We start from the raw sequence: 71,255 nt of genomic DNA, 5'->3' as shown, positions 1-71,255 counted from the left end.
ACTCCATGACATCAGCAAACAGGAAATAAAGGGAGACTGAAGCCATAGGTCTGGGCTGTAGCCTTCGAGGCTGTCCTTCTTCCAACTACTTCCTCCAGCTAATAGGCTTTACCTTGTAAAGGTAAAGTTTCCAGAACCCCCCAAGAGTGCCACCAGCTAGGGACCAAGTATTCAAGCAGATAAACCAGTGAGGTGTGTGTGTGTGTGTGTGTGTGTGGGACGTTTCATATCCAAACCATAATACCAGCTGTTCACAGACTTTGCACCAGATCCGTTCAGATTCACCAAAGACTGTAGTTTTATCTTAGAGTGTGGGGTGATGGTCAGTCTCAGTTGGGGGTTTTAGATTTGCCTTGAGGTCTTCAGTCCTCTGATTGAATCCCAAAGGACTCTAGTAGGCTCCCCTGGGCCAACCTCATTTTGTTTTGTCGTATTGTTTTGTTTGATTTTTGAGATGTGATCCTACTGTGCAACCATGGTTAGCCTCAAACATGCAATCCTCCACTCCTGAGTGCTAGGATTAAAAGGCACGCACCAGTACACCCAGCTCCCAATTTCATTTTTAGGATGCCCAACCAATACCAGCTTCTTCTTGTCCCCAGGTCTCTCTACACCCACTGGGTCCTGCCAGGCTGGCTACTTCTGCACAGGCGGCTCTGAGTCCCCAGCTCCTGAGGATGAGGTGACAGGAGGCCCTTGCCCCCCAGGATTCTTTTGCTGTGAGTGTCCTCTTGGGCCCCATTTTGGCCCTAGCTAGGACCCTATCCCTTGGCTGCTGATAAGCCTGATTATTGGGTTTGTCTGGATGTGAGGAGGAAGCCAGAGGAAGAGGGGCTCTCAACAGGGGTTGGGCCAGGGTGGAGAAGCCATGGAGAGGTATGTTTAATGGACACATGAGTCCGTGCTGTGTGACTTGAGTGGTTTGGTGTGAAGTGCTAAGAACAATGACAGTGGCCAGCTTGCACTTGGACCCTCCCTGGTCAGATCTCAGCGGTATGAGTACTAGTGCGTGTTCTGTAGCCCATAGGGGAATGCCCTGGGTGTATCTATGTGCTGCTGAGGGGTCAGAGAGCTGGGCCGGTAGAGACTGGGCAGTGGCAGGTCCTGCAGCTCTGTGGGTCACAGGTCATCCCATGCTCAGACGTCCTGTGAGGAGTCTTTGCTCCTGGACCCATATTTTCCCTGTGCCCTCAGCTGCAGCCTCACACAAGCCTATACCCTGTCCTGCGGGCACCTTCTCCAGCCTCCCAGAGCAGACTGCATCCTCCACATGCCAGACCTGTCCATCAGGCTTCTACTGCAAGGAGGCAGGTCTCCAGGCCCCCAGTGGGTGGTGCCCAGCAGGTAAGGGGGGAGGGGAAATGACAAGTGGGAAAAGAAAAGTCAGGGAGAGCCCAAGGCAACTCTCTGGGTATGGGTCCAGGGGCTTCTGGCAGCAGAAGACACCACCAGGGCCAAGAGTCTCAGATAGAGGGAGGGGCCCTGCTTCATCAGCCGTCCTCACTTCTTCCAGGCTATTACTGTGACTCCAGCTCCGGACCTGTCCAGGACTTCAGCTTGTACCCATGTCCTCGAGGATATTACTGCCCTGTAGGCACAGCCAAGGCCATGCACCACAGCTGCCCGGTGGGCACGTACGGTCCTCAGAAAGGTCTAACAAGCATCACCGAGTGCCAGCTGTGCCCCGCTGGGAAATTCTGCTCACGGGCTGGGATCACGGCTCCCACGGGTACAAAGCAGGGTTTTGGGGGGTGGGGTGGGCACAAGAGGCCGTGGGAGGAAGTGGACCTGAGTGGGGACAAGTGGTAAGAATGTGTCTCTTAGATAAACTATTTGGCTCTCACTACTGAGTCAGAGCAGCTAGGGTGTGTGGGGCAGAGAAGAGTCTATAGCACGATGTCCCATCCTCATCCCAGGGGTCAGGTCGCTGCCTGGTTCTGGAAAGATTCTCTGACATCACTGAGACTGGGAAGTTCTCATCACAGCACCCTTTGCTGAGGCAGAGCAGCGTCTTAGCGGTCCACTTGCAGAGGACTCTCCACTCCCTTTTGCGTTCTTCTTGAGGGACCTTAGACTCTTTGTCACATGCCCCTAGTGTGCTGATTTGGGAGGCAGGCGGCTTCTGTAAAAAATAGATCCATGAGAGAAACATAGGCCTGGCCACTGACCATCTCTGACACCTCTCAAACTGGGACCTGACTCCGAAAAGCTTCCCTGGGACTTCTGAGCTAACTAATTCAGGAAGGCCTGAATCCCCCAAGCCCATGCCACACTGGCCTCAGGTCAGAGACGCCATATCCCATGGCCTTGCTGCAGGGAAAGCTTAGGCTGAGCTTAATCCCATCATGGTCTCCAGCAAGGAGCTTGATGACCATGCTGACCAGACACCCCTTCTCTCAGGAGTTTGTGCGGCTGGGCACTGGTGCAAAGCAGGAGCTTCCAGAAAGGATCCCACGGATGGAGCTGGAGGCCTTCGCTGCCCACCAGGGCACTACTGTCTTGAGGGTACCTCCCACCCCAAGGACACCATAGTTATTCTGGGAGGGTGAGAAGGTTCCTTTATTGTCAGCCCCCTGCTCCCCTCAGATGCTGTTTCCTGATCCTCACACAGGCCATAATAGTTCTGCTTTATAGCCATGACTGAGCTAAAAGGTTGAGCATAGAATTTTGCCACAAGCCCCACCCCTCACCAAACCTACCCCTGCCAGCGTCAAACCCTTGCAGAAGTAAACTTAGGAAACTTAGTCTAAGGATTAACATCCCTGTGACACTATTCCACACAACTTAAGTGTCCCCCTTCCTGCTGCTGAGAAAGAATTCTTGTCCTGGTTTGTGGGGAGGGAAGACCCCAGGACACAGGAGCCTGCGGGGGGACAATGTGGCTACTTCTCTGAGTCCCTGATCCTGCAGGGGCCCCAGTCCCAGCCCCATGCCCACCTGGAACTTGGTCTTCAGAAGGAACCAGAGCCCCGGAAGGATGCCAGCAGTGCTCTGTAGGACAACTCTGCCCTGGGGGCCTCCTACCAACCTGGCCAACACCCTGCTTCCTAGGGTAGGCACAATACTCGTCTCTTCCCAGGTCTAGAGAGGGGTTATCTGTAGATATGCAGGGGTCTGTTCCACCTGGGGACAGCCAGAGAGCAAGAAGAAACCCCTGCAGTGTATCTGAGGAAGGCTATCCACTGCCCAAGCCATGCCAGGACCCAAAGCCTCGCAGACAAGGCCACTGAGGGCTTCAGGGAATAGACTGTGGTCCCAGACCACATTGTTGCCTCCTTTCAGACTCAGTAAGGCCAGTCTGAGGGCAGAGACCATGACGGGGAGATGGACAAGAGAGCAAGAAAGGTGATTAGATTAATTGAAGTGAGAAGACTTGCCCACTGTGGGTGGCACCATTCCCTAAGATCCTGGCCCGTGATACTAGATTGTGTGAAAAGGAGAAATTGAGCTAAGCGCAAGCATTCCTCACTCTCTGCTTCTTGACTGTGTATGCAATGTGGCCTGTTGCCTCAAGCTGCTGCTGCTGTATTTCTCTGCCATGATGGACTGTGACCTTGAACTATGAACCAAAATAAAGTACCCTTTGCTCTGAGAGAGAGAGAGAGAGAGAGAGAGAGAGAGAGAGAGAGAGAGAGAGAGAGAGAGAACAAGAAAGGAAGGTCCCAGTCACTGACCTGATCTGGGTCCTCAAGGGCTACTCAAAGTCAACCCTCTGCTTCAGGCTACATGTTGCTCAGGTGGTACCTTAAACTGAAGCCTTTTTATTTTCTCACATTTGTCCAGTGTCCCCTGCACTGGGGGAACTGCCCCTGCTATCCTCATGGAGAGTCTTTCTGGAAGATCTTGCCTTCCTGGGCACTTCTGTCCTTGGGGAATGGTAGACATCACTCCATGCCCTCCTGGCTCTTATGCTTCCCATGCTGCTGCAACAGAATGTCTCATCTGTCCAAGTGGTCGCTACTGTGTTCCAGGGATGAGGCCGCAGCTGTGTCCCAGAGGTTAGTGAGCATCCAGCAGCCCTGCTAATTGGCCCAAGGGTCTTCAAGCTAGGGGATGGGGCCATGGGCTATTGCTACCCACCCATTCGGCCACTCACTTCCATCAGGCCTTCTTTGAGTCTCAAGGTACCCCCGGGCTTGGCTGTGTGCTCCCATCACAGCACATGCTCCCTGCAGTTGAGCTGCTCTCATATCTTGTGCAGAAACTCATAACAGGGGTTGGAGAGATGGCTTAGAGGTTAAGAGTGCTGGCTGTTCTTCCAGAGGTCCTGAGTTCAATTCCCAGCAACCACATGGTGGCTCTCAACCACCTATATTGAGATCTGGCTCCCTCTTCTGGAATGCAGGCATACATGCAAACAGAACACTGTATACATAATAAATAAACTTTAAAAAAAAGAAGAAACTCATAACAGACCAAACCCCCCTGCTGTCCATGCCTCCCCTCCCCCACCAGGGAATCCCTTCCTCTTCCACCCCCGCCCCCAACTTTCTGGGCCTACCCTTTACCTCTGCTCCATCCACAGGCTTCTTCTGTTCTGAAGGCACTGGTCTGGATTGGCAACCCTGTCCCCCAGGCACCTATGGCTATGAACCAGGGCTGAACAGCCTGGCAGAGTGCCGGGCTTGCGATGGGGGCAGGTTTTGTCCCAGGGCCAATGCCACAGAGGCTGGAGGGCAGTGCTGGGAGGGCTTCTTCTGCACCAGAGGCTCAACACGACCCAACCCAGAGGCTGGCACTGAAGGTATCCCACACTGACTTCCTAGACCCCAATTAGGAAGTTGGGGTGTTCAGAGTCTCCTGTCTTCTGTTGGGTTGACTCAGAGAGACTGAACCTTCTGTTCTTTCCCACGGAGCTGTCTATCTGTCTTAGGAGATGCTTCTAGATTCCCATTGCATGATGGTATGAAACTCTGGCTCAGGGATGAACACGGGTCTTGCTTGTAGCCATGCCACCAACTCCCTAATCCTGGGCAGAGCTACAAAGATCTTCTATGTCATAAACTAAGGCTGGCCAAAGGAAGCTTACCCTGGGAGTTGTTGGTTAGAAGTTCTCAGCCAGACTATACCTTCAGTCACCAGGAACTCTGAATCACATGCTCAGAACAGGACAGGGCATTAAATCGGAGTGACAGTCACTGTGGTGAGCCTTCAGGTGTTTCTCATGTGTAGTCAAGGGACCACCACAGTAGTTAGAATCTCCTGGGGTCATGTCCTTTGAAATCCATGTGACATGTGTCTAGAAAACACAGTGAGACACTCAGTTTTCTGGGTATTCTGTGAAGAAAGGACAAACTCTTCTATCCCTTTAAAGCACTCTCTGCAGACAAGGAGGCTGAGGTCCAGAAAGAAAGAGCTCCATGTCCAGTGGCACACAAGCAGATACAAGGCTGGATAAATAGGCCAATTGGGGCAAATTTCTGTCACTCCAAAGGTCCACCCCCCCCCCCCCCCCCCCCGCAAGAGTCACACCAAATTTCTGACAGTAGCAGCGCTGGGGCATTCTCTCCATGCATAGCTCATCCCCCAGCTCTGAAGGCGAGGTCTGCTAGGAACCAGCTGAGAAGTAGCCAGTTCCTCAGCTCAGTCACCCACTGGCCTCTTGGCACGTGGCCCATGCAAGGGGAGGAAAGACAAGGGAGAAATTGCAGCCATGTAGCTAGAAACTGCCCTGCTCTGCCGGAAGCCCCTGGGAAATGCAGAATATGAACCTACATAGGATACCTACTCAGACCCTACAGCAGGTAAAAGAATGGACAGTTACCCAGTGAGCTCCTCCATCAGTACCGGACACTGTGAAGCCTCCAGACTCCCAGAGTTAAACCTCCCAGGAAGAGCCCTGCCCCACTCACAATGTCCCTTGCAGAGAATGCAGCCATCATTAAGAAAACTCCGCCCTCCCCGAGGTGGCCAGAAGTTTAAGTGGGGCAGGAGGCAGAAGGTGGAGCCTAGGGGAGGGGTGCTTCAGTGTACTAAGAAACAGCAGCTCAATCCCATAGGCTAGCATCCCCACCAGGAACTCAGGGGGGCTACTAGGCTGCCTTCTTATATCCTTCCCAATAGCTGAACCCACATCTTGGTTCCAGAAAATGCTGGTCCTTGTCCCCCGGGACACCACTGCCCTAGAGGTTCAGCCCTGCCTCAGCCCTGCCCACCTGGCACCTTTGGACCGTGGACTAAGCTTGGCTCAGAGGTAGGGAAACCATAACCTGGGCCAAGAGGGCAGGTGTGGGGTGGGCTCTGTTTGATCAGACCACACTGATCCCCAAACCAAAGATTACAGCTGGCACTGGAGATCTGGGTCATGTGGCAAGATGCCTTCCTTCTTTGGTTCATTATCAAAGTCACTATCCAAGGAAGTTTGTCCTGGCTCCGTTAAACACACAGCAGCCTCATTTACCTCTTTACTGAATGTTACCCTGTTTCTTGTCCACAATGTAAGGGCCACAGACCCAGGGAGCCTGGCTTGCACACTGCTGTAGTCACAGAGTGGCCACCACCATGTGTGTACCTGACCTGGCACAGCTATGAGCTGGAGACTGAAACCTTCAAGGAGATTTGGGAGGGTGGGGAGTCCTGGAGGCCATCAGAGATACAGGAGCAGCTGGGCACCCCCTGATGCTTATTGGTCAGAGTACAAAATGGCATGGACGTAAAGAAGAAGGAAGGGGGAGAGGGAGAAAGGGCAATGCTGACTGAATAGTTTGGAGGGTAAGTGAGTAAGTTCTTGGCCACCCAAGAGCTTGCTAGGTAGATAGTTGAGGTCATAGAGATGGGGTGGGCATCTGTCCTGAGACTGTACTGGCAGAGAGCTGTGAACATCTGTTGGGGGGCAGGCTGGCTGTGAGGAGCAGGAATGCAAGGAGGATGGTCTTGGATCTCTCAACAAGCATTCTTAAGACCCTTCCTGAAGAGATTCTAGTTCCCTGTCCTGGCAGAAATCGAGTCATGAGTCTCCTTCACCCTGAGGCTTCTGTGATTGGAAGAAGACACAGAAGAATGTCCATCACTCTACTGAATCTGCTGTCTTTGGATATCTTTGTTGGGTATCAGTGGATCACTTCTAACTTCTCCTGCAGGCTGCTTGCTCTCCGTGTCTGCCTGGCCATTACTGTGCCTCTGCGGGCCTGGCCCACCCTTCTGGGCCCTGCAGTGAAGGCTTCTTCTGCCTCCAGGGAGCCCTTGTCCCCAACAACTCGCTGGAGGATGGGACCAGTGGCCCATGTCCTGCAGGTACTCTCTATGGCTAATGAAAAAACCTGGGAAGGTTGGAATGAGAACTCTCCAGAGTCAAGTGTGAGTTCACCCCCTCTGCCTGTCACCCAGCAGAGGTCAAGGCCTTAGGCAACAACACCGGTGCCTGGCAACTTCAAGCCCTGAGTTATGACTAAGGTTGCTCTGATCTGTGCTGTTTACTTCCCCATGCAGGACACTTTTGCCCATCAGGCACTGTCTCACCAAAGCCATGCCCAGCTGGTACCCACAACGCCCTGGTTGCCCAAGGCCGCTGTCAACCCTGCCCGCAGGGGTGAGTTTTGAGACAGTCCCCTGGCCCTTCTAGTCTCTGCACATACAATGTACATTCCTGCTTCAGGAGGTGGCCAAGCTGGGGCTGGGACTTATCCCTTGGACTTGAGGCTTCTGTACCTGGAAGAAGTCACAGACGAGTCCAGGGCTCTCCCTCCCCACCAGTCTCTGCGTCTTTTGATAACTTTGTTGAGCATCGATGAGTTATTCCACACTTCCAATCTGAGTCTGTTTATTTGACATCTATTGATGCCATTTTTGCCCCCTTAGCCCCACACCCTTAGCAATGGGCTATGCAGAGATGTGTCCCACACCAAGCCACGCCTCAGGAAGGCCGTAGTGTAGGACTCAGGTGACCTCCAGCTGCCATCAGGATGCAGGGCCTCCTGACCCAGCCCTCTGGCCCTTCCTCTCTTCTCTCTGCAGTTTCTTCTGCCCAGCCAACACCTCTTCTGTGGCAGGGAACGAGTGTCCTGCTGGCCATTACTGCCCAGCCTCCACCACCTTTGCCTCTCAGTTCCCTTGTCCCCGGGGCACGTACAAGCCACAGAGAGGGGGAGTCCATCGGTCAGACTGCAGCCCCTGTGAACCAGGTAAGGGTCAGAGACTCGAGAGGTCTCTCTCTGCTCTCCTGACCACATTAAGCCATGCCCTCCCTTATCCAGTGAGTCTGTGCCTCAGGTCTGGTTCCAACGAGGCCCAAGAGTGTCTTAGGAAATTGGCCCTGAAGGGAAACACCCGAACCCTTCAGCTCCATCTCAGGCCCATCCTGTTGTTCTCTCTAGGGTCCTACTGTCTCCTGCCTGGGTTGGTTACCCCATCAGGGCTCTGTAGTGCTGGGTTCTACTGCAATCATGGAGCATCTGTCCCGAATCCCACTGATGGGATTACAGGAGACCTCTGTCCTGCAGGCCACTTCTGTCCCCAGGGAAGCCCCCATCCTGTTCCATGTGCCCCTGGTAGGTCTCTAATGCGTGAGGTCTGCTCTAGGCCTTTGAGACAAGAGGAGCTGGGGCCCAGCCTTGGGGGTCTCCTGGGGAAGGACACGGAAGACACTCATGAGGAATCAGGATGTAGACTACACAGGACTAGTGTGGAATACATGGTTTGTAAGGATGCCTCATGCGATCCAAGGCGTGGTCCAGCATCTGGATGAAGGTGGCAGAGAGGGGTGAGACAGAGACATGGCTGAGAAAGAGGGAGTGTTATCATCTGAGCCTGAGCGATGGCTCTCAAGTTCATGAGCACTCTCTGTGAGAGTGAGTGAAGGAAGCTGAAAAGCCATCACGAGATAGACCATCGTGGGTCTCTATCTGGGAAACCACCCATTCCAACTCCCAGTGTGCACCTGCAGGCTCCCTCCTGACCATGCCAGGTGCTACTTCTGTGAAGGACTGCCAACCATGCCCAGCTGGCTGGTTCTGCTCCCAGGCTGGCCTGAGCTCCCCAGAGGCCCTGTGTGAAGGGGGCTGGTACTGCCCTCAGGCCTCTGTCTCTGGACACAGTCCAGGTAAGGGCAGACCCTCCTTATTCTCAAAAGGAAGAATGCTATGGAGCTCTAGAGGGAGATGTGTTATGGGTACCCCTGAGCTCAGCTCCCCTGGCTCCTGGACGGTGAAAGACCATTTGTGAGCGAGGCTCCTAACCTCGGAGCCCAGTAGCCCCAGCCCCCTATGGAGGTGAGGATTCCTGGAATGAGGGAAGGAAATGGAGGAGCCTAGAAGTACTTGAAAGAAAATCAGTTAAAGATGGAGAATTCTGTGCTTCAGGGAAGGGGACAAAAGTGCCCCAGGATCACACAAAACAGCTCTAGTGAGACATGAGTGAGGCAGAGATGGTAAAAGATGTGATTCCAAGGTCTGCACAATTCTGTCTCCTAGGGACCGTTCAAAGGAAAGCCCAGACAAATTAAGTTTAATGAAGATTATTTGATGATATTTAATTCATAAATTGGGCAGTCAGCAGAATCAGATATTCTGAAGGATCATGGGCTAGTAGGCCTCCGTCTTCTATTCACTTGAATTGACTGTTATCAGTTACTAGGACTATAATTATGGCAGAATTATTTAGCGTTCCTTTTGTTTTTGTTTTTAATCAGAATGAGTTTTAAAGTTGGGCCTATCTATATTGTTCAGTCTCCCTCTGACCTGCTCTCCTGCTACAAAGAAGAAAGGAATGAGGTCACAGTGGTTCCTGAGACCTGTGTGGTGCAGCCTGAGAACTGTTAGGGTGTGTCCTCCAAATAAGGCCAACACAAAGTGGGAAGATAGGCTGAGAAGGCTAAGAAGCCAAGGCCATTTGCCAAGGCCATATGCCAAGGCCATATTCATCATTGGAAGACACCGGTTCTGCATTCCAAGGTGCAGTCATTAATTAAACAAATTTGAAGGACCATGAAGGAGCCTCCTCCAGGAAGAGGAATTCAGATGCCTACCCAGCCCACACAGCCACACTGATATGGAGGGAGCAAGAACAGCTGTGGCTAGAATGAGGTAGAAACCCGCAAGAGGAACAGCCCTCTCCCTTTGCTTTTCTAGATACCATTTGCCCTCTGGGGCACTCTTGCCCCCCTGGCAGTCTAGAGCCTCGAGCCTGCCCCCCTGGGCAGTATCAAGATGAACCTGGACAGAGCTTCTGCAAGATGTGCCCTGCTGGGAAGTAAGAGCTCCCCCCCAAAATTTTCTTTTCTGTCTGTTTACATCTGACTTACCACACACTCCGTGAGGATAGAGGGACTAATCTATATCATAGAGTGACCACTAACCACAAGACTGCAGCCCCACAACCAAACACCCCAAAGCCATGCATGGCCTTGGAAAGCTGCAGGTCCATGGACAAAGCTCAAGAAACAAGCCCGCCGTCCATCTGGTGTTTGTTACCTCTGTCTTCAGATGGGCTGATGGTGACTTTATGTCTTCCCACATCCTCTGTGTCCCAGCAGCTTCCTCCTGGGAGAACCCCAGTTCTGAGAAAGCCTGATGATGTAGATGACACCAACTCTTTAATGCCTGACACCAATTGTGTTCTACAGGTTCTGTCCCTCAGGGATTTTGGAGCCAGGAACTAGAACTGTGACGCCAGTGGACTGTCCTGCTGGCTACTACTGTCCTTTGGGTACCCAGCACCCCACCCAGCACCCGTGTCCCGGGGGAACCTTCCGAGAGAGGCCTGGAGCACAAAGCGCCAAGGACTGCAGACCCTGCCCTGCAGGCCAGTTCTGCGCTGACTCGGGTGATCCATCTCACTCTTGGAGCTAGCCATGTTATTAACCAATGCACTTGTTTCGGTTGCCCCAGGCCTGCCTACAGGGGGCGTCCCATGTTCTCTATTCCCTAGAGCAAGCACTTCTTGAGACCCAGATAAGCTAGCGGTAGGCAGGAAAGCAAGGAGATCTTAGACTGAGAAGGAACTGAAAGGAAAAAGAGGCCACATCATGACCAAAGTGAGGCCTGTACTGAACTCAGTCTAACACTTTCGGGAGGGGGGTGTGGACAGGGCAAGGCTACCCCAGTGTTCTGAGAAAGGTGACTTTGGCCTCACTCTATTGGGGAAGGCTTGGTGGAGGATTTGCTCTGGACTCAAAGGTGACCCAGGGAATTCACAAGTAGGACTGGGAAAGGCAAGGCACCAAAGTGCAGGGAGCAGAGGTGTGGCCTGTGTAGGAAGCACGGATTAGGACGAGCCTGAAGCCGAGAGGCCACAGTAGTGACCATGTGGAAGGGAAGGTGATGTCTGAGAGGGGCATTTGTCACTTAGATGCCTGTCTCATCTATATAACAAACTTCACGGCACAAGGTACTGTCAGAAGGTAAGTAGCAGGTGGATGCAGCCCCAAAAGAAGGGGACCCCAAAGAACACTGGTGAGTGATGCCAGAATCAGGCTGGGGACATGGAATGCCCATTTTCCCCTACATCTAGCCCCCCTGCCCCCCGCCCTGCTCACTGCAACCCCATTGCCTGGCCTGTACATCCAGGGTCCGATAGCGGTACTCACTCCCCATGCTGGGTACAGTCCCATGGAGGAGAGGAGGAGAGGGCGCACTGAGGGACTGAGCTACAGGGCTGGGAGAGAATGCAGAGCTAAGAGGGCCTGCAGAGCTGGGAGCTAGGAGCTAGGAGAGGTCTCAGAACTCCAAGGGGTTCCAGAGCCAGAAGGAGGTACAGTTCCAGAAAAGGTCCCACATCCAGAAGGGAATACAGAGCCAGGAAGAGAGACAGAGAAATGCCTGCCACGCCTCATGCCTTAGACTCCATGCCATGCATAGGACTCCTTCAAGCGTAGGCTGGGCCCAGGCACCTGTTGTTGTTTGAAACCAGCCATACTGTCTCCACCCCTTTCTATAGGGACTGGGAAACGCTTCCCTGATGGGCCATGCTTAGCAGGATATTACTGCCCCCCTGGCCAGACCTCAGCCACCCCGACGTCCTTCCGGTGCCCTCAAGGCTTCTACTGTCCTGAGGGGTCACTGCAGCCAAAGGCCTGTGGAAATGGAACCTTCCAGCCTCAGGAGGCTCAGGGCTCTTGTGAGGTCTGCCCCATGGGGTTCTACTGTGAGGCCTCCAGCACAGGTAGGTTCCAGGAGCTAGCAGGTGACCTCTGAGCATGCTGATCCCCGGAGACTTGGTGGATCTGTTTTTTACAGGTACAGACCACTTTGTGACTCACAGCCACTGTGAGCTGCTCTAACAACTGAAGTTGGTGTGGGAAGGGCTGTAACTGGCGAGGTTTCAACAGGAATGTATTAGGGACTTAAACTAGGGTAGAATCCCTGTCACTCATAGCTTTGCATCTCTGCAGTGCCCAGCCTAGGTCTAAGCACAGTGGAGACACAGGTAAAGGACAGGGAAGGACAGCCTGAGCCCCAGGACCTAGCTGGTCAAGTCTAACTCAGTTCCCCAAGTGGATGTGGCACACAGACTGAGTCTGTGCCAAGGGTGATAGCCTGGTGTGGAAAAAGGCAGTTAGGCTCAATGGCCAGGGCCTCTCAAGGAAGGCAGATTTCCTGGACCATGTTCTTCTACTCCAGATGATCAACCATGTGGGACCCTCCCTGTCAGCACCTGGATCAAGGGGCTAGGATCCTTGGTCTCTGACCTAGGCAGATCAGCATAGGAGTGTCACCTTGAGTCAAGCTGACTCTGCCATTGACTCCTAGATCTTGTAACCATGGCTCTAGCCTATGCATCCAAGACTATTTCTTTTCCCCAGGCTCTCACTCAGCCACTGCCCGCCCGTGCCCTCAGGGGACATTTGGGCCCAGGCCAGGAGCTACTACAGAGCTGGACTGTGAGCCATGTCCAGCAGGTTTGTGAACTCTCCATCAACTATGGACGGTCAGGTGGCCTGGGAGGAAGTGTGGAAAGAGAAGGGAAGAGGGAGCAGGAGAAGTGTAGCCTCTCATGCAGCTCCCACTCTGGGTACTTAGAGCCTCCTCAGCCCCTGTACCCTGCCTGCCCCCACGTTTACCTTTAGGACTTGGGATAAGAACAACCTTGAGTGCCCATCTGAGATCGGAACTCCTGGAGTGAGACTGGACAGTCTCAAGTCTCCAGCCCCTCCTGGACTTCACCCCCTTGTCTGCTTGCTATCTCATCTTGTGCTTGTCTGAGCCGGACCAGGAAGGATGGGGAAAGGGCTGAAGTGGGGGAGTGCAGATGGAGGGCAAGGTACAGACGGGCACAACCAGAAAGAGCAGGGGCTCTGCTGGAACATGAGGGCGGTGAAGATAAATCTCTCTGTCACATGCTTTTTCTGCACCTTCCAGGGATGTTCTGTGTGTCACAAGGGCTGACTCAGCCATCTGGACTCTGTCACTCTGGCCACTACTGCACAGGGGGTGCTGTGTCCCCAACTCCCATCCAACACAAAGTAGGTAAACACTGGACCTCAGAAGTCCAGGGTGTATGGGCTTGGGACCACCATACGTCTGGGAAGCCTTTTCTTCCCTACATGGCTGCAATTCCTTGAAAGACAGATCCCCCTGACCTTCTGGCTCTCAGGGTACAGAGCCCACAATTACTGACATGATTGTAAGATGTGCATTTCTTTCGTATTTAATCTCAATAAATCAGCAACATCATAGACGCTAAGGTGTCTGGCAGTCATGATGAGAGTGATCATAGCTTGTCTTCCACTAGATAGCATCTTAGATTGATAACATGTGACAATAGGAACAGACATATGCATACAGGAATCTTCACACCTAATGTAAGAAGAGTTGGATAGCGTGATGGGTACAGACTGAGGATGGCTGGGCAGACAGAGGTGGATAGTAATTACTGATTTATCACTGACCTGCCATGTAACTTGTGTGGTCCTGGCCTTCTCTTGGGCAGATCTTCCTTTTAGAATGGAGGTGCCCGCTCTTCTGGGAACTGTACATCAATGCACTGGAAAGGAAATAGATTCTGAGAGTTCAGAATCCTTACAGCAGTCCTGGTGACTCCTCTCCAGAGGCCTCATGGGCTCAATAAGACAGGAAACGGAAAGGAGAGAAAGATGCAGTGGAATGTGCAGCATCCTCATAGCCCTGGCTCTAGTCCTGACACTTAGTTCTAGCTGTGGTGTGGGTAGCAGATGCCCCAGCTCTAACTGGACATCTTCTCTTTCTTCTCTCCTCTACACAGGTGGAGGGCCCAGGGTTCTCTGGGAATGACATCTGCCCCCCTGGCTTCTTTTGCCCCATGGGAACAGGTTTTCCACTTCCATGCCCTCCTGGGTTCTATTCCTCTGCTCGTGGTCTGAACAGCAAGGACCAATGCCAGCCATGTCCTTTAGGACACTACTGTGGTCAGCCTGGACTATCTCAAGTCCTGGAGGCTAGTCTATGCCATGCAGGGTAAGGGAACCCTCCAGAAGAGGAGGAGTGAGTCTGAGCCCTAACCTGAGCCTGCAAAGAAGTCCAAACACAGACTAATCCTTAATCTTCATCCTCTCTCCTTGACTCTACTGAAAAGCACAGACCAAGGGCTGTTTCCCCAAGCATGTGGGCTGGGGATATCCTACCCTTTAGATACTGCTGTATATATACCCCCATGCCCTCCCAGGGATAACCTTGTGAGGTCCAAGGCACCTCCTAACACTTGCAGGCCTGAGTCTTTCCCGACTTGGCCAGCTGCCACTGGCAACATGCACTTGAGATGCCCACAGTGCATTTGCTATTCACTGTTCAACAGGCTAGAGACATCACGGCCCCCAGGAGTTTCATTCAGATGTTCAAGGATGAACGGCCCTATCTGCCTAGGGGCACTGAGGACTGGGAGGAGTATTTGCAGAGAGTGGAGTTTACCTGGAAGATGCTGACCCTTCGAAGAGCCATCTCCCTGAGCTCTTCTTCTGGTTTCCATCATAGGGCATGTTTTGAGTTGAGGAATTCCTATGTATGTGACCTGCTCTGGTCCCAGCAACCCAGCCAAGCCATCAGCCATGGCTGTCACATTGGTTTGACTCCAGAGCAAACCTGAGACTCAGGGCTCCCAAGGCTACCTGGGAATTCCTGTCTCAGCAGGATGGAGGAGATTCCGCCACGGCTTTCTGTGTCCTCAGATACATCTGCCTTGGAGGAAGCACTGTCCCCTCACCCACTGATGGGACCCATGGATACAGATGTCCTCCAGGATTCTACTGTCCTCCAGGGGCCCACCATGAACTACCCTGTAAGCCTGGTACCTTTAGCCCACTGTCTGGGGCTGACACCTGCCTATCCTGCCCACAAGGCACCTACTGTCCCAAGGCAGCTACTGTGGAACCTATCACTTGCCCAAAAGGTAACTCTGGGATTGACTTTGCCTTTCTTCTCCACAGTAGGGCAATTGGATGCCATCTTGGTTATGTCCAAGGCCTCCATACCCAGGGACCAATCAGACCTCAGCTTCCCTGACTAGACCTACCCATACAGTGGGGCTGGTTGTACTTCAGAGGGAGGGTGTGGGGTGAAGCTCATGAAGGGAGCCTAGACAGCCCTCCGCTGCTGGTCTGAGGCCTCAGAGGACACCTCTCACTAAACCAGGGCAGTCTGTACCCCTTCACGAACCTTCCCCACCTTTATAACCCTTGGGGATGTTACCCTCCTCCAATAGAAAGATGTTACAGTGGTTGGTGGTCTCCTGTACCACACTGCTCTGTTGATCCAGGCCCCTCCCCTGGGAACCAGGAATGAGTTGACAAAGAGCTCAAGCCTTTGTCATGGGACATGGGGCATTTGCTTTGTCTCAAGCTGTCTTGGGTACCCTTGAGAGACCCTTGAGCTCTGGGCTGACTCCTCTCAGAAAATGTCTCAGAGAAGGCACTGCTGTATACTTGGCTTAAGACTAGGTTTCCCCTACCCAGTCACCCAATCGCCTGGTTGCCTTGTGAACTCTAGGAAAATCCTAGGTTAATGACACCTGGACCACTGTCTTCAACATCAGCAATTCTTCCTTTTCATTCTGACAAGCCAGAGCTACCTACATCAGGTATTCCTGTCACTAGGATAACCCTAGCCTGAGGCTGATGGTCCTGTGTAGGCATGCACACTTTCAGCCTCCTTCATGCATGTGCATGCGCACATATACACACACACAAACACAACACACACACACACACACACAAAACAAAACCACACACATTCATGCATACACTGAGCCCCCTTCTCTGTTTCTCTCTCTCTGTGTGTCTCTGTCTCCCTCTTCCTCTCTCTCTCTTTCTCTCTCACACACACAAGTTTATACATATACTCAGAGTCATGCTTCTATTACACACTTATGTTCCCATACTCTCAAGCATATGCTCATATCTCCCTGCCATGACACACAGGTCTATGTCTAAAGTCTGGCTCTACAAGTCTCATTTCTTGCCTAGTATCCCCTCATGCCATCCCCTCTGGCTGACATCTGACCCTCAAGGCTGTTCTCACTTCTCTGTCACTGTAATGGGAAGCCACATGTTAGAGGATAGCCAGGTTCCTGGACAGCCCCTGATCACTTTGGCTTTGCCTGTAGGTCACTACTGCCCAGCAGGGACACCCTCAGCTCATCCCTGCCCAGAAGGAACCCTGAACCCACAGGAAAGTGCTGTGTCTCCCAGGGCCTGCCAGCTCTGCCCTGCAGGGAGCTATTGCCCTGGGGAAGGCAACACATGGCCAGAAGGTAGGTATGGACGTGCCAGCAGAGATAGGCAGCCTAAGGGTAGCCCTGCTACACAGGCTTCTCACAGTAGACAGACTGGGCACAGCTTCTGTGACTCCTTGTTTGCTTCATATATATCGATGGATAGATAGATAGATAGATAGATAGATAGATAGATAGATAGATAGATAGATAGATAGATAGACAGACAGGTCTGTTGATCCATGGACAGGCTTCCCAAACCAAAACCAAAACCAAAACCAAAATCAAGGCTTGTGCCTGCCCCAAGCTCTCAGGCCCTAAGGTCCACTCCTCAGCAGGCATGAGTGTAGCCTGGATCATGCTTCCCACTTTCTTTTCCTTCCTCTCTCTCTGTGAGGTCTGTCTGCTGCCAAGAGCAGGCTTTGTAGCTACAGGCAGATATCAATGGGCTCTGTGCCTCATACAAGTGTGACACTGGGCAGATCGCTGATCGATCGGGCTGTCTTCTCCATGGGACAGAGGATGCCAAGAGGACCATCTCTGTGGCTGCTATGGAGAATGGGATTTTCCCCAGCCAGAGTTAGCCCAGTACTCCCCGACACTCACACACTTCTCCTTATGTGGCTGGGGTCCTTTCTTGCACCAATGAGAGAGCCCATTGGAAGGACATCACTGCTGCTCAGTGGTGTATAGTGTTTTTGATATTTTTCTTTTCACTTTGCTTTCCATGGTGCTCTAGGGTTAGAGACAGTAGCAGCTGGTGGTAGGACCAGGTAGAAACATGATAGGGACCTCTCTTAATACAGACAGCGTTCAAACAAGCTCTTAAGTTTCTGTAGCTCTGCTAAAATTCCACATATTTCTCTACCCAAGGACCGTGCTCAGCTGGTTACTACTGTAAGGGGGGTGCTGCCAGCCCTACCCCACAGGGAGACACCACCTCTCCTCTCAATGGACCCTGCCCCCGAGGCCACTACTGCCCACAGGGTTCTGTGTTCCCAGTGCCCTGTCCTTTGGGGACAACAAGGAACCTCATGGGTGAGCATCTTCCCTGTGTCCTCTCCTCTACTCCCAGGGGACCAAAAGGGACTCTCCCCTTTGGTGCTCAGAGCTGAGCATGGGTCTCCCTGTGAACAGCAATGCAGTGGCAAGGAAACTTACTGGCCGGGTGTCTGGGTGCCATGCAATGACCAGATGCAGCTAAGGCTCCCTAACTTTTCTACCCCTTGGGCTACATCCTGCCAATGCGGGCAGTGCCATTGGCTAGCCCAGAATAAGTTGCCCTGGGAAACCCAACCAGTGGCAGTTCCATTCAAGAGTTTGGACCAGGCTCCACTGTGGCTCTATGGCATGGCTGAGCCCACAGAATAACAAAGCCCTGTACCAGGACCTCCTCTCTGCAGGTGGCACCTCTAAAGGGAGCTGCAGGCCCTGCCCAGATGGATACTTCTGTCCTAGCCTAGACCTCGGCTCAGCCAATGGATCCTGCACAGTTGACTCTGACTGCTCCTTAGATACCAGCGCCTCTACCTCTACACCTGTCCCCTGCCCTCAGGTACCTCCCAAGCTCCTATGGGAAGGAGTTCAGTCTCCTGATCCAGGAGGCAGAAGGTATGGCCTTGGTTTGTGGTGAAGCTTAGCCCTCAGACTGTGGGCATCAAGATAGCGCAGTGGGTCACAAGGGATGAACTCCGATACCTTCATCTCTCAAGCTTTAGTTTTTCCCAACTTCTCCTGGCCTCTTCTCCCCTGTGGTCGAAACCCAAGGAAAGGAAGACACCATGCCAACCCATGGAGACGCCTCTACCACTCCTGTCCTAGACTTAGAGATGTCTATTTGTAATCTACCTTCCAGGGTCACTTCTGCCAGCCAGGAGCTGCATGGCCTGTCCTGTGCCACCGTGGACACTACCAGTCCTCCCTGGGCTCAGACACCTGCCTTTCATGTCCACCAGGCTCCTACTGCCCATATCCTGGCACTCAGACACCCAGGCCCTGCCCAGCCCATGCTTACTGCCAAGCTGGTATGTGTAGGGGCCTCATCTTCACACCCTTACAGGTCCTATTCTCCCACAACCTGCCTGCCTTCCTTCCCCCATTCATTCCAGCCCCCAAGCATGCCGACCTGTACCAGGATCTGATGTGAGCGTATCCAGCCTCCTGCTTTCTTGCCCTGGCCAGATTCCTGTTTGTTTTCCCACTCTACTGCTGGCCTTCTCTTCCTCCGATCCCATGCCGTACCTACACCTCTTCCCGAAGGGTCCTGGTGATCACCTGGCACACAATACAAAGGCATCAGAGGCATTCAGAGGAGGCTGACTCTGACACTGTTCAAACACAGTGCCTGTATACCAAGACAACCCAGCCAGAGTCAGCACTCTGTCGGCCAGGGCCATGGCTGTGATCAGAAAGCCATGTGCTTGGGACCTAGCAACTCACCAAAGCACTTGCTGTCCAGTTACCTCCTGCTCCCCACTGAGGAGGAGAAAGGGCAAGAGGATGTTCTCCTCACCTTCACACAGATGTGGAAAAGGTTCAGACTTACCCCCAGCTGTTGCGTTTTAAGCGGGGAAAATGGATTTCTAACATTTGCTAGAGGCATGGCCTTGTACCCCAACTTTTCACTACTGTTTAAAGACCCTGTAACAGTATTGTTCCATTTTTCATTTTTATTTTTATTGCGTGTGTGTGTGTGTGTGTGTGTGTGTGTGTGTGTGTGTGTGTGTGAACATGTGTGCTAGAACAGAGGACAAGTTGGGAGGAATCCATTTTCTCCTTCCACTGCATGGGTCCTAGGGGTAGAAATCAAGGTGTCAGGCTTGGCAGCAAGCTTCTTAGCCATGGAGCCATCTTGCAGCCTCCAGGGTTATTCCACTGTGGCGGTCATTTGGCTTGTCCTCTTCCTAGAGGGAAAACCGAAGAACAGATATACTCACGTCATGAATTAGTTCAGGGGAGGAGGCTATGGGCCCCATTCACTGATGTGGCCCTGGCCCCTATGGGGCGCCTCCTCTCCTACTTCTCTCTCTTTTTTTCCAGGAACTTGGTCCCCAAGCCTGTGTCCCCCAGGGACCTTCACTCCTCAGGATGTGTCAGGTCTCCAGGAAGACAACGACTGCTCCATCTGTCCCCCTGGCCACTACTGCAGGTCAGTCAAACTACGGTGATCCGCAGCTCTTTGCCTGCTCTGTCCAGTCTTCATGGGTGGAGAGCCCTGCTGCCCAGGCTCAAGTGTCTCTCTAGGTGGCCCTGGGCCTGGTATCCCCACTGACACAGATAAAACACAGAAAGCACTCAGGCTCTCTGCAGACGTGACGCTGCGTCTAAGAAACTCCTTCCCCACTTCAAACCCAACAGCTGAGATTCCTCAGGCTCTATGGGGAGGACTGTCCCCCTTCCACTGTTTGAGAAGGCTTTCCTTTGGTTGAGCCTGCCTTCCCCTGTGGCAGAACTAGAGATCGGATGGATATCTCAGAGTCCAGGTCCAAGCCCTCAGGGACTCCGGAGGAACCCCAGTCAGTACAGGAAGCAGATAGAATACTTGCTTGCTCCATCTGTCCCCATTTCCAGGGGCGACTGTTTCAGGGAGACTGAGCTGTCTGGAGGACACGGGCTGATGGCAGCCTGAGTTCTGCTCCTGAGCCACTGTGCCCCACAGTTTAGTGGGATAACATCATGCAGCAGGTCTTTCACTTGCTGGTCATGCAGGAGAAGCTGCCTACCCTGCGCTGGATGTGAGCCCCACCCTCCTCTTCTCTTCTTTCTTTCTTTCTTTCTTTCTTTCTTTCTTTCTTTCTTTCTTTCTTTCTTTCTTTCTTTCTTTCTTTCTTTCTTTCTTTTTTTTTTTTGGTTTTTTCGAAACAGGGTGTCTCTGTGTAGCTTTGCACCTTTCCTGGAACTCGCTTTGTAGACCAGGCTGGCCTCGAACTCACAGAGATCCGCCTGCCTCTGCCTCCCGAGTGCTGGGATTAAAGGCGTGCAACACCACCGCCCGATATCCACCCTCCTTTTCTTAATGATGCTGCGCTGTGTTAGCATTGCCTGCAGTACACTGATCCAATCCGCTGGGGCTCCAAAGCAGGACCACCTCACCGCGATTCCCAGAGAAAGCTTCTAGCTAGGGCGCTCTCCCTCCTGCCTCAGAGCAGACCCTCCATCACTTGCTTCTTACTGTTGTACCCGCCTCTTTGACCACTAGACGTGGACAGGTGTGGGGAAGATGTCCTGCTGGTTACTTCTGTTCAGCTGGAACCTCTGAAATAACGTTAGACCCCAGCAAACCTCAGGCCTCGTGTACCCAGAAACAGCTATGTGCACAGCAGTGTCCACCAGGTAACAGACCCTGCCTCTGGCCTGCAGGTATGAGATGTTCAGGACCCACCGAGTTGTCTATATAACATGCACGTGCATAGAATATGAAAATGTGTCCCGGGCAGTGCACATGGCACCTGGTATGACTACCACACTGGTGGAGGTAACAGGATGTATTTCCATACCTTCCATATTGACCAGCATGACCACTCGGGCCCTCTGGACTCATTCTATCTTGGCTCCCACTGTCTATCAGACACAGTGAAAACTCTGTACTTTAGGATTTTACTGCCCTGAGGGCAGTGGAGAACCCATCCCATGTCCCCCTCACACCCTGGCGGCTACCGCTGGAGCCCAGAAAAAAGAAGACTGTGGGCCCTGCCCCCCAGGACAGTGGTGCAAAGCAGGTGAGGTCTTAGGGCAAGGTGACACGGGTCACAGTCTAGAAGATGTTTGTACCTGGAGAGGGCCTGGGAGGCTACACTTGGGCAGGAAGGTGAGTGTAGACCTCATCCTGCAGAAACCCAAGCCAGGAAACCCTGCCCTGCTGGTCACTACTGCCCGGGAATGAGTGAATCCCACCCAGGAGCCCCTCAGGCATGCCCTGAACATACCTATCTGGCCACAGAAGGAGGCCAGAGCCCAGCTGAGTGCCTCCCCTGCCCCACTGGGTACCACTGCCCATGGCCAGGTAAGAGCCCCTTTTCAGGCTCACACGGACATCTGGAGGATGAGTGGGAACAGGCCACAGGAAGGCCTCAGGGAGACCCTACTTTTCATGGTGTTTTCCCTCCAGGCCTCTCTTCTTTTGAAGACCACCCATGCCCCCCTGGCCACTGGTGTCCAGGTGCACAGGGTGCTTTTCTCTGCCCACCTGGTACCTTCCGTTCAGAGCCAGGGGCGTCATCACCACAAGACTGTGAGCTCTGTCCCTCTGGCTACTACTGCCCTGACACACAGGTGACCGGTCGAGCCAATGTGTTTGCCATCCCCTGCCAGCCAGGGTCAGAGTGCCCAGCAGGTGAGCCCTTAGGACCTTCTAGCCTGGCCCGGCTCTTTTCTTTAGAGTCACCAGCCCTTCATGCTCTTACCTTTGGGGCTCAGGTTGGAGACTGAAAGAGCCCTTTACTGAGCTTAAGCTGCGGTACCCACTCACTCCAGGACCTCCCCCTGACTCCCCATACCCACCCAAACTCCACCAGTATCTCCCCAAGACCAAGATGCTGCAGAGTCCCTGATTTAACTAGGTCGGGGAGGGTCTGACTAGCAGTTTCCTAGACTGGGCAAGTCTAACGCAGGGTGTTTTGTGTCCCATATTCAAGATCCTATGACATCTCTGCTACTTGGGTAGACAGGAAGGAGTCAACATGGTGTGGGTCTGGGGCACAAGGAAGATGTCCTTCAGTGGTTCCTCTGTTGACACTCCATCATCCTCCACACAGGGCACATAGCCCAACCAGCTCCAAAAGCATGGTGGGACCCACTTCTGCTTTGATTTTCTCTGTTCCTGGGCTCCAACCCCATGAGTCTCCCTCTCTGACTACACAGTGATGATTGCCAGAGCCCTCTCCTCTCTCCCCAGTCATCACAAGCCTCAATGTCCTACCCTACAGCTGTCTTTCCACTCAGACCTCTACCAGGGATCCTGGGGACTTCCTGGCTCTCCTCCCAGCCTAGGACCTTCCCAGAATCCCATGAGCTGCCAATAGAAACTCAGTATGTCTCTAAACCTGGCCCATCCAGGGCTCCCCTTGCCTTCATTCCATCCTTGTCTCCTTCAGGTGCTGTAGACATGGTCCCCTGCAGGGCCGGTTCTTACTGTGGGCCCCGGACTGGAGTACCCCCACTTTGCCCCGGGGGCTTTGCCTGCCCTGAGGGTTCTTCTACCTACACTGGTCCTGGGCAGCGGTAAGTCTCTCCTCATCCTTATCAGCCTGGGCCCCCCTCAGGGAGGCCCTCTCTCCTGTGAAGCTGAACCCCCAGGGATCGCCTCCTCCATCCTATAAGTCCGAGCCACTCTTCGGTGACCAGATTGTACAAATCAGTCCCCAGTGTCTCAGTGATTGCAACCAAGTGACAGGGTCCCTGGGCATGTATTTTGTGACCCTTGGAGTTGGGTTCCCAGATAGGGCCCAGCCCTTCTGGGAAGGTATCAGTGAACAAGAGATGCCATCAGGGCACTCTTCTCAGCCTCCAGCAACATCCTATGTGGGGCAGCCACATTTAGTAAATAGAATTATGAGACACTTGGTTACATTTCAATTTTAGATGAAAAACATTTTTTTTTCTTATAAACGCGGCCTGGGAGATAATCTAGGATACATCCACAACAAAAAATATTCTTAGTGTTCATCACCAATCCTGAGAACTTAGCATTGAAAAGCACAGCTCTCCTCACGAGAAGAATAAGAAGGGTGGGTTATTGGGGTGGGGGGCCTGGAAACATGGATTCAGCTTACCCCAGATGCTACGTCTCAAGTAAAATGGTTTTGTAGAGTTTTCAGTCCCAGCAAGAAGGAAGTCATAACTCAAGGCGCTTTGTCAGTCTATCGGTGCAAACCTGAGGCAGGCAGGTGACGTCAAGGCAGGATCCACTGCAGTCTGCGGACGCTGTCTAACGACAGTCTCAGCTTCCGTGTTAATGCAAGTCAAGTTAAGATGGACACACAGTTTCATGTAACAGTCACAAGTATATCAGGTGAGACACAGAAGTGGCCAGTGAATGACAAGAGAGCAAAAGATAGCCGCAAATAATTTGCTTCTGGCTCTGCAACATTCCAACTCTCCTTAATCACAGAGTTTTAATCAGTCCGTCTTTAACATCGATGTGACTTTTTTTTTTTTTTTCTGGGAACTTCAGTTAACACATATCAGATCATCCCAACTTCCTGTCCAGGAGTGCTAGCCCAGCTGTGTTACATGTCCCTCCACCTAGGTGTAGAGAAATTAGCTCCGGGCCTGCCTGCCTGCCTAGGCTCAGCCTTCTCCACAAATGTAATTCAGCCTGCAGAGGCCCAGCAGACACAGACCACTCCATGTCCTGGGGGTGGGGGTGGTGCTGGAGCTGGGCTGGAGGCTTTGCTGGCAAGGTGGCCTGAGTCTGGGGCCTTTCCTTTGGGCAGGTGCATGTTCCCCCATTACTGCCCTCAAGGCAGCACTCATCCCCTTGGGTGCCCTGGGGGCTCCGAGGCCCAGAACAAGAGTGGCCTTAGGGTCTCTGCAGAGACTTCCTGCCGTCTGTGTACGGCAGGTACCTACCGCAGCCCTGCTCTGGATACCCTGACTTGCCAGCCCTGCCCCCCTGGGTTCATCTGCCCCCAAGGTGAGTGTCACTTGGGTAAAGACAGGTGAGGGCCTGGACCCTTAGGTGAGACAAGAGACAGGCCTGGGACTCACCAACCCACACTATTAGGGTGACAAAATTGTAAAGCGCCGTGCGTGAAGTTCCAGGTGGGTGAGTGGGGGCACCACTGGAGACCTGAATTCTCTGAGGGTGCTAACTACATCCCATCCCCAGTGAGTCAGTATCACAGACACCCTAAGCCGTGTCTAGCTGAGAGGAAGATGTGTGCTGTGTACCCAGAAGACCCCTGGGTAGGAGAATAGGGATGGCAGGGTTCAGAGCCCACAGTGTACCGTACCATCACACACTCCCCATGTCTGTCCCCATCATTCCCAGGATTCTCCCTGCTTTGCTCAGCCCTGCTCACACAGCTGGAGTCAGGGGCTCAGAACAGCCCTCTTTCCCCTGCAGGCTCAGAGAGCTATGACAACCAGCCCTGCCCGGTGGGCCACTACTGCCCTGAGGGGACATCCAAGCCCAGGCCCTGTCCAGCAGGAACCTTTGGAGGGAGCAGCCAAGCAGCAGGAGCAGAAGACTGTCAGCCATGCCCGCCAGGCACCTTCAGCGCCCGGCCAGGACAGGCAGCTTGCCTTCCCTGTGGGAGTGTTGCCTTCTCTCCCCAGGGTGAGCCCCAGGCGCATGCTTCCCTGCAGTGGCTGTGCCATCCTCATCTGCCTGGGCAGCCTGAGGATCTACAGAGTGACATCTCGGGAAGCAATCTTCATGGATAAGTGGTGGTGGGTCAGGAAATCGGCGCTGTCGGGGGAGATACATGTGTGCAGCTGAGTGTGCGTGGCCAGGCCTCCAGCAAGCACTTGGACCAGCAGAAGCTGCCTCAGCTCACAGAACTTGGCCACAGGGCCCTGCTGCTGTGTCCACTGTCTGGGCTGCTGCTCTCTCTCTCTCCCAGCATGCCCTGGATGCAGCCAGCTGGGCCTGTGTTCTAGGACCAGGATCGCACTATGTGCATGGTAAAGAACCCTTAGCCAGGTGTCCAGTACGCAGCAGGTCTCAGCCCAGGCTACACAGGAAAATCATAGGGAACTATAAAAGGTATATACCCTGGCCTGCCCTCAGAGAGAGCCATTTAAGAGAGTGGTTCTCAACCTGTGGGGTGTGACCCCTTTAACAGGGGTCGCCCAAGACCATCTGAAAACACAGACATTTACATTGCGATTCATAACAGTAGCAAAATTTGCGTTATGAAGTAGCAACCAAATAATTTCATAGCTGGGATGCTTACATCATGAGGAGTTGTATTAAAGGGTTGTAGCATTAGGAAGGTTGAGACCCACTGATTTAAGTGGTCCACAGGACACCTGGACACCAATGTTGTTTGACATGTCCTCAGATGTGTCAATGCAAAGTCAGGGTTGAAGTTGATTAACTGAGACCTCACGTGTCTTCTGACAGTCAGTCCCCTGAGGTCAGGGCTGTGGTGAAGTTGGTGTATGAGTTCTATAGCCGGACCCTAAACTCCCAGAGGACAGGAGGGGGCAGTCCCCAGCCGAGTGTCCGTGAGGTAAGCAGACTTCTCTGTCCCTAGGTGCTTCTACCTGTACCTGCCGAGGTCTAAACAGGATCTTCCAAAAGTCGGATGGTTCCTGCCTCTGCCAGGCTGGGCATGTCTCCTATGACCACAGGGGTCTGGAAACTGACCAGGAGAGCAACAGCCACAGCGATGAGGATTGCCAACCCCAGGTAGGCCTGGCAGACCTAGGACAGACAGGGGAGGGAGGATGGGCACTCCCGAGGCCACTCCACAGGGTCCCGGACACAGGTGTTGGGGTGTGTCAGATCCTTTGCAGAGGGGGTCCTCTTCAATGAGACCTTCCTCAGCATGGAGGACTTTAGAGAAGCCAGGCCACTGTGCCACCCTCATCTGCAAAGAGCAGGGGTCTCCCTGGGTGGATCCGAGGACTGTTGATGATCTGGCTTCTTGGAAATGGCAAGCAGCAGTGGCCACGAAGGCTGGACTTGCCCTGTGCACATCACATCAGTGGGGCATTGTAAACAGAGAGCTGTGGCCAGCAGGAGGGGCAGGACTGCCTGGGCTGACTGACTGGCCGGCCATCAGTATCCATCCACTCTGAAGCTGATTCCTTGGAAAACACAGCTGTGTCTTTAGAGAGGCTCCCTCATCCCACTGGCTATTTGTTTGTCTGTCTGTCTGTTTTAGGGATTGCTTGGGGTTTGGTTTTGGAACGTTTGATCTTCCCACCTCACCCTTATGTACTGGGATTGTGTGCAGGCCACCTCCCCTCATCCCCAGACATTCATGCAAAGCTCTCTGTGCTGTTCCGGGGTTACTGGTCTCTCCCTATAGGGCACATTCACCCACCTGCAGCAGATTGCCCTCCAGATAGGCCCTACCTGTGTATACATTTCAGCTTGGAGCCCTAGTCTACATGTGACAGACAGCTCCAAGCCTATAACTAGAACCAAAGAGAAGAAGCTTTTTGAGTCAGGATCCTATAGCCTCCCACCCCTATGTCAGATGGAAGCCCTGTCCTCTAGCTAAGGACTATCCAGATTCTCCCTGCCTCACTTCTCAGCCCTACTGCCTTGAGAAAAGCCAGTAAGGTGAGTCATGCCATCTTATTTCCACTAGAGGGCAGACTCACCAACCTGCTTGTGGCCCTGGACTTCAGGCAGCCCTGGCTAGAGGCCAGCACCCTCAGGACCCTGTCCCATCTGTCCCCTAGGGCCATCAGTCGCTTCCTGTCTGGGGTCTGCCTATGAGCACAGGTGACCCTGTTCCCCTCTTAGTGTAGCCTTTGAAACAACAGTGACCGCACCAGTATGGGGACACTGGTTGTGAATGAACTCTGCGTCTGACTCAGGCCACTGAGTCAGGGACTGCAAGGCTGGGACTCGCACACATACACTTTCACCAGCCCTCCAAGAATGTGTAAAAACCATGCGACAACCTGAGCCTCTATCCTACATGTTAATAACCAGCCCTGTCTCCCTGTGTCCTTCCTCAGGTCAAGGCCAGGCCACCCTCCATCTCTCCTGCCATCTCTACTGCAGCCAAGAACACCCAAACCCTGGTGTCTCCTCATTCTCTGCCATCCCACCTACTCTCAGAGCTGAGTGGCCTCCTTACTGGCTCCACCTACTGCAGAAGCCCTAAGAGAGAGCCCCTAGCTAGGACAACATCCCCAAACCAGAGTTTCTGTCCCTCCATACCCCGTCCGTCCCTCTGGAGCCTAACCTGGACTACAGAGTTCTCCCGCCCCTCACAGCTGTTCATCTGTGGAAGTCTGGCTTCCTAAGCATGCCTGCCGTCCCTGGTCAGAGATCTGGTGAGGCTAGAGGACTCCTCACCGTGTCTCAGGACCGGCTACAAATATGACAACTGTCCAAATGTGCTTCTTTCCTCACTAGCTTTTCGTTTCTATACCATACATATTTTATATATAGTATGCATTATAATAGCATTTTTACATTTTTAATAATTATGTTTTTGTTCGGGAAGAGGCGTGGTCATGTCTGGCTAGTACAGGGGTTGATGGCATGTGTCTTCCAAGGAAAGGACCACAGCTCCCTAGCTTCCTCCTCCTCCCCCAGATTCATGAGGCCCCACAGGACTCACAAGGATGTCCTCATGGAATGTCACTTCCTCCTGCAAACGACCTTCTGTGTCAGTTCAGCCTGTGGGACTGCTGTGGGACTGTTGTATTACACCCCAATCTAACTCTCTCCTTTGTGCTCCCCTTAATATCTGGTGGCATGGCCGGTCTCATCTTTACCACATCTGGGAAGCATCCCATCCCACCGCTCGCTCCAGTCACCTCCCAGTCAGCCACCTTGCCCACGTCTCTGGAATGTTCTTCCAAGCTGAGAATACTCCCACCAGACCTATAGGGGGACCAAGGCCGAGACTTTTTTTTTTTTTTTTTTTTTGGCCAACTCCTGCAGGTTGCCCAGCACTGTCCACCTGGCGATGTCCGCCTGGCTGCCACCCGTGAGTGTGTGTCTCCACAACAGTATGACTGCAGTTCCTTCTGTGGCCCAGGAGGTGGAAAACTCAGCACCGCGCTGGGAATGTGAGTGAGCACAGCTTCCAAGAGCCTCTCCACACTTGTCCTGGCAAACCAGAGGGCCCAGCCCCATGGGACACCAAGCCCAGTGAAAGCTCCTTTCAGAAGCTTCCCTGAGTCCACATTTCCCAAGGCGACCCTGGCCAATGCTAGCCTGGGTCTGTAGCACAGGGCTAGAGAAAACGTGACCCCATGGGGTCATCCCCCAGGCCCTGGTCCAAATACAGATGCTTGCTCTGGCCACATTTCTGAAATCTATACTTCTGTCCTGAGCCCTGATCCTCCTGCTGACCTGTGAGCTTGGTGGGGAGGGGGTTATTCTCTGATCTAGCAGAAGTGTTCCAGGATGCATGGGTCTGTTCCCATGCTTGCCTCAGTAATATGCCTGAAGCAATGATTCTGGTACATCGGCCTGTTCCTTACCTTCTACATTGCCCCCATTGTGGGAGAAGTCCTGCTTGCTATATGTGGTTTAACAGGACAAAGCAGGGGCCTACACCATAGATATTATTGTCTTCGACCTCCATTCCCAGTGCAGTGGCCTCTGAGGAAGCAGACAGCTCACTTTCCTTGGGGAGGGGCTGAGAATCCATCTCTCATTCTCAGAGGACCCGTGCCTCTCCTACAGCTGTCAGTGCTTGGGATACGTCTCTGCAGAAGAACTCTGTGACATTAGGTGTCTGGCCAATGCTCCCCGGCTCTCCTTGTCCTGGGACCCTGGCAAGGAGCTGATCCTCAGTGTGAAGAGTAGGACTGGCGACAGCATCCAGAAGGTGAGCCTAGACTGACTTGGGACAGCAGGCATCTGACCACTGGGGGCAGAGAGATGAGGCCACACAGCACCCATGGCTCCAGAGAAGCCAAGCACCAGTTGGAAAGAAACTACGGTGGAGGGAAAAGCCCAGGTTTTCCCTGCCAAGGTTTGCTGTCTGTGGGTCTTTCCATTCTGTAGGCTGAGGGAAGGCAGGAATTATATTCCTATGTCAATGCCCACCATGCAGTCTAAATGTCTGCAGGGACACTGGAAAGAATCAACATCATATGAAGATATTAGAGCTTGTGAGGTGTAGTCTAGGACCGGAGCCCACTCATTATTGTCACACAAATGGTGTCAGGCCTTCCAGGACCAAATATCTGAGCTCAGGGCAAGGGTAGGCCATAGCCACTGTGCTGTTGCCATGGCTGTCTTCAAGCCTCGATGTCTTCTCATGATGGGAGGTAGAAAGAGAGGGAGCCAAGGCCTCGGCCTGTCAGGGTTGACCTAAGATTGTCTGCTAGACAGCTCTTGTCTTCTCTTTGATGGGCCACAGTGGTCCCCTGGTTTGGGGCTAGCCAGATCTACGGTGAGAAGTTTCCCACTGACTTCCAAGTAGGGTGCTTACAGAGAGGAGGTGAAGAAGGGCAAGGTGGAATCCTGGGTGACTCAAGCAGAGGGCCCAGCTGGAATCCGGGTGCTCTCTAAAGAGAATGAGGGACCAGGACTTAGGAAGCGACCTGGGCAGCTGTTGGTGAGGAAGGAGATGACTGGAGAGAAGTGAGGCCGGATCACCAAGCCCTGAGGATCCCCAGAACTCAATGTGAACTCTTCTTGTCCTTCTCTGCCACCCTGCCCTGCTCCAGCATCTGGTATTGCATGTTTTCAGGAGCTCTTGGAAACTCTAGGTCCTGATCTGCAGTTCCCAGGGAGTGCCAGGGTCCACCTGGTCCAGTTTGGGCCCCATGGTACCCTTGGTTTCATCATCTCCAGAGTGGACATGCTTATTTCCCTGCTTCAAGGTAAGTTGAGGAAGGGGTGCGGGTTTGCTCCTGCAAGAAAGATAAGGTAGGGTGCTTGCATGGCTCATCTGTAGCCCCTCATAAACTCCTCACTGTGTCTAGAATTTGGGGGATGAGAGTGTGAGAGAGGCCCCCTTAAGGCCCCGAGGAGAGACATTCATAAAAAGAGGCTGGGCTTGCTCCTCCAAGATGGGACCGATGGGCCAGCATGTGCCTCCCAGTGAGGCTCAGCTCTCTGCTGTGCCTACCCCAATTATTCCAGGAACAGCTACATCCGGTCCCTGGCTGCAGAGGCATCACAGGACAACAGGCCGGAAGCACCCCAATACTAACCTTCAGATTCCGAACCCAGTGATCTGCCTAGCAGCTGGAGATGTGATTCTCTTCCAGCTCCATCTTCTTGCCCATAGTAAGTGCCACCTGGAGAGCTGGGACCCGCTCTCCCTTCAAGTCCTGGCTCTCCACCCCACCGTGCCCACACGGGTGATCTCACAGAGAGCCTACATCTCTGCAGGGAGAAAGTCACAGCCGTCTGCTGGACACAGCTCACAACCCACTTGCTCACTGCATTTCCTCACTTTTAAGGCCTAAATGGAGCCTGGATCCCAGTTTCAACATTCCTTGACTCCCTGAAACCCATGGGCCTACAAGATTTTTATGCCTTGTGGGATAGGGGGAAGTCACCGAGGGAGGCTGTACCGCACCCTACCTTGGAGTCCCAGTTCACCCATCATTTCCAAAGCTGTGACATAATCATCTTGCCAGGCCTGGCGTTTTGCAGCGCTGCTCCCAAGAGCCATGCAGCCCCTCCTACTGGCTTATTAGTCAATGATGGAAAGCTTACATTCTCCCCAGAAACCCCCACCGCTGGGTGCCTGACAGAGTAGGCCTGACCCCTGGTGAAAAAGCAGCCTTCTCCTGATGGAGGAGAACGTTTGGGTCTCTCCCAGTTCCGATCTCAACCACTTCACCCATCTGCATTCTGTTCACCGAACATTAGTCCAGATCCCACAGCATATCTCAGCAAAGGGGGTCCTTCCCTGGGGCTCTGTTGTGGAGTGGGCTGATGTACCTTACTCCACATACCTCTATTCCCACACGGTGATGTAGCTTATTGTCCCAGCTGTGGCCTCAGGGCTGTTTGAAGCAAGGACAGGCTCATGGGGACTATAATACTTACAGCAGAGAGAAGCAGGGCAAGAAGCAGAAGCTTCAGAAATGCAAGGTGATATGGATCAGAGAAGAACATGAGCCTGGAAAAATAAGCTCCATGTTTGATCGGGTACATTGGTTTCCCAGAATCCAATGGGACCTGGGGAACCCCACCCTTTGTATATCTCGTTGTTGATATCTGAATGGAAAATCTTGTCACGTGCCCTCTCCATCACACTGGAAAGACCCATATCAAGTAGAGCAACCTGTGCCAGGGGCCTGGTTTATCCCTTAGTTGCCTTGTTAGGCAGCTATTCTACAACACCTAGTGAGGACCCACTGTATGCCATGATGGGCATCCTACATCTCCTGGGCCAGAGAATCAGCTGGGCTCATTACAAATACGACAAAAGCCTTGTTGCCATGTCCAGACCATTTGACTCCCTAGGACTCTCTGTAGGCAGAGGATTAGAAGGGCTCACTTGACCCCAAGACTAATAAGTGAATCATGCCAAGAGGGCTATGATAAAATGTGGCATTTCATTCAACACACATCTCAGTTCTACCCTCTTACCTAAGACATGGGTGATGAGCTCTGGGCTGCCCAGGGCTGGGCTTAGGATAGTATCTGGACCTCAGCCCAGACTCACTTAACATTCCTCAGACAGGTCGGCCAGTCACTACCCCATGTACCAGAGGCAGCACCTACTCAACAGCAACTCCCACTGGGACTCTGGAGCCTTCAGGAGACTAGGCCATCTAGTACGCGAGACAAACCTCAGCCTCTCAGGGTAACACAGTGGGGCTGTCTGGGAAGTGGGCATGAGGGGTTGTTGCTGACCTTCCTGATGTGAAGTTAGGACAGAGAGAGCCTGGACTGGAGGTGGAGGGGTCCATCTGGAGACAGGCAGGATTCAGTGGTACTCAGATAGGAAGAGCCTTTTTACAGGGTGAAGCATTGTGGGTAGTTTAGCTGGACCAGACTGTTTTAACGTACCAAGACTCCCTGCCGTAATCTAAAGATACCACCCTGGCTTGAGTGGTCTATCAAGATGAGCTCCCACATGCTGTCTCTCTGCTCCCCAGGTTTGCCCATCAGTTCCTAGATCCAGGCACATATGTGTTTCAAGACAACGGAAAGCCCGAGAATATCGCAGTGGTGCTGGTGAAGGAGGAGGGGGCAGCATGTGGTGCTGGCCTGTCCCCTGTGCAGCCATCTTCTCCGTATCAGCTTGGCAGGCTTGGGGTCCTCAGGCACAGCATGCTGACCCTAGGCCCAGACTGGGCAGTGATCACAGGTACCGATTCAGACATGATGGCCAGGACGGAAGGTCCGGAACGGGGCCTGACGGCAGGGCCGTGGTGTGAGCCAGCTCTTCTGTGATTCTGGATACAGCCCCACGGATGACTCTTGGCCCTGAGTGAGGGTGTCAGTTGTCCACAATGGCATCCCAATTTCCCCCGTTTAGAGTGGACTTTCTGCTCCCTTCCTGCACCCCTGAGTCCGTTGGTCTCAGCAGGACCATGATTGGAGTCAGGATAGAAGAGGTCCCACAGAGTTTTGATTGTGGCCTTCTCGCCCCCATTCCTGCTTGTCCCCATCAGTCACAATCTGAGCTCTCTGGGTTGGGTCTTGAGACCAGGAGGAACCTAGCCCTGCCCATTGCTAGGGGAGACTGCCCTGTCACTGCTGAGGCTGGCCAGGGGATGATGCCTGAGGACCTAACACAAAGCCCCCTTCCTATTCCAACTCTCAGGGGTGCTACTGGCTGCTGGCTTGGCAACAGCTCTGCTCACTGGCCTTGGCCTACTTCTGAAACCCGCTGTGCCCCAGGCCTGCCCCACAAAGTCTTGGGGATCCCAGTGGAGAAGCGTGGGGCAGCCTCCTACTCCTGCTGTGCATGTGACTCCCAGGGACAAGTGAGTTCTTCCACTATGCATCTGCATTAAACCAGCCCCACCTAGGGGCTGCTGTAAACACCACTTGTCCCTCCTAAGAGCCGGGCACTGCTGAGCTTTGCCCTGGTCCTGTGGACTCTGGACAGAGTACCTTCCAGTGACCTATGAAGGCCCTTCCGGATGGATTCAGCACATGTGTGTCTACATGCCAAAGTCAGATCTTTCTTCCAGCCTCCTGTCCTACGAAGACCTTGAAGAAGCTGATTCTAGGGAGAAGGACATGACTCGGGGTGCAGGTACCTTGTTGTCTTGCAGCAAGTTCCCTTCCCTCTGCCCACATTTCAACACCTTCACCAGGCATACCCTCTGGGTATGGTGCTTCATGTGTCTACAGCACCAACAGGCTGTAGGATACTTGATTCATTCATCTGATCCTCCCATTGGTACTAACAAGGGAGTGCTTCCAGGTGTTGTCTCTGTTTTACAAGTAGAAAGACTTAGGGTAAGAAATATGAGTCCTCTTGGAGGTCCTCAGCCAGTATGGTGTACAGAGACAGTGGCCCTGGGTTTGAGGCAAGACTCTCCAATTGTTACTATGTTAGTCCGTTTTTCTACAGTCAAAGACAATTCTCTAACTGCCTCTGGCTCAGCTCAGGGGCAGGAAGGAGAAATGCTCTCATTCTAAGGGGAACATGACCATCGGTTTCTCTTAGAGTTCAGGACTTCCCATCGTGGTCCTCCATTTTCCTCCATCACAACCCTTAGCAGCAACTGTGAGCAGGTATTGTTAGCAGGAGGGCATTGCAAAGAAACTTCTGGAAGGAGACCTTTCCTCTGCTTGGCATTCCACTTCCTCCATGGATTTGGCAAAGCCATCCTTATGGGCTTGAGGTGTTTCTCGTGGTGATTTCCATTTGCTTTACACACTTCTTAGCTATTTGTATGATCTCCTTGAATGAAAGTCTAGTTGAATCCTTTGCTCATTTTGAATCAGGTTATTGTTCACCTAGGGTTAGGACTTCTCTATGTGTTCTAGATATTAATCAGTAATCACTTATGTGACTTGAAAACATTTTTCTGCAAATCTCTAGGTTGCTCTTTCAATCTGTTTATAATGTCTTTTTTTACTGAAGAGATACTGGTGGGTCCTAGGAGACATACAAAGATGGCTGAGACACAGACTGTTCTATCACTGACCTGAGCTCCCAGGCACCAACATCTTTGAGATATAATTATTTCAGTTTATATGATGTCCATACTGTATTTTTCCTTATTACTGCCTCCAATTTTGATATTGGATCAAGGACAAATCCAATATTATGAAGGATTTATGCTGTTTTCTCCCCCCACTGAGGGTTTGTGTAGGTTCTACATTCAGGTTTTTGGTCCATTTTGCTTTACTTCTGGAAGTGGTGTTAGGTAGGAACTCAGAATGATTCCTTGACATGTGCACATCCAGTTTTTCTAGAACCATTTATTTAAAAAAAAAACAACAACTGTCTATTCCCTCTGAGTGTTCTTGGAACCTTTGCTGAAATCATATGACCAAAGACGCAAAGATTTCCTTCCGGACTCTTGGTCTCCTTGCTGGTTATGAGTCTGTCTGGCCCTCCTGTTCTTCCCGAGTCAGTCTTGCTAGGTTTCCTGCTTCAAGCAGATGCTCCATTGCAGCTTAGTCACCCGTCTTTCTGCCTCAGATCTGTCATCGTACTCTTAGAATCCTTGTGTTTTCTGAAGAATTAGTGATAATGTCCCCATTTTCACTTCCAATTTTAGGAATCTGTGTCTTCATTGATTCTTTAAACACACACACACACACACACACACACACACACACACACACACACACACACACACACAGTGTTGCTCTTTTCAGTGAATGAACTTCTAATTGACTTCCTCTATTGCCTTTCTAGTGTTCATTTCAAATGTCTCTGCTCTCCACACCAGAACTACGCCCTCCATTGCCTACAGTTTTTGGCTTGTCCCCCACAGTCCTCTCCTTCTACCACTCACTGCCTCCCTTGGCTGTCTACAACTCCAGGGCTATGGCAGGTTGGCCTCAGGCTCTCTGATTCCTGTGACTGATTGTTCCTTTTTGACAAGCTCTCAAGGTAGCTAAGTCTTTCTTTACACTTCCTCAGCCTACATCACTGAAAGTGGGCAATGAAAGGCTACTTGGAAAAAAAAGTGTTTTTATTGAACCTGATGCCATGTCACCGAGGGAGGCAAAAACGCAGAAGTGTGTCGCCCATTGACTCTCCAGTCTTAAGCATTAGATTCTGTCTCAAGATGGCTCCCAGCCATAGCCATCTCCTGCATGGAGAATGACAAAATACTGTGGAGTTCCTCACTGCTCATGACCCACCCACCACACTGGAGGAACTGCTGTCTTACCAGAACCCCCCACTGGATTCGAGGCTTAGAGAGAACTGTGGGTTTGTCCTGTGGGTGGGACTGTCCATCTCTTCTCGCTGGAGCCACCAGGACCACCTTCAGGAGGAGGTGTCTGTTTCCCCTCCTCCACCTGGAAGCATGAAGATGGAGCCGGGTGCACTTTGCTCTTTTTCTCTGTTTTCCTGCACGTTGTGGCTGTCCCGTGACACCATGTGATTTTCAATGCTCTTTCCAAAATGTCTCTCTTTGGAATCGACACCATTCTTTGCTCTCCTGACTCATTTCACTCACCATGTCACCAGAAGGCAGTCTCTAATCTTCCATCTTACCCTGGAGGTCTCTAAGTACCTCTTAAATTATATAGAAAGAAGAGAATAAATATAATCAAAGTTATAACAGCATAAACTTTTAGCCAAATAATTTTTAATGTATTGGTCTCTTAAATGAGCCTCAAAGTTAACTAGAAAGATTTTCCCACACTTTGGAGACTCTCCAGTTCATACACTGGAGATTTTAAATATGGAGTCATGAACAATTGTTACAATAAATGCCAGCTTCTCCAAATGACTCCTTGCTAATCATTAAAGTCTTCATTTTTCTCTTTATTTTCAAGTTACTCTCTAGCTTCAAGCTACTATCCAGCGTCTTTTCATGTCCCCTTCAAGGCTTCTGCGAGTATTTCTATATAGCAGATCCCATGGTGACAGACACCCTCTGCTTCTGAGTCTCTGGGGATTCCATCATTGCTCCCTCACTTTTGAAGACTAGTGCTTCTGGATGCAGCATCCTAGTCTTTCTTCAGTACTTCGCACACTGCAGTGGGAAGGGGCCTTTGTCATCCCATTTTCCCTCTTTCAAAGCTGAATGGGTGGGAGGGAAGAGGTCTGGGGCCATGGAGAGCCACCGTGGGACTTGTGAGTGTCCACAGGAGCTAAAGCTGGGGAGGCAGCAACCTTGATGGAGCCACCCTGATTCTTCCCTTCCCGAAGTTGGCCTGGGTCACATTCCTTGCCAAATAAGTACTCAGCGAACTTAGTACTTGGTGCTGTGGGGGCACTCATGGTGAGGGTGCTGGCAAAGTCCAGCTAGACACGAGTCATAAGAGCCGTGGTATCAGAAGGGGTGAGCACAAAGCACTGTAGCTGTGAGAACACAGATGGTAGTGGGCGTGCAAGTGGAGGGGAGGAGAGGGCATAAAGCATCCAGCAAGGCTTCGGAGGACACCACACGGCTCCCCCAGGAAGGCTGAGTCAGCTATGATGCAGTCAAAGCCCTTTAGATCACAGCCACACAGAATAGCTTCTCCCCCTACTTCTTACTACACATAAAGCCCTCAGTTTCCTTCCCATAAGGCCTCACTCTCCTTCTTCAGTGCTGACTTGGGTGGGAAGCAGCTGGCTTTCTCCCCCTCCTCCTCCCCACCCGGTTCTCTGCTCATCCACAAATTTCACTCCAAGATCTCCCCTGACAGGGGAACCACCCCAGGCCCTGACGCTGGAGGACTTCAGTGTGCGCACACTCTATGACAAGCTGGAGGACCAGAGTCTGCACGTAGCAGCCCAGCTGAGTAGGCACAGGGAGGATGCATTGGCCTTCTACAGGGCGGCAAGCCAGCAGCTACAGGGACTCCAGGTCAGCCCCTCTTCTCCCTGGGCAACCACCCAGAAAGCCTGAGTCCACAGGGACCCCACTACAAAGAGCTAACACGGCTCTGATTCTTCTAGGATTTTCTGCAGGGCACCAGCCTGACAGAACTTCCATCTCTGGTCAAGGACAAACACCCTGAGCCAGGGGTCAAAACCCGTAGGGAAACAGTCACTGGAGAGAGCGAGGAACCACAGGAAGCAAGAGCCAGTCACACTGCCTCATCTCGGACAGACTCCTGGCAGCTTGCTCCGGGTGAGAGGCAGGTGTGGTTGTGGAGGACCAGCAGTAGAGTCGCATGAATACTCGCTGCCTGAGTGTGCAGCTCCACTTAGTCATCTCGTGTGGTGCTCAGCTGAGTCTCAGGAGACAGTACCAGGCCCCTCATCGTCTGAGGATGTGATTTACCGAGTGATCCAGATGACAGGGACACCACTGTTACGTACTGCAAGTATCATGAGGACCGCAGGCCCTGATGCTGGAGGACTGGTCTTGGGGAGGGAGTGGGAAATTTGGTCAGACATTCATCAGAAACCCTTCTCATACCTGTCTGACCCCCTCGTGGGGATTTGAGGCTTCTGTGGGCTTCTCTCTACACCAGTTCTTTCTTCCTGGGCTTCTGGTTAGCATCTTGTCATCTCTGGCCAATGATTAGGAGGAGGGCCAAGAAAGCCTATTTGCCCTGAAAGCTTCCTGAGACAAGCTGTAAAGCTGTGTCCAGATGGCCCCACCCACCCTGGATGCTTACTGACAGGGTGCATTAGGAGGCTAGATGAAGCTAATTGCCATCCTGGACCATCACATACTGCAAGGTGGAGGATTCGGGATTTTCCTTGATAAGGGACCATGCCCTATGTCAAACAATGGGATATGAAGTTCCATCAAACAGGAAAGAAAGCAATTAATCTACCTTCAGAGGAAGTTTGCTCTATAGCCCAGGAAAAGCTCCTGGGTGGAATGTCATGCTGTCCCTGTCAAGCCCTAGGAGGCTACACAGGATATAGTGCCATTGAGTGTGGGGACAGAGGGAGATGTGTCTGTAGGGATGCATGGTGAGCACAGCTGGAGAGAGGAGAAGATGAAATAAGGGGAAGGAACCATAGAGAGATGTATATAAAGGATCGGCAGACCTGTGAATAGTTTATTGTTAAACACAAGTAAGAAATAGTTTGATACTCAGAGCAAAGAGATTATATGTACATTCATGCACAAAGCATCTCCACATGTGGTCAAGGCTCTGTCCACAGCCTTGAGCACAGTAAGGTAACCATCTCACCAAGAGAGGAATTTTGTGTCATGAAAAGGAAAAGACAATGGGAAGAGGAGTGGCACGTGCTTAGCCCCACATGTGGCTAGGAACTGAAGAACAGGCAAAGTGGGTATCTGGTGGTTCCCTGTGCTGGGCTGAGATGACTGCTGATGTTCTGCTGCTCTGTCTTCTTCCCTAGGCTGTACTCCAAGCATCTCTCCCTTGGGCTTCCAGCCAGAGCTTAGCAGAACCATCACTGCCCTGGCATCAGCACTTTCTCGGGCACGAGAGCCACCTGTTGGGGCCAGCAGAAAGGTGAGAGGTCACTAGAAGCAACTGAATGCACTTGTATGAGCAGGACAGCTTGCCGGTTACCCTCGCCTTGTGGTGCTAAGTGGGACTCAAGAGCCTATGATGCATGCATATATCCGTGTGAGCAAAACAGACTGCCTTTGGAACTAAGTGGGACCCATGAACCTATGATGCATGCATATGCCTGTATGTTAGCAAAACAGACTGCCTTTGGCGTTAAGTGAGACCCATGAACATACGATGCATACACATACCTGTGTGTGAGCAAAACAGACTGCCTTTAGAGGTAAGTGGGACCTATAGGTGTATCATGCATGCATAAAAATATATACCAATAACCACATACATATGAATACTTATACACTCCCTGGGACCTTGTTCTCCCATCTGGCTGTAAACTCTAGTCAGAAACCCCAGGACTCTGTTTGTGCTTGTTGACTACAACACTCTGTTCTTCCTAGGCCTCTAGCCAACATGATGAACAGTCTTCCTTCACCAGTCAGAGGGACTCACCTATGATGGGACAGCCTCCATTCAATGACCAGGAACCCCAGAGCACAAGGTGAGGTAGGACTGGCCTGATGGTCTATGTAGAGGCACCTCTAGGGACAACCTTTAGATCTTATATTGACTATGACCATCTTATATTTCACAACACAACTTGATTTGAAGCTTTAAGACATTCAAATCCAAATACAAGGTTTGGAGGTTCTTTATGCCCACTGTCATCCATGTTTGTTATGGATGTTCACTGACTGACCTTTGAAACTGAGCCCACTTGGCTCTGGCAGAGCCCAGACTTCATGTTTCAGCCTACTAATTCTTCTTTTCACTATCATATCTACAGAGTTTCTCCATGGGGATCTCTCACTACCCTTCCCTTAGTCCCACCCAGGGGCTCTGATGAACTCATTTGCTTATGTAGACTGGATTTCTCTGTTTATCTGTTTGTTTATTAAATGTACAGGGGAGGGTGTGTTGCATGTGTGCCATGGTGCATGCACAGAGGTCAGAGAACAACTTGTGGGAGACAGTTCTCTACTTCTACCATGAGGGTTTCAGGGACTGAAGTCAAATTGTTGGACTTGGTAGTAAGTACCCTTACCCACTGAACCATCTCACTGGCCCAATTTATCTATGTGCTTTGTATTTCCCTTCACCTGCTTTTAATGACCATGAGTGGTAAGGATTGTTGACTGCTGACATGTACATGGTGATAAATTAATGCTTTATATGCTATCCAATTTAATTCTCACAACAACCATAAGGAGTAGATACTGCCACTACCTTTACTTTAAAGGTGAGGACACTGAGTCTCACAGAGGTTAAGTATCATGGATTTCGAGTACATGAGTCTCAAGACCCAAACATACTGAAGGCTGGCCTCAGTCTCCCCCTAGCCTTTCATGGAAGCCATGGTCAGCCTCCCTTTAAGAAGCACCTACTATTGAATTTCCTCAGTGAAGAGGCCTAGAAAGTGAACAAATAGCTAACATCTCCTACAGGCAGAGGGGAAATAGTCCGGATTCTCCTTCTAATACAGTGGTTCTCAACCTGTGGGTTGCAACCCCTTTGGGGGTCAAATGACCCTTTCATAGGGGTCACCTAAGACCATCAGAAAACACAGATATTTACATTATGATTCATAACAGTAGCAAAATTACAATTATGAAGTAGTAATGAAAATAATTTTATGGTTGCCGGTCACCCACAACATGGGGGACTATGTTAAAAGGTTACAGCATTAGTAAGGTTGAGAACCACCACCCTAATATCATGGGGCCTAGTCCTTAAGTAATAAAGGACACATAAATGGAAGAAAAGCTAAGACTCTGGAGATTCAGATTCCTGGCTGGACTGTGCCTCAAGTGTTGTGCACTCTGAGCAAAAGCTTTCTCCAGTCAGTTGTCTTAGAGACTAGCAGGATAATCTTGTGCACAAGCACGTATTCTTATCCTTGATGCAGGGTGCTATGAGGTGTGGTGACATGCATCTGTAATCCCAGCATTTTGGAGGCCGGTAAAGGAGGAGATCATATTGAGTGTGAGACCAGCCTGAGCTACATAGGAACACCTTATCTTAAAATAAGAAAAAAATTCCTAAGGATGAAGTCAGAAAGAACTGGTCTGACAGTGCAAAAACCATAAGGCAGGGAATGTATGTACGAAAGAGAGAGCTCTAGTTTAAAGACATCTGCAAGATTCAGCAAAAGGCCAATGCCGATGGGATCGTTTGAGATGGGCATTTAAATAAAGGGGAGGTCTTAAATTGCCACAACGGGTGGAAGGTGTTCCTTGACAAAGACGTCAGATGAGAAAGCTGAGGTGTGACTCATAGGTGACCTTCCGAAAGGACCTCGGTTTTGTAGCTAGCCACCACCCTTCTCATGGCAATGCCCAGAAAGAGATCTGGAATCTCTGGAGAGCATAATACTGCTAGAAGCTTGAGACCAATACAAGAGGAGGGAGGACACATAAAGGCAGGGTAGGGTGTGTGACCATGTGTCAGTGTGATCACAGGGCCACAGTTCCCCTCCCAAGCCTGGAAGGATTCACAGAGCAGAACCACCTCAGTCAGCCCCTGGGCAGTAGTGAGCAATGGCTCTTGCTTCATGCAGTGCACACTGAGGTGGGCTGGTCTACTACTGCATGTGGAACTTCAAGGGGACCTTTCTTTCCCTCATCCACAGGCCCCAGCAGGCCCCGGAACCTCTCCAGATCCCCAAGCAGGACGTTAAAGGAAGGGATGCTCAGACCCTCAGTCCTGAGAAGGGGATCCTTGGGGCTGGACTCAGACGTAGACCTGATATTGAGTTGCAGGTAGGTACAGCCCTGGAACTCAGCCCAAGTTCTCCACCCACCTTGCACCCACCCAGGATTCTGTGTGTCCTTCTGTCTTTCCTCTCAACCCTGCTCGTTACCTCGTCACTTTGCAAGTCTGGAAGACAGAAATCAAGCACAATTTTTGGAGAAAAAGTGTCAAGAGGAGATAGTTTATGACCAGAGAATACTAGTCAGGAGCATCATCCATTTAACCAACATGTATTTAGTAACTGGCTACGGTATTCTCAAGGACAGGAAATGGAAGCCTATGGGACTTGAAAGAATTTCAGGCAATGAGATAAACATTTCAGCTTCCACACACAAGTTAGGTCACTTGCCCCTTTGTGTCTGATGTATTGTACTTCACACTATGTCCTCCAGTTGCAGCCACATGATGGAAACATTTTGTGGCTGGTAACTTTCATATATACATATATAACATTGTATTTATTGATCTATCAGAGGATGCCTAGGTGGATGCTGTTCTCTTAATACCATGAATAATATTCAACAAACTCAAGAGTGTAAATGTGTTTTCCTTTTTTTTTCTTTAAATTTTCTTCTTCTCTCATGCATTACATCTCAAACTCAGTTTCCTGCCTCCCTCCTCTCCTCACAGTCTCCCTCACCTCCCCTTCCCGCCAAATCCACTCCTCCTCTGTTTCCCTTCCACAAAAACAGCAGGCTTCCCAGGGATATCAACCAAACATGGTATAACAAATTACAATAGGCCTCATATCAAGGCTGGGTGAGGCAACCCAGTAGGAGGGAAAGGGTCCCAAGCACAGGCAAGCGTTGGTGATACCTTTCTCTCCTACTGTTAGCAGTCCCATTAGAACACCAAGCTGTACAACCATAACACACATGCAGAACACCTAGCTTAGACATATAGAGGGTCTGTGATGGTCGCTTCAAACTTTGTGATACCCTGTGGGTCCTGCTCAGCTGATTCTGTGGACCATGTTCTCGTGATGTCCTCCTCCTCATCTCCTGCAAGGTTCTTCTGCTCTGCCTAGTGTTTGGCTGTGGGTCTCTGTATCTGCTCCCACCTGCTGCTGGGTGATGCCTCTCTGATGATAACTGGGTTGGGCACCTATTGATAAGTATAGCAGAATGTCATTAGGAATCATTTCATTGACCCTTTTTTTGTTGACAGTTGTGATTGGTTCTGTCCTGGGTCTCTTGGCTGTCCATCCTCTGGTTCCTGATCATCCAGGCAGTGTCAGGCATAGACTCCCACTTGTGGCATGGGCCTCAGTTGGACCAGTCATTGGTTGGCCATTCTTACAAGTTCTGTACCACCATTACCCCAGCACATCTTCCAGGCAGGACAGATTGTTGGTTGAAGGTGTTGTGGCTGGGTTGATGTACCAGTCATACTGCTAGGAGCCTTGCCTAGCTATAGAAGATGGCCAGTTCAGGATCTGATTCCCCATTACTAAAAGACTTCACTAGTGTCACTCTTGTAGTTACAGGGAATTTCCACTGCACTGGTTTATACATCAATCCCAAATGCCCCCTAATTCCAGTTGTCTTCCCCAGTACTCTCTCTCTCCATCCACCCATCCCTCCTGTTCCCACCCCTACCCACCCCCAGTCCACCTGCAAAATCTCTTCTATTTCCCAGGGAGATCCATGTGTCTTCCTTTGAGCCCTCCTTGTTACTTAGCCTCTCCATGTCTGTGGACTTTAGCATGGTTATCCTTTTCTTAACAGCTAATGTCCACTTATAAGTGAGTACATATCATATTTGTCTTTCTGAGTCTGGGTTATCCCACTCAGTATGACTTTTTTTCTAGTTCCATTAATTTGCCTGCAAATTTCATGATATCATTGTTTTTAACAAATAAGTAATACTCTATTGTGTAAATGGATCCATTTTTCTTATCCATTTTTCAGTTGAAGACATCTAGGTTGTTTCCTATTTCTAATTATTATTAATAAAGCTACTATGAACATAGGTGAGTAAATCTCTTTGTGGCAGGATGGATTGTCCTTTGGGTATATGCTCAAGAGTGGTATAGCTGGGTCTTGAGGTAAATCAATTCCCAATTTTCTGAGGAACCGTCATACTGATTTCAATAGTGACTGCACAAGTTTGTATTCTTACTAGCAATGGAGGAATGTTCCCTTTGTTCCACATCCTTGTCAGCGTGAGCTATCACTTATCAATCTTAGCCATTCTAACAGGTATAAGATGGAATCGCAAAGTAGTTTTGATTTGCATTTTCCTGATGTCTAAGGATATTGAACATTTCTTTAAGTGTTTCTCAGCAATTGGAGATTGCTCTGTTGAGAATTCTCTGTTTAGATCTGTACCCCATTTTTAATTGAATTATTTGGTTTATTGATATCTAGTTCCTTGAGTTCTTCATTTTGGAAATTAGTCCTCTGTTAATGTGGAGTTGGTGAAAATCTTTCCCCATTCTGTGGGCTGCCATTTTATCCTATTCATGGTGTCCTTTGCCTGACAGAAGCGTTTCAGTTTCATGAGGTCCCATTTATTGATTATTGTTCTTAGTGCCTGTGCTATTGGTGTTCTGTTCAGGAAGTTGTCTGTTGTGCCAATGCGTTCAAGGCTATTCCCCACTTTCTCTTCTATCAGGTTCAGTGTATCGAGTTTTATCCTGAAGTTTTGGACTTTACTTGGACTTGAGTTTTGTGCAGGGCAATAGATACAGATCTATTTGCACTCTTCCACATGCAGATATCCAGTTAGACGAGCACCATTTGTTGAAAATGCTTTCTTTTTTTTTTTTTTTTCCCATTGTGTATTTCTGGCTTCTTTATAAAAAAAAAAAATCAGGTGTCCGTAAGTGTGCGGATTTACATCTGGTGTAGGTGTTTTTCAACAGACTGGTTTTGGTACCTTAGGATATATTCCCGAAAATGGAATTGCTGGATCATATGGTGGATCCAGTTGGGAGTGGAGTTTTTGTTTGTTTGTTTGTTTTGTTTTGTTTTTTGTTTTTTTTGTTGTTGTTTTATTTTTTTGAGGAGCCTCCAGAGTGTTTTCCATAATGGGTGAATTCATTGTCATTGCCACCAACTATGTATAAGACTTGCCTTTTCTCCGAGTCCTTCTCCCGCAATGTAATTTTTGTCACTTTACGACAGCCATTCTCCCCGGGGTGAACTGTCTCATCAATGTACTTCCCCGATGATGGTGAACCTGTCCATTTCTTGCACTTCCCGTTTGAATGAACTACAGAGTTTGGGGTTGTGTTTGCTTGATGTTGTATTGAGTTCCTCATGTATTCAAGAAACTAAGTCTTTGTCACACCAACGATTTTCTGATTCTCTCCCCGGTGCTGGAGACTGCGTCCTCACTCTGTTGATGGCTCCTCTGCTATAAAGAAGCATGTCTGGGGCTTTGTTGAGTTGTTTTCGTTGCTCATGCTTCTGGGAGCATGTACAAAACCCTTAACCAAGTCTATGTCCTAAAGCATCCGCTGCTGCCGCCACTGCCGCCGCCATGGTTTCCTCTACTGCTGTTATGGTTTCAGGCTACATTTAAGTTTCTGCTCTATTTTTAATTTCTTTTTTACGTTAAGGACAAGGAGCCCCGTGTGTTTCTTTTGTGTGTGGATATGCCGTTTTCCTTTCTCTGATATTTATTCTTTCTGCCTCTGTCAAAAAGCAATTGGCTTTAGGTACTTGAGTTATTTCTAGATGTTTTATTTTGTTTCTTTGGTCTGTTCATGGTTATGTCTGGTTTTAAAATTATTATTTTGTTTTTGAGATGATAATAGTTACATTTCACTCTTCTTTTTCCTCACTCCAAACTCTCCCACGTACCCCTCCCTGCTCTCCTTCAAATTTATGTCCTCTTTTTCCATTGTTACTGCACACGCACGCACGCACGCACGCACGCACGCACGCACGCATGCACGCACATTCCTAAATATAACCTATTCAGTCCATATAATATTACTTGCATATATATTTTCGCTGGACAACCAATTGATGTGCTCTTTCCTTGAGAGGACCATCTCTCCAATTTCTAGCTGGGCTCTACAACTCTGCATTTTGATCGGTTGTGGCTTTCTGTAGTAGTCCCTGTTGCAAAATTTTTTTGATGAGTGGTGAAGACTATAATTATCTACACAGACAAATGTCTACAGATATTTCTTAGTGATTATGATTTGGCTATCACTTTGTATATTTGAGGGAGAAGACAAGGTTCCATGTAACCTAGATAGCCTCAAACTTGTTGAGTAGCCAATGATACCCATGAACCCTGATTCTCCTGTATCTGCCTCCTAAGTGCAGGGGTTATAGATGTGTACCACCATGCCAGATTGTAGTATGTTTTATTATTTTTAATCATTATTTTACATGTATGGGTGTTTTGCTTGCATATTGTATGTGTACCACGTACATGCCTGGTATCTGCAGAGGTCAGGAGGTGTTTGGTAGCCTGAAATTAGAATTACAGGTGGTAGTGAGCTGCCATGTGATTTCTAGAAATTGAACCTGGGTCCTCTGCAAGAGTAACAAATGCTCTTAACTACTAAACTAATTCTCAAGTCCTGTGCTGTTTGTTTTAAAGTAAGGTATTGTAATGCTGCTGCTTCTGCTTCTCCTTCCTCCTCCTCCTCCTCCTCCTCCTCCTCTCCTCCTTATTCTCCTCCTTCTCCTCTTCTCCTCTTCCTCCTCCCTCCTTTCCTCCTTCTTCTTCAATCTCTGGGTTACTTTGACTGTTCAGGGTCTTTTTTGACTCTATTCATGTTTTATGGGTGATGTTTTTAAGTGTATATTTTTGTAAATATATTCACATAAGTGTATATTTATGTGGATAATCTCATTGGTATTTTGACAAAAAAATCATACACTGAATTAGTATTTTGCTTTGGAAAATATGAACAATTTGTCAATGTTAATTTTTCTAATTCATTAACATGATCTCTCTCTCTCTCTCTCTCTCTCTCTCTCTCTCTCTCTCTCTCTCTGTGTGTGTGTGTGTGTGTGTGTGTATGTGTGTGTCCATTATCTTCTATTGTTTTCATTGATGCTTTTCAATTTTCATTATAATGATCATTCATACACTTGGTTAAATTTATCTATAGGTATTTGATTAATAGATATATGAATGCGATTTCTTTATATTTACATTTGGGTTTGTTTCCTCTCTCTCTGTGTGTATGTATTCTTGTGTGTGACTGCAGGTGCACAGGTGCCTTAGAACACAAGTGGAAGCCAGAAGACTTTAGTTACAGAAGGTTGTGAGCCACCATGTGGATGCTGGGAATTGAACTCGTTTGTCTGTTTTGAAGCAGCTTCTCACTTTGTAGCCAGGCTGGCCTTGAATGCACGGCAGTACTCTTGCTTCAGGATCCTGAGTTCTGGGATTACAGGCATAAACCATTATACCTGGCCTAGCTTCTTGTCCAGTATCCACTCAACAACAACTTTAGCCAAAATTCAGTAGCATGATCTGCTCTGTCAGGGAGCCTGAAACATTCTTTTCCAGGTGGGTAAACTGCCACACCTCCACCACGTGGGTCCTGTTAGCCAGGCAGACCTACAGTTGCAGCGCTTGATGATCCCTCAAAGCTGGGAAGAACACACAGGCCCTGAGTGACCTGCTATCCCTGGCCCTAATTATCCCTTTCTCTAGCATCTTCTTCTACTTTCCCAAACAAATTCCATGCTGCCAAACTTAAGCTACTTCCCACAGCAACCCCAACATCTGTTTAGACACCATTTTTCACAGGTAACTTCTTACCTTGTGTGTCTGTCTACAAACTCACAGATGTTCACTAATGGAGTCCCAAAACTGAACATTGCCTTAATACACTATAGGTGTTCAGCAAGGGTCTCTTCTCAGAATTAATTTTTTTAAATTTCATGAATAGGAGTATTTTGCTCACATGTTTGTCTGTGTACCATGTGCATACCTGTGCCCATGGAATTCAGAAGAGGGCATTGGATTACTTGTAACTGGCCTATGGACAGTTGTAAGCCACCACATGAGTTCTGGGAACTAAGCCTAGGTCCTCTGAAACAGCAGCAAGTGCTCTTAACTGCTGAGCCAATCTCTCCAGACCCTCACTAAGTATGTATTTATCGATGAGTGAATGAATGAAGAATGATGTATAGATGGGTAGGTAGAGTGGGAGTAGGTATATGGGTGGGTAGATAGAAACACAGAGTGAAGTTTGAGAAGGTGAAAGGATGGATAAATAAATAGACGGATGGCTGGATGGTAGATGGATATGTAAAGGGATAAATGGATGAACAGTGGGTGAATTGATGGTGATTTGAGTGAATAGGCAAGGAGGGTGGGTGGGTGGATGGATGAATAGATGGATTGATGGATGGGTGGATGGATGGATGGACAGATAGCTGGATAAACTCTCTCTATGCTCTCCTATGTCTCTGGCTTTTGTAAAATGCTATTCTCTTTTGCTTATGCTATCTTTTCCCCACTTCCAACCCAGGTATCTCCTGTCCATTTTTAAATATTCAGTTAAATTTCCTCTCCCTGACTTCACTTTCAGGCTAGATGTCTTTTTTGCTCCTGCAGCATAGCACATTTCTTTACCATAGTCTTTCCTGTAAATGTGGGTTGACGCATCAGGTTCTGAGATGCCTGGAGATGAGGCTCAGTGATCAAATGCTTTCCTAAAGAGCCTAGACTTAGTTCTTCAGCACCAAATGCAGCCACCTGCTGCTCTCAGTGGCACACATCTACTGCCCAGTCTACTGGGGTACCCAAGGAAGGATCTGTTGAACCGAAAAGTTCAAAGCTATTCTTGGAAACATAACAAGGCTGAGCCCTAAGTGAAAAAAGGAAACAAATAATTTTTCTGCATTCTAGAAAAAGACATGGCAGGTGGAAGAAGCTCTGGATGAGCTGAATGAGGAGTTCTTTTGGCTCAGTGCTCAAATCTTGGAGCTCCAGAAGGAGGATGGCAAGCTGGACCGACTCTGCCTAGGGGAAGACAACACCTCTGTGGTAAACTAAGCCGCTGAGGAGCACCTCAGCTCCTCCAGTGTCTACATGGGGATCTTGTGGGACCAGAGCCCCTTCCACAGAGATGAATTATGACCAGAACATCTAATAGCTATGGCTATATGCTGCCTTTTGTTGAGTGAGGAAGGCCAAGGGTTGAGGCTACAGATGGGGAACGTACACCATGAAGTTGGGGTGTCGCTCTCTAAGGATATTCATATCTAGAAAGACTGTTATAGAAGTACAAGAAAGATAATAGAGATAGCTGTCCTACCAGCATCAGTGGAGGCGGAAAGCCAGCATGGGTCAATATGTAAAGGCACTGGCTGTGCAAACCGGTGGCTTGAGTGAATGTGATTCCTGGAACCCAGATGGTAGAAAGAAAGAAAGAACTGACTCCTACAAGTTGTCCTCTGATCTCCATCACATACAATAATAAGACATGTTCACACACACACACACACACACACACACACACACACACACACACACACACACACACACACACACGGAGGCCAGCCTTGGCTACATAGCAAGTACCAGACCAGCCTGGTATTCTGATTCAAAAGATTGTTTTTAGATGTTGTCTAGCCGACAGAGCCTGTTTTCGGTCCCAGAGGCTCTCCATGATCTGTATCTTCTGGGTTGTCCCGGACTGTGGGCTTCCTGCAGAGCTTGGGTCTGGTTCCTCTCTGAGCTCCCATCCTCTGCCTCAGTGGGCAGATGTGAAGCTCATTCCACCTGTGTAGTACCAGCTACAAGATGCTGCCCTCATCTTCAGCTACAGGGAATGACAAAAGATGACTTTGTGAGGACAAAGGGACAGGGGAGCTTCCTTCTTATGAAATAGTCACTAAAATATACCGAGAACAAACAGGTGGAGGCGAAGGGCTACAGTATGGATGAGGTTTAACTGTTCAGTAATTATTCCCAATGATTGATTACACCAACTGCATAGTGACTTGACTGTTGTCTTACTTTTGTATGCAAAAAACTGGGCATGCTGTTTCCATGAATTGATGATGGGTCCTAGAAAAATCTCTAGATATATTTTTGAGAGTGAGGCAATGCTGGTATTCACAGAGCATCAGTAGGACACAATGTAATGGAAGTGGGAGCTTTTGAAGGTCACTTTTCTTTGTTTACATCTGTCCTGTCCTAAAGGGCACACAGGCGCTGATGCTGGAGGTACAAAGGATCCACCTGGCTCAGAGGATTGAGGACCTGGAGTGGGAACTGTCCCTGCTCCTCCAGACTTCCAATAGCAGCTCAAGAGCAGAAGGGAGCCGATCCAGCCACAGTGCTAGCCAGCAAGTTCCCGAGTCACCGTGGATGCAAAGGTGGCCACCTGTAGGATGTACCTTCTACACCAAGGACACAACTACATCCCTGTGTTAGGAAGGAATGGGTACCTGAGGCTGGGGGTCTATGCTGGCTTAGAGGTGCTTCTTTGTGGACACTCAGATTTCTGTCAGAAGCTGACCTCAGCATGTGCTAAACTCTGCTTTGCTCCTTTGGGGTGAGGGACAATAAAGTTACTTAGGATGAAGAAATCAGTGAATGCTCCCAGCATCCTGTCTCTAAAGCAATGTTTACAGTGTCCTATGGTCTGAGTTCATGCTGTTTAAATGTTGCTTGGGTCACTGGGCTCAGGGCCAGAAGTGTTGTGGGTAAGACTCTGGAGTGTAAGTATAAAAAGGTCTATTTACATCACACCTTCCTTCTTACATTTCTGATGAGTTTCTAATGCCCTAATGCACTTCCTGGAGGCCCACTTCCCATTCTGGCTACAGTGGCCTCCTGGATGTCAGAGAGTAGGTGCTATCCAAAGGCTGGGCGTGCTGAGCCATACAAAGGCCTCCAATGCCAGAGACTCCTAAGGACAGACCGAATGACTGCCACACTGCAACTCTCAGCTCTCTGCCTCCTGAAAGTCCATTGTTGGTACCTTCTATGTTTTTTGAGATATCCCTTCATGGGCAGGGCCTCCTCCACTGTCCTGTCCTGTGTAGAGCCACATCACCCTAGACCTACACCAGAGGCATAAACCACCATCCATGCCCTCCTCTGTCTCCACCTGTATGTGATTCCCACATTAGTTATCTATGCTGTATGGACCCTCCTTCTGGATGAGTTCTTCAAAGCAGAGTGTGTCTTTCCTCTTTGGGGAGCTACACACACACACACACACACACACACACACACACACACACACACACACACAAACTCACACAGATGTTCACACACAACTACGGACATAGAGACAAATATAAACATATTTACAAACTCACATGCTCACACAGAAACTCACACTCAAGTGACGCACAGAGCCTGAATGAATGCACTTGTTATATAGGGCACCACCTCTAGGCAGATTGGATCACTAAGTCACACCAGGAAGCCACACTGCTACATAGGGACAGTACAAAATATATTCCTTATAATTCTGGCACTCAGGCTGAGGCACAAGGATTATGAATTTGAGGGCAGCCTTGTTTACATAGCAAATTCAAGAATAATCTAATTCTGCTTAAAACCAAGGAGAAAAAGTGTAGAACCAGCACCAACACTGTGGATAAACCTGAACATAAGGAGAGGCTTAAGGTTGAAGGACAGGAAGGAGGCTTTGGCCACAGCCCTTAGCAACAGGGTCAAGGAGAAGCTAGGCTGAGCCTGGCTTTGGCTGTGGAAGGAAGGGTCTTGGCTAGATACAGGAAGGAAGGAGCTTTTCATGCTAGTGATACATCTGGAAAAAGAGTAACAGTCACACCATGATATTGTTTAGGAGGGGTTACCTGGGCTTCCTTAGGAAGAGGATTCCACAGAAGGACATGCATAGACGCTCACCCTGAAACTTCCCCTGTTGCTGTGGTTCTATCCCAAGACTTTGGGGTCCCTAGGAGACGCCTGTCTCTGTGATATGGCCCTGCTTGGGCTTTGAGTTCCCAAGACCTTTTCTCCTATGAAATTGTTATGGGTTGGATATTAAAAGGTCTCAAAGGCTCACATAGTGAAGGCTAATTTCAATAATTCCTGGTCCCTGGCACTACTGAGAGCTGATTGGCTCATGAAGGCAGTAACTCCATCAACAGGTTAATCCATGGAGAGTTAACAGCTCAATGGGCTCTCAAGAGGTGAAGAAAAGTTGGGAGAAACATGTTATTGGAGGCATGTCTTTGAAGAGTGGCTCTCATTCTTGGAGACATACAGATATAGACAGCAATAGGTGCTGTGGGCAGAGCTAGAATAGATAATATATATAGTAATAGTGGTAGAGAAAGGAGTTGTCATCTTCCTTCTCTTCTTCCTTCCTCTTCTTTCTGTCTCACTCCTTTCTGAGTGCCAAGAAGTGACCTGCTCTGCCACACCTTTCTGCCATGATGTTCTACCTAAACACAGGCTCAGAAACACAGAGCCAAGAGACCCAACCATGAGCCAAAATAAACTATGTCTCCTGGTAGGTTGTTTTGCATCTGGTATTTTATTACATTGCTGCATAGTGACCAGGACAGAGCACAGGTCACCAAGGAAGTGACAGACTATCAAGTCCTCCTTGGAGAGCGGGGGATTTGGCTGAGCATAGCGCCTTTCTGCTGTCCTGACTGATACCCCTTTCTCAGAAATGTCATAACTGCTCTCTGCAGAAATGTGTGAGTTTGTTCCCTTAGAAGAAGCAAATTCATGGGCAGGATAGTATGGATGTAACCAACTGTTTTATTAAATAAGAAACACAGAAATAATGCAAAAGAGAAAGCCGAGAGGTCAGAGCTCAGAGCCAAAATCTCACCCTTCCGCCTGCGGTGTCCCAGCTTCCCGAATGAGGGCTTCTTCTCCTGTCTGTTAGTCTATTTAAAGAGACAGAACAAGCCACAGCTATCTCACCTCACCAGTTCCTCAGCTGGTCTTGTTTCCTCAGACTGGAAGCTTCTGTGTCCTCATCCCAATAGCTCTCAGCTGAACTGTGTTGCTCCAAAGCCTGAAAGCTTAACCAGCCAAATGCCTCTAGTTTCTGGTCCTCACGCCTTATATATCTTTTTGCTTTCTACCACCACTCCCTGGGATTAAAGGCTGGCCACCACCGCCACACTCTTGCTATGGCTCTAATAGCTCTGACCCCCGGACAACTTTATTTATTAACATACAATCAAAATCATATTTCAGTATAATTAGATTACCACCACATTTCCCCTTTTCTATTTTAATAAAAAAAAGCAAAAGGTTATGACTAACAAAAGAAAAACTATACACAAAAGTACAATAACTATATACAATATATACAAATAATAAATACCTAAACAGGTATTTGACAAGTCAGAGAAAATAATTCCATTATCTATCCTATTTTGGTAATTCCAAGATGTATCTAATGCACTTTCTATCCTAATTAATTTTTCAACTATAAGTAACTAATCTTCAACCATAACTAACTAATCTTCAACTCCCTCAGAGACCCAAGAAGGAAATAATATTAGCTAACAAAAATAAAAAACAGGAAGTGTATACAAGCAACTTCCAAAAAATTTGTAAGTTGACAGAAACAGCCAGCTGCCTGGGCAGTCACCTGAGGTTTCTCCACAGTGTTGGGGCATCATCTTCAGCCTATAGGCTTAGTGTATCTGACAGACTCATTTGTGAAGTAGGTTGTACACAAGGTCAACAGTTCAATCTCACATTGGGTGAGAACAGTCCATGTACCAGAAACACCTGAATTCCACTAGTGTCCTGTCATGATTCAGGATTTTAATTTCTGGAAATTGTTGACAGTTTTTTAATTCAGCTGTCCATACTTCTTGGCTGTGTATATATGGCTTCATCTCAGCATCCTCTTCTTCTCCACATCCCTCTATTAAATGCCAGTCTACTTTTGAGAGGCATGAGCTTTCAGCTGCTGTTCCATTGTACAACAGAATACTCTTTTGGGCCTTGCCTCACCTTTGTAAATGACTCAGATTTTTTTCCTGGTTCCTCAACTCTGTCCCATGCATTCAAGGCTGCCGTTCGACATAAAATTAGGGTTTGGACATCATATAAACATTGTGTTTGTACTGAAGCATATTGACCTTCTCCCATAAGCTGATCCTGGCAAACTTGTATTCCTTTATCCCTCCATTGTTTTTCTATATTTTTAGCCTCCTCCTTAAACCAAGTCAGAAATTGAAGTCTCTGGCTGGGTTCCAGAACACCTTGTGCAAGGTCCCGCCAGTCCTGTGGTATTATCCTATTATATGTTGACCAAGTGTTTAACATTTGCTTTACATATGGGGAATGCATGCCATAAGATACTATTGCCTCCTTAAACCTTTTTAAATCCAACATTTCAATTGGAGCCCAATTATTTTGTGTAGCCATCATTTGATCAGGCACCTGCTGTACAGTTACAGGATAAATTAAGGGTGACTGTGTGAAAACAGGCTTTCTTTCTACAACGTTATGATCCCAATTTGAAACAACTTCACTGTTAATTGGATAAATTAAGGGTGTCTGTGTGAAAACAGGCTTTCTTTCTACATCCTTATGATCCCAATTTGAAACAACTTCACTGTTAATTGGAGAAATTAAGGGTGTCTGTGTGAAAACAGGCTTTCTTTCTACAACCTTATGATCGCGACTTGAAACAACATCTTCTAAAGCTGTTATCCTGGCACTTAAATTGACTATCTTTTTAAATATTAAAATGTGGATTAGCATAGTGATAAGGTGCATAATTCCACCAATACTAATATTATATAGTTGTTCCATTGTCAGGCAGTTTCTTCAATGCCCATATTTTCTCTAAAGTAGATTGGTACTGCCAGGAGCCGACATGTCTCAAAAAAGAAAAATTTTCTAAGTTATTAAAACATTTTAAATGCCATATTCTGTAGATCTCTGAAGGGTTTGAAGATGACCTGTCTAAAACATCTCTGCTCAATTTTAAAACATATCTAATATGACTACAAGTTCTATGATAATGTCTAACTACTAGCTTTCATTTCTTTATATCCTAATAGTTGATAATAATAACATTCAAGGATCAGAAATTTGTAGCTTGATTTTTTCGCCTTGCCCACAGTCAGGACAAATCTCTGTCACCCGCCAATCCCACAGCCGCTCAGACCCAACCAAGTAAACACAGACACTTATATTGCTTTCAAACCGCATGGCCGTGGCAGGCTTCCTGCTAACTGTCCTTATCTTGCTAACTGTGCTTTTATCTTAAATTGATCCATTTCCATACATCTGTACCTTGCCATGTGGCTGGTGGCTTACTGGCGTCTTCACATGCTGCTGGTCATGGCGGCGGCTGCAGCCTCTCTGGTCATTGCGGTGGCGGCTGCAGCCTCTCTGGTCATTGCAGCGGCTGCAGCGTCTCCTTAAGCCATGTAAAGATGGAAATAAGCCATGTAAAGATGGATATCACACAGAGTGTTTGGATTATATTGTCTTTGGGATTTTTAACTGCAGAAAAACATTTGATCGTAAAAGATGTTGAGTTAAACCAATATGTATATATTAAAGATATCTTGACTTTAAAATTTGGATATAAGGATGTGTTACTTTGGAAAGGAGACTCTGTTTTTGTCTCTACAGAAAGCCAGAGGCTATGGATTTGTTCCAGATTAAGATACATCAGGTTTGACCAGCCAAGACCACCTGAAAGGTCTCCGATGACACCATGGCCCAGATGATCCAACATCCAGAGTCGTTTCGGGGCAACTGGCTCAGACGATACGGTCTCACGGACTACTCCATGATCCTAAAATTTTCTTTGCATCCCCATAAGATACAGCGCCCCCCTCCAGCAGGAAGTAGTTAAGAGAAGCTACACCCAAATTCCCAAATATACCAAGCTGACTTTGGAGATGTGTAAAAGTTAAAACCTTCCTTTTAAAAAAAAAAAAAAAAGAAAGGGGAAGTGCTGTGGGATGTTCTGTAGGTCCTGTGGGAGCCCATTCTCAGGTTCTTTGTGGCGTTACCCAGCAGGTCCGTATAGAGGATGATTAGGACCATGGGCCTGAGTGCAGGTGTTTGAGATGGTCTGCACTTGGCTGTGCTGGGGGATGGTCTGTATGTCAAGTTGCTCTGATTGGTTAATAAATAAAACCTGATCGGCCGTGGCTAGGCAGGATAAAAAGGACAGAAAGGCAGAAGGAGACGCTGCAGCCGCTGCAATGACCAGAGAGGCTGCAGCCGCCACCGCAATGACCAGAGAGGCTGCAGCCGCCGCCATGACCAGCAGCATGTGAAGACGCCAGTAAGCCACCAGCCACATGGCAAGGTACAGATGTATGGAAATGGATCAATTTAAGATAAAAGCACAGTTAGCAAGATAAGGACAGTTAGCAGGAAGCCTGCCACGGCCATGCGGTTTGAAAGCAATATAAGTGTCTGTGTTTACTTGGTTGGGTCTGAGCGGCTGTGGGATTGGCGGGTGACAGAGATTTGTCCTGACTGTGGGCAAGGCGAAAAAATCAAGCTACAGGATAGGACATCACATCTGCTCCCAACATAGTCAGGACTATGGAATGGAACTACCTGGAAAAAAAATTAGGACTCATTCTGAGAAGAGCTCACTTACTGAAGTAACAGTGCATCCATCCAGACCTCCGTCCAAGATCACCTCTGGTGGGTCTCAGTCAACCACCAGGCTAATTGTCACCCAGCAAAGCCAGAGGTCTGCACCCTTTCACAGAGGGGGCCAGCATGGTAGTGGCTGGACACTGGACCCAAGTGAATTCAGGTCTCCTGCTCAGCAGTCCAGAAACACAGGAAACATGTGCCAGGGACATGCACCAGGACTGCAGGATTAGACACCCACACCAGGAGGGGAGTGATCTCAAGGAGGTGGCAGGAAGACATTGAGCCTCCTCCTCCAGAGTAGGCAAGAGAAACACCAGGATCTTGTTTGCATGCAGCCTCTGCTTCCGGGACCTAAGCATCTGTATTTCTGACAATCCTATGGAATACCCAGCTGCAGGACTGACAGCCTGACTGTGAACCCCAGGTCATAGGCCTGGTAAGGACAGTTAATTTGTCCTTGAGTCCAGGAATAGCTCTTAAAGGATGCCATCAGAAGGGTAGTGTAGTCTAGAGGGACATTTACTTAGGAGGGCCAGGGCAGTCACAGATTCTCTTTGCTCCTGAGTTTGAACCACTGGCCAGATTCCCCAACCCTAGTGCAAGGTGAGCAGCTGTGTGTAAACCTGACCTCAGTGTATCAGAGCTGCCAGGAGATCTGGAAGCAAGCCCAATGCCTCTGAATTGCCTAGCACAGGTTGCACTGGACTTAACCCACATATCCTTGAAAACAGTCACTTCTCCTCCTTATTGGGATGCCAGGCCTGAGCGAGCTAGAGCTCTAGGTGTTTGATTTTGTCTCATTCTTAAGTAAATCGTAGTTGTCCAGTAGCACCATGCTCTGTAGACCTTCAAGAGCCACAGTGACCAGCTGTCACTTGTAAGAGGCAGGTTTGTATTCCAGCAACATGACAGCAGAGCCCATATTCTTGTAGAAGAGTAGCCCATAACAATGGATTTAGTTTATAGGTTTGGAAGACCTGGATTAGGAGACCACATCTGTTTGGTCTCTGCCAATGACTTCTTGAGAAATGGCTTCACAATGGCTGGAAGATGTGTGAAGAGATTGCATCTGAGAGACAGAAACTAGATTGGTACTTTTTATATCAACGTGTACTTGACTAAAATCCTTGAGAACAACATTACCCCACCCCCAGAAGGAGACAATTCTTTGATCTAATCACCTTCCATTTCTCTCTGAGGAAGGCTCCACTCCTCAACTCCCACACACTTAGGACCCAGCTTCTAGCACATGAACCTTAAGGTGAACACTCAAACCATATTAAACCACAGCAAAGCTCAAGCATTTATCCTTGCATTCCAGGAAACAGGGGGCAGAGCTTCAAATCCAGCTCTAGCTCTTAGCTGGCTCACGACCTCAGTCAAATTCATCAACTTCCTACGCCTTCATTTTCTCACCTCTACGTGTACACTGTGGCAGAGGCCACCTCACAGGCTGGTGGGGAGGGCTTTGTGGGGAATGCAAAGCTTGCAGAACTGTCTCAGCACAAGGATCATTCAAGTAAATATAAGATGTTACTATTTTATTTGGTTTATTTATAAAAGCCCCGAGGGAGCCCGTTTTCAGGTTCCTCATGGCTTTACCCAGCAGGTCTGCATAGAGAGGATGATTAGAACCACTGGCCTGAGTACAGGTGTCTGAGATGGTCTGCACTTGGCTGTGCTGGGGGGAGGTCTTTTGCTCCACCCCTTGGCGTCTCTATAAATACCCTGAGGCAGAGACAGTCAGGGCCCATTGGCATAGGTTCCAGGCCCTCTTGAGGCTATCCTTTATTTTTTATCTGTTTATCTCCACAATCTAAATCCTATATTTCCAATATTTCCTGCTGCTCACACTCAAGAAAACTGTGGGGAGCTGTGGGGTTGGTGGGTAAACACCTCTCAAAGCCCATTCAAGGAGTATTTTTTATTGGGAACCTCCTATCTATAAAACACTATTCCAATATGAGGCCTGCCCTCTGCAAGACTACAAGCTGACACGTAAGTGGATTGTGGTGAGTGTCACTGTGTGATTCAACTAACCTCAAACTCTAGATCCTCTTGCCTCAGCCACCCAAGTGTTTAGATTTTAGGTTATGAGCCACCAGGTCCAGGTGAATATCATTTTTTTTAAGTGCAAGAAAAGATGGTGGAATCATAGAGAAGGCAGAATCTAACAGGCATCTGGAAAACCTTTGTTGAACAAGTTGATAGTTGAATTGGATTTAGTTTAATCCCCAAATCCAAGAAAGTTTCCAGGCAGAAGGAATAGTGTGATCCAGAGCCCATGGCCCCCAAAGTGGAACACATCAGAAATGATGGCTTGATGTAGGTAATGATGCGAGTATTTGGGAGCATGAGGATAATGAGAGGGTGAAGGACATATGGAGCCATGTTGAGTGAAGCCAATAACACATAGCGTAGGATCCCTGTGCAGAGAGGAGGCTAGACTGTGATGGCTCAGAGATGCCCACAGGCAGCCCATGGAAAACACCAAAAATCTAAAATTTCACCCGTATGAAGAAAGAACGAACAAAGGAAGAGGTTAGATATGAGCTAGGCTGTAAAATGGGGAGTTTCAGGATTGAGCCCTATAAAAAGGCATATGTTCCAAAGTTTCTCACTCTCTGCATAATGTCTGGTGTGAGTCTCTATATTTGTTCCCATCTACTACAGGATGAAGCTTCTCTGATGGTGACTGAGCAAGGCATTGATCTATGAGTATAGCAGAATGTCATTATGTGTCATTTTATCATTACTTCTTCTTCTTTTTTTTTTTTTAAAAAAAGACCAGTATTATTTCATTTTACCCTGGGTCCCTGGACTATCTAGTCTCAGGTTCTTGGTCACCCAAGCAGAGTCAGATATTGGTTGCATCTCATGGAGTGGACCTTCAGTCAAATCAGTTGTTGGTTGGTTATTCTCATATAAGCTTTGGGCCACCATTGCCCTAGCATATCTTGTAGGCAGGACACCATGGTAGATCAAAGGGTTTGTGTCTGGCTTGGTGTTTATTTTTCTCTTTTGATAACATGTCGAGTACCTTCCTGTACCAAAGATGCTGGGATGGAAGGGTGAAGATTCTATGTAGGCACCAGTTCAACATCTCCATGTTCAGTGCAGGTGTTGTCTTCAGTAGTAGCCTGTGTTGTTTGGGGGATTCTCATGGGGCCTCTTTGGCCAACAACTCAATTAGATGTAACACAGTCCCAGTACTGGATGCTTCATTAGGTGACAAGAGATAACTAGTGGGAACTCTGTTTTCCCCACTACTTGATTTAATTTAGATCACTGTCATACATGTATTTATTTTAGAAAGGTTCTGCTGTATTAGGTTTCAATCCTAACCCCTCACACACCCCTTTGATTTAGCTATCTCTCCCAGTATTCTCTCTCACAACTCCCTCCCAATTCCTCCTCCTGACTTGATCCTCCCATTCCAGCCACCTCCCCAACCTTCCATAACAATTCTATTTTTTTTTCCTAACAAGATCTATCTGTGACCTCTACTCCTTTACTTTGTTTCTACTGTCTGTGATTCTATCAATTGGAGCATTGTTATCATTGACTTCACAGCTAACATCTGCATATAAGCAAATACATACTATGTTTGTCTTTCTGGGTCTGGGATACCTCACCCAGGATAAGTTTTTCTAGTTCTATCCATTTGCCTGCAAATTTCATGTAATTTTTTTTAATGACTGAGTAATACTCCATTGTGTAAATCTACCACATTTTCTTTATTCATTCTTCTGCTGTGGGACATGTAGGTTGTTTTCAATTTCTGGCTATTATTAGAGTAGCAATGAACATGACTGAACAATTGTCTCTGTGGTAGGATGAAGCATCCTTCAGGTACATGCCCAAGAGTAGTATAGATCTTGAGGTGGGTTGATTGCCATCTTCCTGAGGAATGGCCACATTGATTTCCATAGTGGCTCTATGAGTTTGCACAACCATCAGCAATGGATGAGTGTTACTCTTATTCCACATCCTCAACAGCATGAGCTATCACTTGTTTTTTGTTGTTTTTTTTTTTTGTTGTTTTTTTTTTTAAATCTTAGCCATTCTAACAGGTATAAGATGAAATCTCAAAGTATTGAGTTGCATTTTCCTGATGGCCAAGGATGCTGAACACTTCTTTTAGTGTTCAGCCATCTGAGTTTCCTCTATTGAGAATTCTGTTTAGATCTGTACCCCATTTTAACTGGGCTATTTGTTTTCTTGATATCTAGATTCTTAAGATCTATATATGTTTTGGATTATTAACCCTCTATCAGATGTGTAGTTGGTAAAAATCTTTTCCCATTCTGTAGGTTGGCACTTTATCAAAATGAGGATATCTTTTGCCAGCATAGAAGCTTCTCAGTTTCATTAATTAATTGTTGATCTTAGTGCCTAGGCTATCAGTGTTTTGTTCAGCAAGTCCTCTCCTATTCTAGTTCGTTCAAGGCCATTCCCCACTTTCTCTTCTATCAGGTTCAGTGTGTCTGGTTTTATGTTGAGGTCTTTGATCCACTTGGACTTGAGTTTTGTGCAGGGTGATAAGTATGGATCTATTTGCATTCTTCTATATGCAGAAATCCAGTTTGACCAGCATCATTTGTTGAAGATGCTTTTTTCAAAAGTGTATTTATTTCTGGCTTCCTTTAAAAAAGGTGTGCATTTATATCTGGGTCTTCAGTTCATTTCCACTGATCAATATGTCTGTTTTTTATTCCAATATCATGCTGTTTTATTACTATAGTTTTATAGTACAACTTTATTGATTCTATTTCCATGTTCAAGGCTTGAACAGTTTGATTCATTTCCTTCCATTGTTTGTGTTTTCATAGATTTCTTTAACAGATTATTTATTTCCTTTTTAAGGACCTCTATCATATTCAGAAAGGCAGTTTTGAGGTCTTTTGCTTGTGCTTCAGTTTTGTTGGAATACTCAGGGCCTGTTGTGGTACAATTTCAAGGCTCTAGTGGAAACATATTCCTGGCTGTTATTGATTGCATTTATACTCTGGTATCTATGTATCTGGGTTTGGGATGATTGTAATTCTAGGAGCTGATGTCTGGTATTGTCTTTGTTGGGTGGGTGTTTAGTTCCTTGGTTTTTGTTTCCTCTCTGATTTTTAGGAGAGTGTGGTGGCTGTGTGTTGCCTGTAGGAAATATTTTCCTGGGTCCTGATAGATGTGGGTACTGGCAGTTCCAATTAAAATTTATTTCAGGATATTGGGACTTGAGACTTAGAAATGGGGAAGGACTGGCTTCACAAGAGAAAGGAAAGCTGGGTGTTCCACCAGGATTCTGCTTAGTTAGTCCCATGAGTTAGAGGTCAAGAGTGTGAGGAGAGGCCACAGCAGAAGGTTTGCTAAAGAGCTGGGGATGAGCCTGGAGACTGCACTTGGAGAGGTGGAGGGCGAGTGGAAGATCTATAGTTAGCCTACTTGCTTCCATGGTCAGAGTGGCCTGTGGGTTCCCAGGAAGCCCCTGCTGGAGTTGGGGGCTGGGACAAAGCAATGAGTATGTGTAGAAGTCATTTCAGAAGGGAAGAAGTGTGTGATCCACCTGAGATGGATGCAGGAGGGGTAGGGAGGCAGCAGCCATTGTTCTGCTGAAGAGCTAGGAACGACAGGAGATTTGGGCTTTTAGAAGCAGAGGGAGAGATAAAGATCTGCAGTTAGCCTACCTGCTTCTCTGGCAGGAGTGTTCACTTTGTTCTTTATCTAGGAAGATTCATTTGTCTTGCTGTTGTGATGCAAACAACTTTAGAGGTGTACGAATAAACCGGTCCCCTTCATTGAAAACAGGGTTTATATTTCACTGCAGTAGAAGCACATTGGTCTTTGTAAATACAACACTGTGCTGTTTTAGACACATGTGCGTGTGTTTTCCATAGATGCTACTGAGTAATGCTTCAGTTCTTGATGCTTATGCTGAGTTTTTCTATTCCATTCTTTCTCAATCACTGTTCTGGTGCAGTGCTACAGTAATACTGTCACGTGCTCTGCTGTCTTGTAGATCACTCATCACTTATGGACAGTGCATCTCTGTGAGGTGCATTGGTATGACAAGGTTCCTGCTGCTGTAAATGTCCCACCATGTTCGCTGTGTTCTTAACAAATCTACTTTACCTAGGCACAAAGGTGCTGCTGTTCTAATGTAAGCAACTTCAGAGATATATAGGTAAGCCTGTATACTTCATTGTAAACAGGATTTAGATGTCGCTGCATTTCAAGTACACTGGTTTTTGCAAAAATATGTCACTGTGGGATGTTTTAGTCACAAGTGCTTGGGTCTTCCAAAGATGCCACTGTGTCTTGGTTAGTGATAACATTAGTCTCATAAATCAATCACTACGTCTGTTTCAGTACACCTCTGTGAGGTGCATTGATATAACAAAATTCTTGCTGCCATAAAAGTACTACCGTTTTCTCTGTGTTCTTAACAAACCGGCTTTACTCAGGAATGAGTGCGCTACTGTTCTGATGCAAGCCACCTCCGAGTTGTAGCAGTGAAACTGTCTGCTTTGTTGTAAAAGGGATTTCGATTTGCTGCAGCCGAAGTACATTGTTTTTTACAAATATGTTATTATACGCTGTTTTAGTCACTTGTGCCTGTGTGTTCCAGAGATTCCACTGTGCAGTGCTTCAGTTGCAGATGCTCATGCTGTGCCCTCCCACCCCATTCTTGTTCAATTAGTGTCCTGGTGCAGCGCTACAATACTAATCTCATGTGCTCTGCTTTCTTTTAAATCAATTACCACTTCAGTTACAGTACAGCTCTGTGAGGTGCATTGGTATGATGAAGTTTTTGCTGTTGTAAAATACTAGCATTTCACTGTTCTTTTAAAAACTCATTTATTATTATATTTTTTTATTATTTAAGACAATTTTTAAACTCAGATATATTTTGATCATGTTCTTCCCTTCACTCAAGTTTTTCCAGATCCCTCCACACCCACCCAACTTTTTCTTTTTCAAAAAAAAAAAAACAAAAAAACAACCAAACCAAGATAATAATACCCCATTCAAGAAAAGAAGATAAAACAAAACAAAATGAAACAAACAAACAAACAAAAAAACCTCACCAAATTATACCCAAATAAAAGCACACAAAAAACACTGTAGAGTCCACTATATGCTGGTTAACTACTCCTGAACAGGAGGCCTGCACTGGAATGGTTGATACACTGTCACTCCATTGGAGAAAGCTGATTTTCCCTCTCCCAGCAGCTCAGTTGTTAACCTTTACCCTAGTGGCTAGGTTTTCATTTATTCAGTCATTCATTCATTATGTATATATATATACATAATAATATATAATGTTATATATGTATATATACATATATAATAAGATAAATCACATCAAAGTTGGACTAGACAAATCAACAGAAGATTTAAAAAAATGCAAAAGAAAGCACAAGCACCGGAGATCCACTCATTCACATACTCAGGAATCCTATAAAATCACTAACCTGGCAGACATAATGTGAGTGTATAGGATCTGATGCAGAACTGTGCATGCCGGGCGCATGGTGCTTCAGTACATTTGTATAACAAAATGCTAGCTTTAGTGAAAGTGCATCCATTTTAACTCTTCTTAGCAATCCAAGACCACTTGGGAACATAAGTGTTCCTGTTCTGAAGCAAGAAACTTCAGAGTTGTTCTGAGGCAAGCAAACGTCTCAGTCTGCTTCCTTGGAAACTGGGATTAGATCTCAACCGCTGTAGAAGTACAATGTTTTTTGCAAATACATTATTGTGTGATATGTTTTTCCAAAGATTTCACTATATACTTCTTCACTTGCACATGCTTATGCTGAGTTCCTTTATTCCATTCTCATTCAACCAGTGACCTGGCACAGTACTAAAACAATGATCGTATGGACCCTGCTTTCTTGTACATCTATTACCACTTCTGCTCCAGTACAGCTCTTTGTGTATTTGTATAACAAAGTTCTTCAGGCTGTAAGCATACTACCTTTCCCCCTGTGTTCTTAACAATTGTGATCCACTTAGGAACACGCTTGCTGCTGTTCTGATGCAAGCAACTTCAGAGCTGTATGTGTTAACTCCTATGGCCTGTTGTGAAGGAAGTTTAGAACTCACTGCAGTATTAGTACCATGGCTTTTGCAAATATTCCATTGTGTGATGTTTTAGCCACATTTCTGCATGTTTTTCCAAAGATGCCACTGTGTAGTGCTTCACTTATGGAGGCATATGCCACACTCTTCTATTCCGCTGGTGTTCAATCAGCATCTTGTTGTATTGCTGAAATAATAATCTCATGTGCTCTGCTTTTTGTAAATCAACTGCCAGTACAGTACATCTCTGTGAGGTGCATTGGTATAACAAAGTTCTTGCTGTTCTAAAAGTGCTGCCCTTTTCGCTCTGTTCTTAATCCTGGTCCACATGAGAATGCATTTACTGCTGTTCTCATGCAAGAAACTTTAGAGTTCTACCAGTAAACTTGTACTCCTTTTTTTTTAATAAATGGAATTTAAATTTGCTGCAGTAATAGTACATTGCTTTTGCAAATATGCCATTGTGTGGTATTTAAGCCACATGTACCTGTGTTTTGCAAAGATGTCGTCATTGATTGGTGCTTGAGTTATAGATATGTACACAGGGCTCTCCTCTTCCATTCCCAGTGTATTTCTGCTGCAACAACATCTAAACTTCGTTTACCATGAAGCTGATGGATTAACTCATAGAACGTCAAAGTTGCTTGTATCAGAACAGCAGCATGTATGTATGTTCCTATGTGCACCAAGATTGCTAAGAAAACAGTGAAAATAACATTACTTTTACAACAATAAGTACTTTGTAATACTAGTGCACCAATATAATTCTGTATTGTACAGAAGACTCAGTTGACTTACTGGAAATGAGAGCACATGAGATTACCATTACAGCAGTGCACCTGGACCCCATTTGAACTTGAATGGAGTGGGAGAGCATAACATTTGAATCTATAGCTGAAGCACTACACAGTAGCACCCCTGAAAAGACACTCACATGTGACTTAAACACTGCAGATGACATATTTGCAAAAACTAATGTACTTCTACTACCGTGAAATCTCACTTCTGCTTATAATAAAGGTGACAGGTTTACCCATTGAGCACTGAAGTTGCTTGCATCAGAACAGCAGTACCAGGCTCCCACGTAGACCAGGATGGTTAAGAAAACAATGAAAATGGTAGCACGTTTACAACAGCAAGAACTTTGTCAGACTGATGCAACTCAATGGAGATGTACTGTAACACAGATGGTGGCTGATTTACAAGAAGGCAGGAGGCATGAGATTACTTTTGTAATGTTGTACCTGGACACTGACTGAACAGGCATGGAATGGGAGAGCACAACACAGGAACCTGTAACTGAAGCAGCACACAGTCACACCTTTGGAAAACACATGTACATGTGACTAAAACGCTGTGCAGCCTATCTCCCGTTTACAAGGAAGCAGACATGTTTCTCACCCAGAAGTGTATGAGTAGAATAGTGTAGTGCAGCAGTTCCTACAGAAGACACGGTTGACTTACAGGAAAGAGGAGGACATGAGGTGACGTGTGTGGCATTGCCCCAAGATGCTGGTTGAACATGAATGGAGTAGAAGAGCACCATGGCATACACATCTACAACTGAAACGCCACACAGTGTCACCTTTGGAAACCATGCACAAGTGTGACCAAAAAGTGGGCAGTGGCATATTTTCTGCAGTTGCTTGCATGAAAACAGCAGCCAATCTGTCCCTAAGTGTCCCGGGATTGGTAAGAACATAATGAAAGCAGTAGTACTTCTACAACAGCAAGAACTTCGTAATACCAGCGCACCTCACAGAGACGTACTGTCAACAGAAGTGGTGCCTGGTTTACAGGAAAGCGGAGCACGTGAGAGTCTCACTGCAGCATGGCACCAGCACACCGACTGATCAAGAATGGAAGCGAGAGCAAAGCGTGCATACCTAAAACTGAAGCACTACACAGTGGCATCTCTGGAAAACATGCCCACATGTGACCAAAACAGTGCATGATAGCGTATTTGTAAAAATGAACACACTTCTACTGCAGGGGATCTAAATTCTGCTCACAAGGAAGCAGGCAGGTTTGCTCATATAATTCTGAAGCTGCTTATACCAAAACCACAGCTTGTGTGTTCCTATGTCCCTCAGGATGGTGAAGAACATAGGGAAAAAATGGCTATAGTATTTAAAAGAGGAAGAACATTGTAATCCCATTGCATCAATATGATTCTCTACTGCAACAGAAGAAGTGATTGATCTACTGGACAGGGAAACACATGTAATTGTCAGTATAGCAGTGCACCTGGACCCTGGTTGAACTTGAATGGAATAGGAGAGGACAGCATACACATCTGTCATTCAAGCACTACACAACGGCCTCTTTCCAAAACACATGAAGATACGCCTAACACACTGCACAATGGTGTATGTGCAAAAGCTAATACACTATCACTAATCACTTACAAAGAAGCAGACAGGTTTGCTCGTACAGCTCTGCAGTGTCCGCACAACAGCAGCACGGATGTTCCTAAACCAGCCTGGATTGAGAAGCACACAGTGCATATGGTAGTATGATGGCAATGGCGGGACTTGGCAATACCAAAGCAACACACACGGTTGTACTGTCACCGAAGTGGTGATGGATTCGCTGGAAAGCCAAGAACATGAGATTTTTCTTATAGCAGTGCACCTGGACATTCACTGGACATGAAGGGACGGAAGAGAACCACAGATGCATCTATAACAAGCCACTTACTGTGGCTTCTCTGACTCACACACATGTGTGCCTAAAGCAATGCACAATGGCATATTTACAAACACCAGTGTAGTAGAAATGTAGCGTGTTGTGTTGTGCATTTATAACAAAGAAGCCGGGTTTATCTGTTCAACTCTGAAGTTGCCTGCATCACAACAGCAGCACAAACATTCATAAGGGTACCACAGGGATTGATTAACACACAGTTTAAATGACAGTAGGATTACAAGGGTAAGAGCTTTGAAAAACCAACACTCCTCCCAGAGTTGTCTTGTAACAGAAGTGGTGATAGATTCACTGGAAGGCAGATTTTTATTACAGCAGTAGACGTGGACACTGTTTGAACATGACAGGAATAGGTCAACACCATGAATGTGTCTATAGCTCATGCACTACAAAATGGCATCTTTGTAAAACACATGCAATGAATGCCTAACTCACTGTATAATGGTATATTTGCAAAAACCAATATATTACTATTGTAGCATAATCTAATGTACATCAACAACAAAGCAGGTGCATTTACTTGTACAGTTCTGAAACTACCTGCATTGAAACATCGTTGCAACAGCTCCTATGTGCATTGGGACTGATAGGCACACAGTACAAACGGAAGTAAGATTACAATAGCAAGAGCTTTGCAATACCTATGCAAGGCACACAGTTGCACTGTAACAGAACTGGTGATGCATTCACTGGTAAGCAGAGCAGGTGTAAATTTTATTATGATAGTGCATCTGGATAGGCATTGAACACAAAAGTAACTAGAGAGCATCACTTATGCATCTATAACTCAAGATGTATATAATGACCTTTTCGGGATACACAAGCATTTAGATTTAAAACAATAAACTCAACAGCATATTTGCAAAAAGCAGTGTAGTACAAAAGTATTGTCTTATGATGTTCATTCATAAGAAAGTGGAAGAGGCCAGGCGGTGGTGGTGCATACCTTTAATTCCAACTTGGGAGACAGAGCCAGGCAGATCTCTGTGAGTTTGAGGTCAGCCTGGACTACAGAGTGAGTTCCAGGAAAGGCACAGAGCTACACAGAGAAACCCTGTCTCAAAAGAGAGAGAGAGAGAGAGAGAGAGAGAGAGAGAGAGAGAGAGAGAAGAAGAAGAAGAAGAAGAAGAAGAAGAAGAAGAAGAAGAAGAAGAAGAAGAAGAAGAAGAGAGAGAGAGAAAGAAAGAAAGAAAGAAAGAAAGAAAGAAAGAAAGAAAGAAAGAAAGAAAGAAAGAAAGAAAGAGGAAGAATTTACTTCTACAGGTCTGATGTTGCTGGCATTAGAACAGCAGCACAGACATTCCTAAGAGTACCAGGATAGATTAGCACTGTGCAATGGTAGTAAGATAACAATGGCAATAACTGAAACATCAATGCAATGTAGCAGACGTACTGTAACAGTGCGGTAGTAGGTCTCCTGGAAAGCAGGACACATGAGATTTTCATTGTATCAATGAACCTGGACACTGGGCATAAAAGGAACATGAAAACACCATATACACATCTATAACTCATGTGTACACAGTGGACTTTTGGAAAACACACTCTGGTATGCATAAAACACTACACAATGGTGTGTTTGCAAAAACCAAGGTACTGCTACTGTAGCATAATCTAATGTTCATTTACAACAAAATAGACAGGTTTACCAGTACAGAGCTGAAGTTACCTGCATTAGAACACTGGCACATATGTTCCTAAGAGGGCCAGGATTGATTAGCACATGGTGCAAATGGCAATACTCCTCCTACCCCACGAACTTTGTAGTACCAAAGCAAGGCACACAGAGGCACTGTAACAAAATTGGCTGTAGATTCACTGGTAAGCAGAGCACATGAGATTTTTATTATAGCGTGGCACCTGGACACTCATGAACATGAAAGGAACAGGAAAGCACTCTAACTCACACACTACACAATGGCCTCCTTGTTAAACACACACCTGCATGCATAAAACTCTACACAGTGGTGTGTTGGAGAAATCCAATGTCCACGACTGTAGCATAATCTAAAGTGTATCGAAAACAAAGCATACAAGTTTATTCCAACAGCTCTGAATTTACCTGCATCGAAACAGCAGCACAAATGTTCCTAAGAGTACTGGGATTGATAGGCACACTGTGAAAATAGCAGTATTATTACTACATCAAGAACTCCGTACTACTTAAGCAAGGCACACAGGTGTACTGCAACAGAAGTGGTGACAGGTTTACTGGAAAGCCGAGTGCGTGAGAGTTTTATTATATCAGTGCACCTGGAAACTCTTAGAACGTGAAGGTAACAGGAGAGTACCACTTACTCATCTATAACTCAGGCCATACACAATGGTCTCCTTGGAATACACATTCACGCAGGCCTAAAGCACTGTACAATGGTGTATTTGCAGAAACCAATGCACACCACTAAAGTAATCTAATGTTCATTTGCAGCAAAGCAGACAGGTTTACTTATACAGCTCTGAGGTTGCCTGTAGTAAAACAGCAGTGCAAATGTTTCTAAGTGAACTGGGAATTATAAGCACACAGTGCAAATTGTAGTACAATTATAATGGCAAAAACTTGGTAATATCAATGCAAGGCACACAGTTTTACTGTAACTGAGGTGGTGATAAATTCACTGGAAAGCCAAGAACATGAGATTTTTTATTATAGTAGTGAGCCTGGACACTCATTGAACAAGAAGAGAACAGAAGAGAACCACAGATGCATCTATAACTCAAGCCATTCAAAAATGACCTCTTTGCCTTTTTTTTGTGCAAAAAAAGGTAACAATCCTAGAAACAAAATCCTAAAGCAATGCACAATGGTGTATTTGTAAAAACCAGTGCAGTACCAAAGTACTGTGTTCTGGCATGCTCTTATAACAAAGCAGACAGATTGACTCGTACAGCTCTGACATTGACTGCATTAGAACTGCACAAGCACTCCTCAGGGTCCCGGGATAGATTAGCGCACGATGCTAATAGATTAGCACATGGTACAAACAATAGTAAGATCCTGATGGCAGTAACTTTGTCATAGCAATGCAACATAACAGATGTACTGTAACAGAAGCAGTAAGAGGTTTACTGGAAAGTAGATCACATACGATTTTTATTATGTCAATGAATCTGGACCCTGAACATAAAAGGAATGGGAGAGCATGACATAAGCCTTTGTAACTGATGCACTGCACAATGGGCTCCCTGGAAAACACAAGCCTGTATGTCTAAAACACTGTACAATGATAGAGTTGCACAAACCAATATACTTTTACTGTAGCATACTCTAATGTGCAATTAAAATAAAGTAGACAGGTTTACTCATACAGCTCTGAAGAGTGCTGCATCAGAACTGCAGAACACAGATTCCCAAGAGTACTGGAAGTGATCAACATACTGGAAATGGTAGTGCTATCACTACATCAAGAACTTTGTTATACCCATAGCAAGGCACACAGATGTACTATAACAAAAAGATTTACTGGTAGATTTACTTACTGGAAAGCACAGCACAGGAGATTTTTATTATAGCTGGGTATACTCACTGAACATGAAATGACCAGGCAAGCACTCCAAATACACCTATAACTTAGGTCACACAATGGCCTCTTTGGAAAATGTGCGCGCGCACACACACACTTATGCCTAAAATACTGTACAGTGGTATATTTGAAAAAAAAAACAACATTGTAGTACTACTAATTTTCAAAGAAACAGACAGGTTTACTTGTATACTTCTGAAATTACTTGAAGTAACACAGCAGCACAAATGTTCCTAAGTGAACCAGGATTGATAAGCACACAGTGCAAATGGAAAGTGCATATGACTATAATGATAAGGACTTTGTAATGCCAACGTACGACACACAATTGTAGGATAACAGAAGTGGTGACAGATTTACTGGAAAGCTGAGCACATGAGATTATTATAGCAGTGCACCTGGAAACCCACTGAACACACAAGGAACAAGAAAGCACCGCTAACACATCTCTAACTCATGCGTGTGTGACCTCTTTGGAATACACAGGTACTTACGCCTAAAACACCGCCCAATGGTTCATTTGTAAAAACCGATGTACTACTAATGTAGTGTAATCTAATCTGCATTTGCAGCAAAGCGGACAGTTTTACTTGTATAGCTCTGATGTTGCTTGCATTAGCACAGCAATGCACACATTCCTAAGTGCAATGGGATTGATTAGCACGCAGTGCAAATGGTTCTAAGACTACAGCTGCAAAAACTTTGTAATGCCAATGCAACACACACAGTTGTACTGTAACAGAAGTGGTGAGAGATTCACCAGAAAGCACAGCATGTGAGAGGATTATTATATCCATCAACCTGGACACCGATTGACCATAAAAGGGACAGAGGAACACAGCATAGTCACCTATAACTCACACACTGCA

General features: G+C 47.8%; 1 protein-coding gene and 3 long non-coding RNA genes across 4 annotated transcripts; all 4 read left to right on the top strand.

The window, feature by feature from the left end:
• The first annotated feature begins 4,555 nt into the window (after nucleotides 1-4,555).
• On the top strand, nucleotides 4,556-7,220 carry LOC143267185 (uncharacterized). The gene is made up of 3 exons (XR_013042099.1): nucleotides 4,556-4,744; nucleotides 6,087-6,193; nucleotides 7,080-7,220. It is a non-coding gene; the product is annotated as an uncharacterized LOC143267185 (long non-coding RNA).
• A 9,286-nt stretch (nucleotides 7,221-16,506) lies between these two features.
• Nucleotides 16,507-18,638, top strand: LOC143267421 (uncharacterized). Its single transcript, XR_013042515.1, has 4 exons — nucleotides 16,507-16,653; nucleotides 17,488-17,652; nucleotides 18,018-18,169; nucleotides 18,470-18,638. It is a non-coding gene; the product is annotated as an uncharacterized LOC143267421 (long non-coding RNA).
• Nucleotides 18,639-20,812: 2,174 nt separating this feature from the next.
• On the top strand, nucleotides 20,813-21,946 carry LOC121832093 (uncharacterized). The gene is made up of 4 exons (XR_013042514.1): nucleotides 20,813-20,946; nucleotides 21,207-21,332; nucleotides 21,446-21,616; nucleotides 21,722-21,946. It is a non-coding gene; the product is annotated as an uncharacterized LOC121832093 (long non-coding RNA).
• Nucleotides 21,947-22,717: 771 nt separating this feature from the next.
• On the top strand, nucleotides 22,718-50,078 carry LOC121832436 (uncharacterized). Its single transcript, XM_076544043.1, has 19 exons — nucleotides 22,718-22,833; nucleotides 24,048-24,247; nucleotides 24,680-24,892; nucleotides 25,815-25,969; nucleotides 28,193-28,320; nucleotides 28,943-29,087; nucleotides 29,958-30,090; nucleotides 30,353-30,499; nucleotides 31,907-32,033; nucleotides 32,329-32,540; nucleotides 33,000-33,162; nucleotides 33,373-33,437; nucleotides 37,010-37,170; nucleotides 37,263-37,437; nucleotides 38,631-38,746; nucleotides 39,205-39,305; nucleotides 41,433-41,562; nucleotides 48,389-48,526; nucleotides 49,688-50,078. The coding sequence occupies exons 1-19, from the start codon at nucleotides 22,718-22,720 to the stop codon at nucleotides 49,919-49,921; spliced, it is 2,859 nt and encodes a 952-aa protein (XP_076400158.1). The 3' UTR covers nucleotides 49,922-50,078.
• The last annotated feature ends 21,177 nt before the right edge of the window (nucleotides 50,079-71,255 follow it).

The sequence above is a fragment of the Peromyscus maniculatus genome, chromosome 9 (assembly GCF_049852395.1).
Source record: "Peromyscus maniculatus bairdii isolate BWxNUB_F1_BW_parent chromosome 9, HU_Pman_BW_mat_3.1, whole genome shotgun sequence".
In the NCBI taxonomy this organism is placed as follows: domain Eukaryota; kingdom Metazoa; phylum Chordata; class Mammalia; order Rodentia; family Cricetidae; genus Peromyscus; species Peromyscus maniculatus.
The sequence above is the reverse complement of the archived record's forward strand: the minus strand, read 5'-3'. Positions and strand labels throughout refer to the sequence as shown.

Excerpts from the sequence above, each read along its gene's own strand:
- LOC121832436 (XM_076544043.1), top strand. The coding sequence starts at position 22,718 with ATGGTCCCCTGCAGGGCCGGTTCTTACTGTGGGCCCCGGACTGGAGTA. Across the intron at positions 32,541-32,999 it reads AGACTGGGCAGTGATCACAG|GGGTGCTACTGGCTGCTGGC; the intron begins GTACCGATTCAG and ends TCCAACTCTCAG. Across the intron at positions 37,171-37,262 it reads AGCAGCTACAGGGACTCCAG|GATTTTCTGCAGGGCACCAG; the intron begins GTCAGCCCCTCT and ends TGATTCTTCTAG.